Genomic DNA, 70,943 nt, shown 5'->3' with positions numbered 1-70,943 from the left:
TGACTTAAATTCTTGCCTGATTGTTTTCTTTTTTTCTTAAATTTGATTTGTGTTTGAATCTAGTGTCTCTATAGAGATTCCCAGGTGGCTCAGTGGTGATGGTTCCGCCTACCAATACAGAAGACGTGGGTTTGATCCCTGGGTCAGGACAATACCCTGGAGGAGGAAATGCCAACCCACTCCAGTATCCGTGCCTGGAGAACCCATGAACAGAGGAGTCTGGCAGGCTATATAGTCCATGAGGTCACAAAGGGCCAGACATGACTGAGCACGCATGCAGTAAAAAAATCAACACCTCAGAGTCTCTCTTTGTGCCTTAAATCACTGCCCCTGTATCTCTTTGTTTCTTAATATTGCCTAAAAGGGACATCGATGAAGGGAAGGTTTCAATGAAGGGCACCTTGCCAGGCTGTGTCGAACCCACCCCTGTCCAGCCCTGGGAATCAGGCCTGCCCCGGTTCCAGTGATCAGGTGGCATGCAAGTCAGGGAGGGCGGAGAGAATTCACAGGCATTACTTTTCTCCCCGCTCTGTTCCTTTATCTCATGCTGATGCCCCGCTGAAGTATAGTAAATTTGCAGATTTTGCATGTCCTCAGAGGACAACAGACTGATTCAGTTATTATATATAAATAAAGCGTATTTGTACCTTTGGTTCTTTTGCCGTAGATGTGATTGAACAAAGTGGAGTCAAGTTCTCTGTGCTGAACACCAGGTTCCTGTGGAGTAACTGGTAGAGATCCAGTGTTTCTGAATCGTGGAAGGAGCAAAGGATGGTCATTGTGGATTACGGATTAGAGACAGAGTTCTATGTATTTGTTAGCGATGAATATCTCTGTGTCTATTTGTGTGGAAGGAGGAAGGAAGGAAAGAAGGCAGGAGATAATACTTGTGGATTCAGTTTAGTCACTCAGTCATGTCCAATTCTTTGTGACCCCAGGGACTGCAGCATGCCAGGCTTCCCTGTCATTCACCAGCTGCTGGAGCTTGATCAAACTCATGTCCATCAAGTTGGACACAGATACAGAGTTCTATGTATATATTAGGACCAACTCCTAATCCATCCGTGGCCATTCCCCCACCTTTTTTTTTTTTTTAATTCTTGTTTTGCGTGACATGGACTTGGTGATGGACAGGGAAGACTGGCGTGCTGCAATCCATGGGGTTGCAAAGAGTTGACACTACTGAGTGACTGAACTGAACTGAACTTTGTGTTTTAATCTAAGAGCCTCATTTTGTGGTTTTAATTACTTCCCATGCATCTCTTTAAAGTAATGCCTAGAAGGGACATCATCTGCTTTTTCTTCCTCTGTTACTGAGTTCACATTTTGTATAATCCTCCAAGGTCCAATCTTTTGGGAGCCAGTGTTATAATTTCACAAATTCAGTGGTGGTTTTTCTTTTCTGAGTAATAGCCCATTGTATATATGTACCACATTTCTTGAACACTTAGACCTCTTGGTGAACATTTTCTTGGGTCTGTGTTCTGGTTTTTGGAAGTAGCGGTGCAATGAGTGTTGGGGTGCATGTGTCCTTTACAATGATGGTTTTTTGTAGCAGTAGCCCAGGTGTCAGTATTAAAAACCTAGGCTTGGGTCTCTTGAAATATTTTGTTCTGTCCAGGGGAGGCTGTTCTTTCAGGGGTTTTTGCCATTGTGCATTCCCCCAGCACTTTCAGGGGTGTTGGATCATCTCCCTGTTCTCCCTCCCCTGTTACAGTTTGCAGAAGTCTGGATGGCCATTCTGTCAGATGGAATGTGATTTCTTGTTGATTTGACAGGTATTCCTCCTGTAACATTTAGTGATGCTGAGCATCTTGTCCTGTGACTGGGGTTGTTTGTCTGATTACTTTTTTTTCCTTAAAGGGTGTGGGGAAAATTTATCTTAACAATTGGCTTCCTGAAAGTCTGTTGTGTTTGGAATCGATTTCCACAGTACTCACCTAGGTCCTTTTCTGAGGGCAGCTGTCATTAACAGCCCCACAGGCCTTGTGACTTGGAGGTGCCAGTAAGCACAGGTGCTAAAGTTGTAGTTACAGAAAATGTCCACAAGGCGGCAGCACTTCTTCATGCCCATCTCTGCTTCCACCTGGAACCAGAGCCTTAGGGAAAGATGGCTTCCCGGGCTGTGGATTAGTGTAGAATGTGCCTGAGCAAACACTCAAGACCTTGTGTTTCACTACTTCTTCCCCCCCGAAGCTTCACCTCTCCCCTCCAGAATCATGCATACCTGGGACACCCCTCCCTGCTGAGGTGCCTAGGAGGCTGCACTCTCAGGAAGGAAGCTTCAGTTGGGGACCCCAGCCCCACGGATCTGGATATTTGGTGACTTTACCCTGGTCCTCATGGCCAGACAGTCGTGTCACCGTGGATCGGGCTTCCAGAGAAAATTGGTGCAGGTTTAAAAGGGATCTCAATACAGGGCACCTTGCCAGGCTGTTTCTACCCCTCTCCAGTCCAGCCTTGGGACTCAAACCTACTCTGGTTCCAGGGATCAGATAGCATCCCGGGTCAGGGAGGTCAGAGGTTATACACTAGGCATGGCGTTTCTTTCCTTTTATTTCTCTTTAATCTCATGCCAATGCTATGTTGACGTATGGGCCAGTGAGTTTTGTGCTTGTCCTCAGTATACAGTGGTCTGATTCAGTCCTTTTTATTCTTTCAACATGGAGGTTATTGAACAAGGCAGAGTGACGTTCTCTATGGTGAACATCAAGCCCACAGGAAGGAGAAAATCCTTGTGAATGATCTAATACAGATAGAGATTTCAGTGCATATTTAGAAGGAAGAAAGGAAATAATCTATGTGGTTTATTTATTATACATACACATTTCTATCTATAGATTAGTACCAACTTTTAATTTATAGCCTTTTTTTTCCTTAAATTTGATTTGTGTTTGAACCTCAGAGTCTCTAGTGATTCCCAGGTGGCTCAGTAGTAAAGAAACTGCCTAACAATGCAGGAGACATGGGTTCAACCCCTGGGTCAGAAAGACGACCTGGAGGAGGAAATGGCAACCCTCTCCAGTACGTGCCTGGAAAATCCCATGGACAGAGGGCCCTGGCCAACTACAGTCCACAGAGTCACAAAGGGTCGGACACGACTGAGCACATATATGGCAAAAAAAAAAAAAAAGCTCAGAGTCTTTGTGTCTTAAATTACCGCCCATATATCTCTTTGTTTTTTAATTTTTCCTAAAAGGGACATTGATGAAGGTCTCAGTGAAGGGCACCTTGCCAGGCTGTGTCGAACCCACCCCAGTCCAGCCCTGGAAATCAAGCCTTTTCAGAGTTCAGTGAACAGATGGCATCGCAGGTTAAGGTGGTTGGAGAGAATAAACTAGGCCTCATTTTCTTCCATTTCTGTTCTTTAAGCTCATGCCAATGCTATGCTGAAATACAGTTAATTTGCAGATTTTGCTTGTCCTCAGGGTACAATGGACTGGTTCAGTTAATATTTGTACATGAAGCATATTTGTACCCTTTGATTCTTTTGCTTTAGAGGTGACTGCACAGGTGGGGTGAAGTTCTCTGTGCTGAACGTCGGGTTCCTGTGGAGTAACTATTAGAGATGCTGAATTTTTGTGTTCATGGAAGGAACAAAGGCAGGAGATAGTCCTTGTGGATTACAGATTACAGCAACAGATTTCAATGCGTTTGTTAGAGATAAATATTCCTGTGTCTATTTGCATGGAAGGAAGGAAGAGAGAAGGAAGGAGATAATCCTTGTGGATTGCATAGCACAGATACAGAGTTCTGTGTATGTATTAGGATGGATTTCTAATCCACTCCTGGCCCTTTGCAGCCTCTTTGTAGTTACAGGAAATGACCACAAGGGGGCAGCACTTCTTCATGCCATCTCTGGTTCCAACATAACCAGAGTCTTAAAGTCACCTTCCTGGGCTGTGAATTAGTGTGAAACGTGCCTGATCAAACACCCAAGCGCTTGTTTCTCCTTCTTTCTTTCTTTCCCCTGAAACTCAATGAAATATGTTTGCACGGACAGAAGAAAGAAAGGAAGGAAGGAAAAAAGGTGGAAGATAAACCTTTCAGATTATATAAAAGAGATGCAGAGTTCTGTCTATACATTACAACGATTCCTAAAGATCCTTGGTCATTTCCCCTTTTTAATAAAAAAAAATTCCTTGTTTGTGTTTGACTCTCAGAGTCCCTATTTTTACTTTTGATTACTTCCAGTGCATTTCTTCTTTATATATTGACTAGAAGGGACAGCATCTGCTTTTTCCTCCTTTGTTACTGATTTCACTAAGGGTGTGATCCTCCAAGGTCCAATCTTGTGGGGTTGAGTCTCATGATTTTTTAATTTCAGTGGCAGTGTTTCATGCCTCAGTATACATTTGTATATTTTTTAGTGAATTAATCTGTTAATGAATGATGCTCTCTTGAGATTGTGTCTTGGCAACTAGAAGTAGCACTGAAGTGAGCGTTGGGTGTATGTGTCAGTTTCAGAAATAGTTTTTCATAGAATTGACCCAGGTGTGAATCTGAAAATCTCAGGTTTACCCCTCTTGAAATTTTCTTTCAGACATATGAAGACTGCCCTTTCTAGGGGTTATGGCCAATGTCCATTCCTACAGAACACGTAGGGGCCTTGCATAGTCTCCTGGCTATCTCCCCCATTTACTGATTGCAGGCAGTCAGGATGACCATTCTGTCAGATTGGATTTGATTTTTTCTGTTTGTTTTCATTGCCATTCCTCTTATAATAATTAGGGATACTAAGCATCTTGTCCTGTGGTTGTTTGGGTGTTTCCAATGTCGTATGTCCTTTTTTTTTCTTCCTTAAAGTGTGTGAATAAGTTGACCTGTTACAGTTGGCTTCTTGAAAGACAGTTGAGTTTGAAATTTATTTTGACAAACCCTGCCATTTGACCTTTTCTGATGATAGCATTCATTAACAACACCTCAGGCTTTGTGAATTGGAGGTGCTAGTAAGCAAGCGCCAGTGGGCTTCCCTGAAGCTGAGTCGGTAAAGAATCCACCTGCAATGCAGGAGACCAAGGTTCAGCTCCTGTGTCCAGAAGATCCTCTGGAGAAGGGATAGGCTACCCGCACCTGTATTCTTGGGCTTCCCTTGTGGCTCAGCTGGTAAATAATCCACTTGCAGTGTGGGAGAACTGGGTTCGATCCCTGGGTTGAGAAGATTCCGTGGAGAAGGGAAAGGCTACCTGCTCCAGTATTCTGGAGAATTCCATGGACCACAGTGTATGGGGTCACAAAGAGTCAGACAGGACTGCGTGGCTTTTACTCTTCCACTTTCTGTAAGCACCAATAGTCAGGTTGTAGTTACAGGAAATGTCCACAGGGCGGCAGCACTTCAAGCCCGACTCTGGTGCGAACTGCAACCAGAGCCTTAGAGAAAGTCCTGGACTGTGAATTCCAGTGGAATGTGCCTGAACCAACATCCAAGGGTTGGATTCTCACCACTTCCTCCTCCTAAAGCATCACCCATCCCCTCCAAACTCCGGGTAACCTGGGGACTGCTCTGTGCTGAGGGTCCTTGGAGGCTGCCTTCTGAGGAAGGTGGCTTCAGCTGGGGACCCCTGCAGCATGGGACCTGGGTTCTTGGTGTCTTGCCCCAGGCATTTGATGCCAGAGGGTCAGACCACCATGGTTTGTGGACACTAGCGATTCTAAGGATGGCCTGGGCACAGCAGTCAGTCCATGTTTCAGAGGGGTCTCAGTGAAGGGTACCCTGCTGGCCTGTGTCGACCCCAACCCATTCCAGCCATGGGCCACAAGCCTACTTCGATTCCAGGGATGGGATAGGATCCTCAGTGAGGGAGGTCGGAGGGAGTAAACCAGGCATGACTTTCGTCCCTTTTCTGTCTTTAATCTCTTGCTGATGCTATGTTGAAGGATATTTGATTTGCATTTCCGGGCTTGTCCTCTGTGCAACAGGCTGATTCAGTTATGACAACACACAGAGCATATCTGTGCTTTTCATTCTTTTCACGTAGAAATTACTGAACAAGGTGGAGTTGGTTCTCTGTGCTGAACCTCACGTTCCTGTGGATTAGCTCTTAAAGATGCAGAATGTATACTTGCAAGGAGCAAAGGGAGGAGCTACTCCTTGTGGATTACCTCTTACAGGGACAGACTTCTATGTACACGTTAGAGATAAATAGGTCTGTGTATGTTTGCATGCAAGGAAGGAAGACAGGAAGGCAGGCAGGAGATGAGCCTTGTGGATTCCATAACACAAATACATAGCTCTTGTATATATTAGGACTGCCCCTAATCCACCCCTGCCTGTTTCACCCCCATTTCTCCCCCAGTTTGTTTTTTTCCCCTAATTCTTGATTTCTGCCTGAATCTCAGTCTCTGTTTTATGGTTTTAATTACTTCCCATGTATCTGTTTTTTAAATATGGCCCAGGAGGAACATCATTTGGGCTTTCTTCATCTGTGTCTCACCTCACTTCCTGTACAGTCTTTCAGGGTCCCTTCTCATGGGGCCCAGTGTCATAATTTCATCGTTTCAGTGGTGGTTGTTCATGTCTGAGGAATAGCCCATTGAATATATGTACCACATTTCTTTAAGATTCAGTATGTTGAGGGGTATTTTTTTGGTTCTGTGTCGTGACTGCAGCAGAAGCAGCACTGCAGTGAACACTGGGGTACACGTGTCATTGTGAATGAGAGTGTTTCATGATATAGCCCAGGTACAAATGTGAAAGGCCTAGGTTAGCTCGCTTGGAATTTTCTTTCTGGCCTGTGAAGGCACCCCTTCCTAGGGTTTATGGCCAATGTCCATTCCTGCAGAACACACAGGGGACTTGCATAGTCTCCCGGATGTCTCCCCCATTTACTGTTTGCAGGCAGTCAGGATGACTAGATTGGATTTGTTTTTTTCTGTTTGTTTTCATCGCGTTCCTCTTGTCATAATTAGGGATGCTGAGCATCTCATCCTGTGGCCGTTTGGGTGTTTCTTATATAGTTTTTTCTTTCTTTTCCCTAAAGTGTGTGAATAAAGTTGACCTGCTGCAGTTGGCTTCTTGAAAGTCTGTTGTGTCTGAAATTTATTTCGGCAAACCTCGCCACTTGATCTTTCCTGATGTCATTTGTCCCTAACAGCACCTCAGGCCTTGTGAATTGGAGGTGCTACTAAGCACCAGAGGTCAAGTTGTAGTTACAGGTAATGTCCACAAGGAGGCGGCACTTCTTCACGCCCAGCTCTGTTCCCGACTGCGACCAGAGCCTTAGCGAAAGTCATTTTCTTGGGCGGCGAGTTCCAGTGGAATGAGCAACCCCCCAAGGGCTTATGTCGCACTACCTCTTCCTCCTAAATCTCCACCCCTCCCCTCTGGACTTCAGGGACCTGCAGCACTGCTCCATGCTGTGGTTCCTAGGAGGCTGCTCTCTCAGGAAGGAGGCTTCAGCTGGGTACCCCAGCAAAGGGGACCTAGATACGTGGTGACTTTAACCTGGTCCCCGAAGCCAGAAGGTCGGGCCACCGTCACTGGGTTGCTCTAGGGATTCAGGCCCCAGCTAGAGCCCACCAGACGGTACAGGTTGAAGAGACAGCTCAGTGAAGGGCACCATCCAGGCGGTGTCCAGCCCAGCCCCGCCATGTCTCTCAAGCCCACCCAGTTTCCAGGGGTGGGACATCAGCCCAAGTTACGGAGGTGGCGGAGCACAAACCAGTAATCCCTTTTCTCTCCTGGGATGCTGTGCTGGCGCTCTGGCAAATTTCAGTTTTGTGCCTGCTGTCTGTGTACCGCCACCCGAGCCGGTTGTGACATATAGGGACAGCGTATCCGTCCTTCGTTTTCAATTCTTTGTCATAGAGGATACTATAGAAAGTCAAGTGAAGTTCACCGTGGTGATCATCAGGTCCTTGAGGAACACCTGTTAGAGATACAGATTTTCTGCACATGTGGAAGAAGGAAGGTGATAAAGTCCTCTCCATTTCTTTCGGCTCCCTCTGTATTTGAAGTCTCTCAGTCTCTCTTTGTCTTGTGAATTAGTTCCTTGTATCTCCTTGTTTATTTTGCCTAGAATGGGCATCATATGCTATTGTTTCCCTCTCCCCGGCTGACTTCACTTAGTGTATGATCCTCCAAGGTCAATTTCAGTGGCGGTTTTTCTTGGGTGGGGCATAGTCCATTACCTACAGGTATCACAGCTTCTTCAAGGTTTGGTCTGTTGGTGGGCATCTTGCTGGTTCTGTGTCTTGGCTGTCATAAGTAGTGCTGCAATGAAGGTTGGGGTGCATGTGCCTTTTCAAAAGATGGTTTTCTCTGGATGTCCACCCAGCTGTAGGAACATCAGATCCAAGGGCTAGCTATCTGAAGGCACTGTCTCTACCCCACCCTAGTACTTCTTTCCTTATTTACTGTTTATCTTTCTTTCCCAGGTGTGCATATTAATCCTTACCAAATTTTAGTGGCGCTGTTTGGTATAATTTAAGTGTAGATCAGTTATCTGATATGTGTTTTGAAAATAGTCTCTTGCAGTTTCTGGTTCATTTTTTAAATTTTTCTTAAAAGATATAGAGTAGAAGATTTTAATTTTATAAGTAATTTTATAATTTTAATTTTCTGAGAAAGGTTTTAATTTTCTGAGGAAGTTTTAGTTGTATGAAAGTGAGTAAGTGAATGTTATTGATAGTATAAAAGTTATTTTATGAGTTATTCAATTTATGAAAGTTATTAACTTTATGGAAGTTTTAATTTCAGCGAAATTTTCCATTTTATGGAAGTTACTAATTTTATGGAATTTATGAATTTTATTGAATAAATGTCTATGTAGAGATAATTATGTAGGATGTTTTTAATTCTCTGTTGTTGTTCAGAGGCTAACTCATGTCCGATTCTTTGTGACCCCAAGGACTGCAGCAAGCCAGGCCTCCCTGTCCTTCACTATCTCCTGGAATTTGCTCAAATTCATGTCCATTGAATCACTGATGCCATCCAACCATCTCATCCTCTGTTGTCCCCTTCTACTCCTGTTCTCAATCTTTCCCAGCATCAGAGTCTTTTCCAATGAGTTGGCTCTTTGTATCAGGTGGCCAAAGTGTTGGAGCTTCACCTTAGCATCAGTCCTTCCAGTGAATATTCAGGGTTGATTTCCTTTAGGATTGACTGGTTTGATCTCCTTGCTGTCCAAGGGACTCTCAAGAGTCTTCTCCAGCACCACAGTTTGAAAGCATTAATTCTTTGGCGCTCTGCCTTCTTTACGATCCAACTCTCATATCTGTACATGACTACTGGAAAAACCATAGCTTTGACTCTATGGACCTTTGTTGGCAACGTGATCTCTCTGCTTTTTAATACACTGTGAAGCTTTGCCATAGCTTTTCTCCCAAGGAGGAAGCATTGCATGTCCAGCTCTAACTGTTGCTTCTTCACCTGTACACAGGTTTCTCAGGAGTCAGGTAAGGTGGTCTGGTATTCACATCTCTTTAAGAATTTGCCACTTTGTTGTGATCTACACAATCAAAGGCTTTAATTCTTTAGAAGTTTTTAATTTTATGTAAGTTTTAAATTGCATGATATAAAAATATATAAATATATATATAAAAATATATCCCGAGAAAGCCATCATTCAAAAAACATGTGCATCCCCACTTTCACTGCAGCACTACTTACAGTCCCAAGAAAATGTTTACCGACAGATTAAAGCCTGTAGAAAATTGGTTCATATATACCAATGCTATTGTTGTCGTTCAATCTCTCAGTCATGACCAACTGTTTGCAACCCTTTGCACTTCAGCATGTCCTATTCCCTGTCCTTCACCTTTCCCAGACTTTGCTCAACCTTATGTCCATTGAGTTGATGATGCCATCTAACCATCTCATCCTCTGTCATCCCCTTCTCCTCCTTCCTTCATTCTTTCCATGCATCAGGGTCTTTTTCAATGAGTCTGCTCTTCACGTAAGGGGGCTAAAGTGCCATTACTCAGCCATGAAAAGCCACCACTTAAAATATGAAATAATGCCATTGGTTGGTGTTAGGATGTACCTTGGAGGATCAAACACTAAGTGAAATCAGGCAGAGAGAGGAAGACAAAAGAATATTACATCCCTTACAGGCAACATTTTAGAAATATACAAAGGAACTAATTTAAAGCACAAAAAGAGACTGAGAAATCAAACACACACAAAGAATTAAAAACGTAAAGAGCCCGGGATGAATTACAAGGTAGGGAGGAGTCACATAGACACAGATATCTGTATCTGTAATAGATAGTCCACAAGGATTATATCCTTCCTTCCTTTCACATGTACACAGAAATCTGTATCTCTAATAGATACTCAAGATGGCCCTGCTGTTCATCACAGGATACTCTGTTTGACCTTCTGCCATAATCTCTTCAGTAAAATAATCCAAAAAAGAAATTCACTTATGTCATAAGTCAGTCAGATGGCTTTACTCTGACAACCAGCACAAAAGTGAAAATGAGCTCTAGTCCATCATAGCACAGGCATCAGGTTAAAGAGAAGGAAAGAAAATCAGTGCCTAGTATATTCCCTCCCATCTCCCTGACTTGGGCTGCGCTCCCATTCCAAGAGCCTCAGCGGGCTTATGTCTTATGTCTGGACTGCGGTAGGCAGCCGAGTCAGGAAAACCCAAAGTTTAACAGAGATGGGCAACCCTGTGATTTCAGCTTCACTAGGTACAACAGCAAGATGTGAAAGCAAGCTAATTGTAGAAGCACAGATGAATGGATACAAGATGGGGTACATGGACATGATGGAATACTTCTCAACTATAAAGAGATAGGAAATAATGTCAAGTCCAGATCCAGGTAATAAAGTCGTGATGATCACTTGAGGAGAAGAAAGGGAGGCAGGGAGAGACAAGTATCATGGGATATCACTTCTAGGTATAATCTAAAAAGTGAAATGAAGTGAAGTCACTCAGTCGTGTCTGACTCTTTGCGATTCCATGGACTATAGCCTACTAGGCTCCTTTGTCCATGGAATTCTCCAGGCAAGAATACTGGAGTGGGTTGCCATTTCCTTCTCCAGGGGATCTTCCCGACCCAGGGATAGAACCCAGGTCTCCTGCATTGCAGGCAGACACTTTACCACCTGAGCTACCAGGGTTGCCCCAGGGTGTAATCTAAAGATGGGTACAAATGAACTTACTTACAAATGAACCCAGAGACACAGATTCACAGACTTAGGAAAGAAACTTCTGGTCATCAAGATATAAAGATGTGGGGCACAGAGAAATGAGTTGCTTCAGCATGGTTGCCATTTCCTTCTCCAGAGGATCTTCCCCACCCAGGGATCGAACCTGGATCTCCCACATTGCAATCGAACCTGGATCTCCCACATTGCAAGCAGATGCTTTTACCACCTGAGCCATGAAGGAGGCTCCTGTAGGCACAGTCAGTTCAGTTCAGCCGCTCAGTCGTGTCTGAATCTTTGCGACCCCATGGACCGCAGCATGCCAGGCCTCCCTGTCCATCACCAACTCCCGGAGTTTACTCAAACTCATGTCCATCGAGTCGGTGATGCCATCCAGCCATCTCATCCTCTGTCATCCCCTTCTCCTCCTGCCCCCCAATCCCTCCCAGCATCAGGGTCCCTTCCACTGAGGCAACTCTTCACATCAGGTGGCCAAAGTACTGGAGTTTCAGCTTCAGCATCAGTCCTTCCAATGAACACCCAGGGCTGATCTCCTTTAGGATGGACTGGTTGGATCTCCTTGCAGTCCAAGGGACTCTCAAGAGTCTTCTCCAACACCATAGTTCAGAAGCATCGATTTTTCAGCGCTCAGCTTTCTTCACAGTCCAACTCTCACATCCATACAGGACCACTGGAAAAACCATAGCCTTGACTAGACAGACCTTTGTTGGCAAAGTAATGTCTCTGCTTTTTAATATGCTATCTAAGTTGGTCATAACTTTCCTTCCAAGGAGTAAGTGTCTTTTAATTTCATGGCTGCAGTCACCATCTGCAGTGATTTTGGAGCCCCCAAAAAATAAAGTCTGACACTGTTTCCACTGTCTCCCCATCTATTTCCCATGAGGTGATGGAACCAGATGCCATGATCTTAGTTTTCTGAATGTTGAGCTTTAAGCCAACTTTTTCACTCTCCTCTTTCACTTTAATCAAAAGGCTCTTTAGTTCTTCTTCACTTTCTGCCATAGGGTGGTGTCATCTGCATATCTGAGGTTATTGATATTTCTCCCGGCAATCTTGATTCCAGCTTGTGCTTCTTCCAGCCCAGCGTTTCTCATGATGTACTCTGCATATAAGTTAAATAAGCAGGGTGACAATATACAGCCTTGATGTACTCCTTTTCCTATTTGGAACCAGTCTGTTGTTCCATGTCCAGTTCTAACTGTTGCTTCCTGACCTTCATATAGGTTTCTCAAGAGGCAGGTCAGGTGGTCTGGTATTCCCTTCTCTTTCAGAATTTTCCACAGTTTATTGTGATCCACACAGTCGAAGGCTTTGGCATAGTCAATAAAGCAGAAATAGATGTTTTTCTGGAACTCTCTTGCTTTTTTGATGATCCAGCAGATGTTGGCAATTTGATCTCTGGTTCCTCTGCCTTTTCAAAAACCAGCTTGAACATCTGGAAGTTCTTGGTTCACGTATTGCTGAAGCCTGGCTTGGAGAATTTTGAGCATTACTTTACTGGTGTGTGAGATGAGTGCAATTGTGCGCTAGTTTGAGCATTCTTTGGGATTGCCATTCTTAGGGATTGGAATGAAAACTGACCTTTTCCAGTCCTGTGGCCGCTGCTGAGTTTTCTAAATTTGCCGGCATATTGAGTGCAGCACTTTCACAGCATCATCTTTCAGGATTTGAAATAGCTCAACTGGAATTCCATCACATCCACTAGCTTTGTTTGTAGTGATGCTTTCTAAGGCCCACTTGACTTCACATTCCAAGATGTCTGGCTCTAGGTGAGTGATCACACCATCCTGATTATCTGGGTCATGAAGATCTTTTTTGTACAGTTCTTCTGTGTATTCTTGCCACCTCTTCTTAATATCTTCTGCTTCTCTTAGGTCCATACCATTTCTGTCCTTTATTGAGCCCATTTTTACATGAAATCTTCCCTTGGTATGTCTGATTTTCTTGAAGAGATCTCTAGTCTTTCCCATTCTGTTTTTTTTCCTCTATTTCTTTGCATTGATCGCTGAGGAAGGCTTTTCTTATCTCTCCTGGCTATTCTTTGCAACTCTGCATTCAAATGAGTATATCTTTCCTTTTCTCCTTTGCTTTTCGCTTCTCTTCTTTTCACAGCTATTTGTAAGGCCTCCTCAGACAACCATGTTGTCCTTTTGCATTTCTTTTCCATGGGGATGGTCTTGATCCCTGTTTCCTGTACAATGTCATGAACCTCCGTCCATAGTTCATCAGGCTCTCTGTCTATCAGATCTAGTCCCTTAAATCTATTTCTCACTTCCACTGTATAGTCTTAAGGGATTTGATTTAGGTCATACCTGAATGGTCTAGTGGTTATCCCTACTTTCTTCAGTTTAAGTCTGAACTTGGCAATAAGGAGTTCATGATCTGAGCCAGTCAGCTCCCGGTCTTGTTTTTGCTGACTGTATAGAGCTTCTCCATCTTTGGCTGCAAAGAATATAATCAATCTGATTTCGGTGTTGACCATCTGGTGATGTCCATGTGTAGAGTCTTCTCTTGTGTTGTTGGAAGAGGGTGTTTGCTATGACCAGTGCGTTCTCTTGGCAAAACTCTATTAGCCTTTGCCCTGCTTCATTCTGTACTCCAAGGCCAAATTTGCCTGTTATTCCAGGTGTTTCTTGACTTCCTACTTTTGCATTTTGCATAGGCACACTATTCATAAAATAAGTGACCAGGACCCACTGTGTAACACAAGGAAATGTACTCCACACTCTGTATTAACCTATAAAGAAAAAAAAAAACCAACAAATCATACATCTATGTAGAAGTGAAACAATTTCCTATAGAAGGAAAAGGAAAAATCAAAACATCGATAAGATTGTAATTCACCTGTACACTCCAATTCAAATGACGGGATGAAACAGCGAAAATGAAAAAGAAATTCCTACTCTATTCCCCTCAGGACAAGCTGACCTGGGCTGATGACACATCCCTGGAGACAGACCCGTGTGGTTCTCAAGACTGGAGTGTCCTGGGGCTGCGGGAGCTGAGAGCGGAGGGCAGGCAGCAAGTCTCCGCAGTGGACCTGGAGTGCCTGCTGCCCTCTGAAGAGCCTCAGTCTTCAGATACAGGCAGGAGAAATGGAGAGACTGGAATTAACACATACACATTAGCATGTATCAAATAGATGATAAAAAGTACCTACTGAATAGCATAGGGAAGTTTATTGAACACACTGTAATCAACTAAATGCAGAAAAGCAAAAAAGAATAAACATCTGTGTGTAACTGAATCTAGTTCCTGTGTACCTGAAACAAAGACAACACCAGAAATCCACTCGATTCCAACAGAAAATAACAAGGAAGTTACAGCAAAGCAAAGAAGCCTGAGGCATGAAGAAGTAGGATCCCCTTGCGGCCATTTTTCAGTAACACCATGAAGAGCTCTGCTGCTGGGCATTCAACATTCACAAGGCTGCAGGGGCTGTCAGAAAAGAACACGTGCTCTCGAGAAATGTCTTGGGTTGGGCATCGAGAAAGGATCCAAAACCAGGCAGGAGGTAGAGGAGAAGCCAATTTCAGGATGTAAGTTTAACTCACACCCTTTAAAAAAAAATCACATGAAAAGATGTCCACATTGCTAAACATTAGAGAAATACAAATCTAACCTATAGCAAGGTATCACATCACGCAGGTAAGAATGGCCGTTGGACAGTGAAACTCGAGAGCAGCCTCTGCTCGCTGCAGAAGAGAAACCCTGCACTCAGCAACCAAGCCCCAGTGCAACCAAAGACAAATGAATAAAAAAAATTATTTTAAAAAGAATAAATGCTGGAGAGGGTATGGAGACAAGGAAACCCTCCTCACTGTTGGTCACAATCCACATATGAACATCTAGTAGGGAGAACAGTATGGAGGTTCATTTAAAAAATACCATAGAAATATTTTAGGACTCAGTAATCCCACAGCTGGGCATAAACCTGGAGAAAATTAAAAATTTAAAAGACACAGGAACCCCAGCAATCTCAGCCCCATAAGGTACAATAGACAAGTCTGGGAGGCAAGCTAACTGTAGAAATCACAGCTGAATGGATACATGATAGGATACATGTACATGATGCAGTATTTCTCAACCATAGAGAAACAGGAAATAATGTCAAGTCCAGCTTCAGGAAAGAAGCTTGAGATGATCATTCCAAGTGAAGTAAGGGAGACAGGGACAGACAAGTGTCATATGATATCACTTCTAGGTGTAATTGAAAAATGCATACAAATGAACTTCCTTACAAAGGAGAAACAGTTTCACAGACTTAGAAAAGGAAACTTACAGTTACCAAAAAAGAAATGTGGAGGGTGTGCAGGGAGTAAATAGCTGCTTCAGAACAATAATACACCTTGTATACACCTTATATACACCTTATATACACCTTAAAACAGGTGCAGTTCTTGTTGTTTAGTCGCTCAGTCCTGTCTGACTGTGTGCAACCCCATGGACTGTAGCCCGCCAGGTTTCTCTGTCCATGACACTTCCCAGGTGAGCCTATTTGGAGTGAGTTACCGTTTCCTACTCCAGGGGATCCTCCCAACCCAGCAGTTGAACCCATGTCTCCTGCGAGTCTCCTGCATTGCAGGCAGATTCTTTACCACTGAGCCAGCAGGGAAGCCATGAAACAGATTCTGAAGGGCTCCTAATGGTCACAAGTCCAACAGGGCTGTAAATGACACCTGCCCTCAAGAAATGTCCTGGGATAAATCATCGGAAATGATTTCCAAACAGGGCCAAGTTTCAGGAAGCCAGTTTCAAGAGGCAAATTGTACTCACAAGGTATAAAATAATGAAAGCACATGGAAAGATACTCCACATCAATAATTATTAAATCAATGCCAATCAAAACTACAACTGGTATCACCTCACACTGGTCACAATGGCCATCATCAAAAAGATCTGCAAAGAATAAATACTGCAGAGGGTGTACAGAAAGTGGAATCCTCCTACAATCTTGGTGGGAATGCAAACGGTGAAGCCACTGTGGAAAACAGCATGGAGGTTTCTTGAAACACTAACCATAGAGGTAACATATGATCCAGCAATCCCGTTCCTCTGCTTAGGTCCAGAGAAAAATCACCTTTCAAAATGACACATGTATCATGATTTTCAGGACAGCACTATTTACAATAGTCAAGACACAGAACCCACCAAATGTCCACTGACAGAGAAATGAAGACCATGGGGCACATCTATATGCTAGAATACTACACAGCCATAGAACAGAACTGAACAGTCACATTGGCAGCAGCTTGGATGAACCAAGAAATCACCATTCTATGCGAGGTAAGTCAGAGAGAAACAGACAAATACCCTAAGATACCACGCACAGGTGGAATCTATAAATTCATACCGATGAACTAATATACAAAACAGACTCACAGCCTGATAAAACCAAATTATGATTATATTATCAAAAGAGAGTTTGAAGGGAGGGATGAATTAAGGGGATGAAAATATACATACTAATATATATCAAGTCGATAATGAAAAAGGGCCTACTGGATAGAACAGGGAACTCTCTTGAACAAACTGTAATAACCTATATGAGGAAAAAACAGAAGAATAGATATATGTCTATGTATAACTGAGTCAAATTCACGCACACCTAAAACTAAACATCAGAAATCAAACTTTACTCCAATATAAAATAACAATTCAATTATAAATTAAATTACCTGCGCTCGGTCTAGGGGAAGCCAGACTGTGGTGACCCCTATGAATTGGATCTGTGATGTGCTGTGATATTAATATGACCCATGAGAAGCTGCCTGACCTCATGTGAATGCAACAAGATGAAGAGAAGGAAAAGGATCGCAGGTTAATTAGGGGAACACCCTCAATTCAGAGACTGGGGATCTCAGAGGGGACGAGACACACAGCATGTAAAGAGCTGACAGGGGGTCTCTGGGTACAGGTTCCTGACCCACGTGCATGGGTGAGACCCACACAATCCCCAGAACTGAACCGAGGAAACACATGTCCACAGTCTCCAAGGCGACACCACCTCCCCAGGCCCTGCACCTGGGGCCCCACGACCCTTGGTTAGGACACCAGGTCTCTGCTGGGTGGACCCCTAAGGCAGAAACAAGGGGGTTCCTGTCACCTCCTGGGACAGTAGAAAGAAGTGCAGGGTCGGTCTCCTCTCCCCACATTGTCCCAGAGAAGTCCTCCCCTTTCCCTTGGTTCTGTGATAGTAACTGTTTCTACAGCTGTCCTGATCATGTTGAGCGCACTGCCTTGGTTCTGGCAGGCTCGGTCCTTTCTTGTCCCGCTGAGGAGCTGAGAAAACGCACCAGACGCAGGGCTGGAAGCCGAGGGGCGGGGCTGGTCTCTGCTGAGTAGGACGGTCGACCTGAAGGAGGTCACGGCAGCAACCTCACCTGATCCCATTGGCTTTTTGCCTGATCCACGTGCCCTGCAGTCAACCCACCAGGTGCGTGCCCCCTTCTCGCCATGTCCATGCCAGAGTGATTACCAGGTAGCCCACCTGAGGCATCTCCAGGAGCCCCAGGCACGGGGAACCTCTCGGGGTAAAGAGGCAAACAGGTACAGGCCTGTGTAAAGCGAATATCATAAAGTAATAAATCCTAAACACAACGGGAGCTCTCACATGTTCTTCCCTCTTTTTTTTTCCATTTATTTTTATTAGTTGGAGGCTAATTACAATATTGTAGTGGTTTTTGCCATACATTGACATGAATCAGCCATGGATTTACATGTACTCCCCATCCCGATCCCCCCTCCCACCTCCCTCCCCACCCCATCCCTCTGGGTCTTCCCAGTGCACCAGCCCTGAGCATTTGTCTCATGTATCCAACCTGGGCTGATGATCTGTTTCACCCTAGATAATATACAAGTTTCGATGCTGTTCTCTTGAAACATCCCACCCTCGCCTTCTCCCACAGAGTCCAAAAGTCTGTTCTGTACATCTGTGCTCTTTTTGTGTTTTGCATATAGAGTTATCGTCACCATCTTTCTAAATTCCATATATATGCGTTAGTATACTGTATTGGTCTTTATCTTTCTGGCTTACTTCACTGTATAATGGGCTCCAGTTTCATCCATCTCATTAGAACTGATTCAAATGAATTTTCTTTAATGGCTGAGTAATATTCCATGGTGTATATGTACCACAGCTTCCTTATCCATTCGTCTGCTGACGGGCATCTAGGTTGCTTCCATGTCCTGGCTATTATAAACAGTGCTGCGATGAACATTGGGGTGCATGTGTCTCTTTTAGATCTGGTTTCCTCGGTGTGTATGCCCAGGAGTGGGATTGCTGGTCATATGGCAGTTCTATTTCCAGTTTTTTAAGGAATCTCCTCACTGTTCTCCATAGTGGCTGTATTAGTTTGCATTCCCACCAACAGTGTAAGAGGGTTCCCTTTTCTCCACACCCTCTCCAGCATTTATTGCTTGTAGACTTTTGGATAGCAGCCATCCTGACTGAAGTGTAATGGTACTTCATTGAGGTTTTGATTTGCATTTCTCTGATAATGAGTGATGTTGAGCATCTTTTCATGTGTTTGTTAGCCATCTGTATGTCTTCTTTGGAGAAATGTCTGTTTAGATCTTTGGCCCATTTTTTTATTGGGTCATTTATTTTTCTGGAATTGAGCTGCAGGAGTTGCTTGTATATTTTTGAGATTAATCCTTTGTCTGTTTCTTCATTTGCTATTATTTTCTCCCATTCTGAAGGCTTTCTTTTCACCTTGCCTATAGTTTCCTTCGCTGTGCAAAAGCTTTTAAGTTTCATTAGGTCCCATTTGTTTATTTTTGCTTTTATTTCCAATATTCTGGGAGGGGGTCACAGAGGATCCTGCTGTGATTTATGTCGGAGAGTGTTTTGCCTATGTTCTCCTCTAGGAGTTTTATAGTTTCTGGTCTTACATTTAGATCTTTAATCCATTTTGAGTTTATTTTTGTGTATGGTGTTAGAAAGTGTTCTAGTTTCATTCTTTTACAGGTGGTTGACCAGTTTTCCCAGCACCACTTGTTAAAGAGGTTGTCTTTTTTCCATTGTATATCCTTGCCTCCTTTGTCGAAGATAAGGTGTCTGTAGGTACGTGGATTTATCTCTGGGCTTTCTATTCTGTTCCACTGATCTATGTTTCTGTCTTTGTGCCAGTACCACACTGTCTCTTCCCTCTTTCTTAGCTTTGTGTGTGGGGTCTCCCTGCACACAATCCTGACCCACACAGATGGGGTGAGACTCACACCGTCCCCAGACCCCCCACCTGGGGTCTCACGTCCCCTCGGTCAGGACCCCATGGCTGTGGTCTGCGGGCCCCCAGTGTGTAAACCAGCCAGGCCCCTGGGGCCTCCCGGGACCCTAGAAAGAAGTGAAGGGTCCTCTCCTCTCCCCACAACGGTCCCTGAGAAGTCAGGCCCCTCCTGTTTTCACTTTGGTTCTGTGTGGTTCTTTGCTGGTTTGAGAGCTCGTGCTGGAGGGAACACACCACCTTGGTTCTGGCGGGCTCTGTCTGTCTCGTCCCGCTGAGATGATGAGAAAACAGGAGAGCTGGGCCGGAAGTCAAGCGGCAGCTCCGTCCTCCTCTGAGGAGAGCCGACCGGAAGGAGATCACAGCGGCAACCTCAGCTGCGGCCCGCGGACTTCTTGCCCGATCCCTGTGCCCTGGAATCAATTCAGCAGGTGAACCTGCCTCCCTACTCAACCTGAAGGTGCTGGGAAATTGGAGTGATTACCAGGTAGCCCACCTGAGGGGCCTCCGTGCCCCAGGGAAGGTGAACCTGGCAGGGGGAGAGACTCGGAGCCTGCCGCAGCACTGCCCCTGGGAGGGCCATGGAGCCCCCTCAGAGAGGAGCACGATGCCCAGAGAAGCCCACCTCAGCTCCAGGCCCCCGACATCTGAGCTCTGACATTCAGGCGCAGGCGCGGACTTTTCCAGGACAGAGGCCAGGCCAGGTCTCTACCCAGGTCTCCATGTCCCAGTGCACACAGAGCAAGGTCAGGTCTAAATGTTCTCATCGTAGAAGCACACGGTCAAGTCTAAACGTCATCAGACAGGGCTTGGAGAGGTCTAAATCTATCATGTAGACAGACCTTGGTCAGGCTTAGACTATCTTAAAGCTGCTCACACAGGTCACACATATGCAGGGTGTCTCACTGTTGGAGGGGGCTCACCCTCGTGTGGACTAGCATGTAGGTTTCTTGACTAAGAAATCGTCACTGGGCTCCAGACTTCACCCACATCAGGAAACTGAAAGAATCTGTGTCATTAAACATTTCAGCTGGCAGAACAAAAATGTTACCACTTATGTAGCCATGTGATGGTCAGGATCCAGGGGAGAGCCAGGAATTTCTTAGAGTGCAAGCCCAGTGTCCTGTAAAGACAGACAGGAAGTGGCCTGGTTCCAGCATCCAAGGCTTACAGTAGGAGACGACCACACTGAAGACTTCTGGAAAAGTATATTCTTTATCAGAGGAAAATGTATTGTTGAGATTACAAACATACTATTATTTGCGAACCTAAACTATTCTTAAAACCTTGGCACCCTGATTTTTGTGGTTTCCATTGGTTCCTTAGTATTCAGATTTTTCTAGGTAGAAACAAGCCATCATTTTGAATTAGTTTCTTATAATTCTGTATTTCTTATTATATGAATGAAAGGTCACACTTGAAAAAAATTCCTGCAAACAATTAGTGACTCATGGAGCCCATTAACTGCATGTACTTTGTCTTCCAAGTTTCATTTTTCTCCCTGAAGAAACCTGAAAAAATAGTCCCCCTGATGTTTTTGCTCTGTTTAAACTGAATTAAAATGAAATTGATACTCATAGCAACAGATAAGAGTTTTTGAGGTTTCATATGTCATACCAGGATAACAGGGGCTGGAGAAGATGGAACCCGTCTATGCTGTTGGTAGGCAGACAGCATCCTTAAAGTTTTTGGGTGCTGGTTTAAGTATGTGCCAGAATATTGTACAGATCCAAATTAAAACTGTCATAAAGTTTTCATTGGCAGGGTCACCACCTTTGAGCATGAGGGTGTCCTGCAGTCCTATGGCAATCCCCCACAACAGCAGCCTTAAAGGTTTTCCTTTTAGTACTTAATATTCACAAAAATTGCTGAGCTCTACATAACACTAGATCTCATGAAACCTCCAGAGATAAAGAATTAAAATGCAAAATAGGTCAAACTATCAGAAGAAAATATCACGAGGTAAATACAATCTATAATTTTTTTAAAGGAAGTGCAAGAAAAGGTTCTCAATTAGGTGAATAATTAGACACAAGGCAATCAAAATGACAACAATCTATCGCCATAGAGAAGTCCAAAAGACCACTCTCAAAAAAATCTAGAGACAAAAAATGCTACAGTGGGGTGAAGAAAAAAGACTCTTATATAGCGCTGGTGAAATTTTATTGGTAATTGTTGCTAGGGGGATGTATCTAGCTGTGCATTTTAATGTTTGAAACAGATGAACTATATGATCTGGCAGTCCAACTTCTGAGACCAAATGTGGAGAAAATCAGATTTTGGAAAACTCATGCACACAGTTGTGCACCACAGCAATTCACAAAATAGCCCAGGTATGGAAGTAAGCAAATGTACATGGACAGGTGAATGGATAAAGAAAAAGTAATACATTCATATAACAAAATATGACTGACTTTAAACAAATGAAATAATGTCAACTGCAGGGACACAGATAAATCAAAAGGTAAAGTTAGATGGAGAGATAAAATTATTATATGGTTTTTTTCATATGTATTTTCAGATATATGTATTTTTCAGGTACAGGTGGGAAAGAATACTCATCATGTGTGTGCATCCTCCAGTACTATGGACTGGAGCCTGCCAGGCTTCTCTGTTCATGGGATTCTTCAGGCAAGAATACTGGAATGGGTTGCCAAGCCCTTCTCCAGGGTATCTTCCTGACCCAGGGGATTGAGCCTGCGCCTCCTGCATCTCTTCCATTGGCAGGCTGGTTCTTTACCACCAGAACCACCTGGGAAGCCCTATGCAGAGTACATCATGTGAAATGCCAGGCTGGATGAATCACAAACTGGAATCAAGATTGCCAGGAGAAATATCAATAACCTCAGATGACACCACCCTTATGGCAGAAAGTGAAGAGGAACTAAGCCTCTTGACGAAGGTGAAAGAGGAGAGAGGAAAAGCTGGCTTAAAACTCAACATTCAAAAAGCTAAGATCATGGCATCTGGTCCCATCAATTCATAGCAAATAGATGGGGAAACAATGACAGATTTTATTTTCTTGGGCTACAAAATCATTGCAGATGGTGACTGCTACCATGAAATTAAAAGATGCTTGCTCCTTGGAAGAAAAGCCATGACAAACCCAGACAGCATATTAAAAGACAGAGACATTACTTTGCTGGCAAAGGTCCATCTAGTCAAAGCTGTGGTTTCTCCAGTACTCATGTATGGATGTGAGAGCTGGACCATAAAGAAGACTGAGCGCTGAAGAATTGATGCTTTTGAACTGTGGTGTTGAAGAAGACTCTTGAGAGTCCCTTGGACTGAAAGGAGAGCAAACTAGTCAATCCTAAAGGAAATCAGTCCTGAATATTCATTGGAAGGACTAATGCTGAAGCTTCAATACTTTGGTCACCTGACACGAAGAGCCAACTCATTAGAAAAGACCTTGATGCTGGGCAAGATTGAAGGCAGGAGGAGAAGGGGATGACACAGGATGAGATGATTGGATGGCATCACCAACTCAATGGACATGAGTTTGAGCAAGTTCTGGGAGATGGTGAAGGACAGGGAAACCTGGGGTGCTGCAGTCTGTGGGGTCGCAAAGAATTGGATAGGACTGTTGTTCAGTTGCTGAACAACAATTCAGGACTGAGCAATACCCTTGAAGAGGCAGCAGAAAGGATCCCTTCTCTGTGAGGTTCCCCTTAACCATACAAACTACTGTGTAATAACTTGCAGCCCTCATACATATAATAATCTGCATTTCACCATATCCCATACTGAATTGTGTCATTAAATTTTCAGTTGGGACCCAAGCTCATCTCCCCAGTTATCTGCAAGGTTTTTGAGGATCCTTCACCACTTCTATTCCTCCACACCACCTATCACAGGGACTGAACAAAGATAATCAAACGACTTGATTGCTCGGGGTGAAGCTACTGATGAATAACCCAAACCACAAAAATTATTTTGTTATATAGTATTATGAAATTTTAGGAATACATCTATCTCTGTATTAATGTTTTATGCCTTGTATTCTGCGATTCATGAGCTCAAGTTTGGTTAGCTAGGTATTGGGGATGAGAGAGGGGCATTGTGGAATGTGGGGTGAATGTTAAAGTGTATCAGGCCATCGAAAAAAATGCCCATTTGAGATTAAAACAAGCTGGATTACTGAGCTTGCCTAAACGGTAGGAGGTGTTAGCAGAGTTCATTTAAACACTGCAGCTCGCACTGAGTCTGGAGGTGCATTACCTGCAAGACTGCTTGCAGGTCCGCACCGCTAGGAATGAAGCACCTGTTTGGCGAGCTAGTGCTCTGCAAGATCTCAGCGCCCAGACCTGTTCGCGCTGTGCAGTCACGGCGCCTCCTCACCACCAGGCGGCGCCGTGCAGCGCCGAGCCGAGCCGGTGAGCGGATCGCACGGCGCTCTCCCCGCACGCCGCGCTCCGACTGACGTCGACCCGGAAGTAGTCGCCGGCGCCCGACCGGCCGGCAGCCCTAACAGCAGCAGGGCTGGTGGAGGTTAGGTACCCGGCTTCCCCAGCCAGGCGAGGGCCCCTCCTAGGCGGCGAAGGAGACGCCACCGCGTTCACTGGCGGCGGGGCTCAGCCAGACGGTGCGCGAGTCGGTTGCGGGCACCTCGATGGTGGACTCACTAAATATTCGGTCGGTCTACGGCCCTGCCCGGTCTCCGAGGCCGCAGGTCGCCGACCCCGCACCATGAAGGTCCCAGGGTCTTCCTCGAGGGCAGCGTCCCGGCCGGACGGGGCTGCGGCGAGGCCGAGCCTCCGAGCCGCCCCTGTCGCCCGGCCTTGCCTGTAGGACGTCAGGGCCCGCGACCCGGCTCAGGCCTGACCGGCCCCCGGCTCTTGTGTCCGCGCCACATTAGGCGCCCTCATCGCTGGCTTTGACGTGAGGGAGGGGGGCTCTGGTCCGGGGAGCCCCCGCCCGCCTGCCATGAAGACAGAGACGGAGATCCTGGCGCCGGAGCCCCCGGCCGGGCCAGGCGTCAGTCACCTGCTGAGTAGCCGGAAGCTGCTGGCCCTGGGGGCCGTGCTCGGCTGGCTCCTGGTCATCCACCTCCTCGTCAACGTGTGGCTTCTCTGCCTTCTGTCTGCGTTGCTGCTGGTGCTGGGAGGATGGCTGGGCTCTGACGCCATCGTGGGGGCTTCAGGGCGGCTGCACCTGGAGCGCTTCGTCCCAATGGCCGTCTGCCCCCCAAACCCCGAGGCGGAGAGGCAGCTGGAACAGGAGATCGACCGCACCATCCGGATGATTATGCGGGACTTCGTGTCGTCCTGGTACCGCACGGTGAGCCAGGAGCCAGCCTTCGAGGAGGAGATGGAGGCAGCCATGCGAGGGCTGGTCCAGGAGCTCCGGAGGAGGATGGCCGGGGTGGACAGCCACGCTCTTGCCCAGAGGGTTCTGACTCTCTGCGGTTGTCATCTACAGAGCTATATTCAGGCGAAGGAGGCCTCAGGGAAACAGAGTGGCCCAGGGGAGCCCTCCAAGCTCTGGGAGGCTTACTGCCGGGCCAGCGCTCCACATCCTGCAGTGCAGAGCCCTAGCGCTGAGGTCACCTACACACGGGGCATCGTGAACGTGTTGCTTCAAGGACTAGTGCCGAAGCCGCACTTGGAGACCCGGACCGGCAGGCACATAGTGGTGGAACTCATTACTTGCAATGTCATCTTACCGCTGATCAGCAAGCTCTCGGATCCGGACTGGATCCACCTTGTACTCGTGGGCATCTTCTCCAAGGCCAGGACTAAGCCAGCAGGAGTGGCTAATCCACGCTGCCCAGCCAGTGCCCTGGAACAGCCCTCAGTGCCCGCATCTCTGCCGCTGATTGTCGAGGTCCAGGGTCTCGCAGAAGCCCCTTCTCCAGCAGCAGCCCCGATGCTCCTAAGCTGTAGTGAGCCAGATGGGCCTTCACACCCCTCCCCAGAAGTTGAAGAAGGCCATGAAGCGCTGGAGGGAGATCTGGGGGGAGTGCTCGAGGAGAGAAAAGTCGGAAACAGCTCTTCTCGTTTCCTGCAGCCTCTGTTCTTGTCTGAAGATGCAGAGCTGGAGTCCCCGTTGTCTGAACTGGGCAAAGAAACCATCATGCTCATGACCCCAGGCCCCTTCCTCTCTGCCAGGATTCAGGATGCCCTGTGTGCCCTCGGGAGCTCCCAGCCTCTGGAGCCTAAGGATGGCAAGGGACCCGAAGGAATAGAAGGAGCGGAAGCTGAGGAGGGTCCAGGAACAGAAACGGAGCCGGGCCTGCTTGCCTCCATGCTGAATTCCTGCCCAGAAATCCAGATTGACACAGCGGACAAGGAGGGAGAGCAGGGAAATGGCGCCTCTCTCACAACTTTGCTGCCCAGTCCGGAGAGGATATGTCCCCCACGCCCCTCGTGTTTAGAGAAGGATCTCACCAATGGTGGGAGCTCCCTGGACTCCAGTCTGCCACAGGTCCTGCTTTCCTCCTCTCCACCTGGACCCCTCAGCTCAGCCACCTTCAACTTTGAGCCCCTGGGCAGTCCAGATGGCCCCGTGGTCATCCAGAACCTTCGCATCACTGGCACCGTTACTGCTCGAGAGCACAGTGGCTCCGGTTTCCACCTGTACACGCTCTACATGGTGAAGGTAACAGACTTAGTGCGCAGCCACCTCTCTGGTCTGGGAATGGACTTGGAAAGCAGTCAGTGAAGCCAGTGTTTTGAGGGAGGAAGTCTGCTCTTAGTTTGCTCTGGTTAATTCAACCAGTGTCACTGTGGAGGGTCTGAAGCCCATGAGTAGGCTTCCATGACACTCTCGCAGACCGTCCTAGAATCTCAGGGCTCTCACTGTGTTGGGAATCATATTTTTCTAATGGATACAGCCCAGAAATCCTTTCCAGGCTCCTTCCTTGCTAATTTCTTTTTTAAATACTAACATCCTTTATACTTTGTTTTAGAAAGGAAGATTGTTTACCTGTATATATCACGAAAGGTGGCAAGTCCCTCTCCCCGGAGATGTTTAAGTGTGGTAGTAGGAACTGCTTGGCAGAAGTGATAGGAAGGGGGTGCCTGTATCAGGTGGCTGGTTTGATTCAAGCAGCATCTCCCTAAAGCTGATTTTGATAGAGAGAAAGTCGCTCAGTTGCACTATACAGTCCATGTAATTCTCCAGGCCAGAATACTGGAGTGGGTAGCCTTTCCCTTCTCCAGGGGATCTTCCCAACCCAGGGATGGAACCCAGGTCTCCCACATTGCAGGCAGATTCTTTACCAGCTGAGCCACAAAGGAAGCCCAAGAATCCTGGGGTGGGTAGCCTATCCCTTTCCAACAGATCTTTCCAACCCAGGATCAAACAGGTCTCTTGCATTGCAGGCAGATTCTTTACCAGCTGAGCTATCAGGTTTTGATATAGGCTGCCTCCAAGTTTCCCAGAGAGTTGTATTTTTAAAAAATAAGGAATCCTGGGACCCATTCTTTCTTGGGAAATTCTCATTAAAAATCCATTAGCACCCATCAGAATCCATATTCTGACAGCAGGTTCTGCAGCCCAAGAGATTCTGAGGCCTAGCCATGTTTGGAGACGTACTTATATCATATAGTGTCCTTCACGGAGTAGAATAGCCACAGAGAGCATCATTGCTCTCAGGGGCTCTGAATGTGAGAGCCCTCACCTGAATTCCACAGGCATCTCTTATCTAGGCCTTTCCTTCTCAGTACTGGCCTGAGAGATTGCTTTGCTCATTCCAACTCATAATGAACACCCCTGTCTGCCTCTAGACAAGCTTTCAACACCAGCCTCAGTCTCATCACTCTTCCACTGCTTGCCCACAGAGTACCTTAACCAAACAGGAACACTAACCTACTCCTGATGAGAACAAGCACATGTATCCTTCTCCCACAGTGTTCATTGTATCTTACACAGCCCCCCCCTGTAGGTATGAAGTTGCAGCTTTCATGCTGTTCGGGGCATTCTCTCTGGGGGGACATTCAGCACTGCTGTCTTTTCCCACATGCCAGCCCTCCTCACATATGAAGACAGCTGACTGTGACCCCATAAAACATCTCCAGTCTTCACATGTCTTCTCATCATACAGACAGATGATCTGTACTTGGGAAGAAAGAGTCAGTGTCGCTCCAAGATTAGTAATTAATCAGCCCCAAGCAGAACAAAAACACATGTTCCTTTAGTGTAGTCCAGGCAAACAAATGATTGTTGTTTCTCAGCTGTTTTGGATTATTTGTTCTTCCCTCAAGTAATGTAGACAATCACTGGTTTGAGGATAATGACAAGATGGTTATCTCCCCATAACACCCAGCCTCATAATTTAGGGGTGAGAGAGCCGGTATCATTATCAGTGTCGTACTGTTTTATCCTCCGTCTTTGGGATTTGAAAGTGGCTGTAATGTTTGCAGGGAGAACTTTGAGGTGGAAGGAGGAGTGAAAGGCAGTAGAATTTCATTTCCCACTTCCTGGACCACCTCTGTTGGGAAAGGCTTCTCATTGCATACTGCAGCTCCCCTGGGATTTGAGCTGTTGGTTAGAGCTTAGAGAGGCAGTCAGACCTGAGAGGCTCGGGGACAGAACAGGAAGCGCGTGCTCCCTTGACCCTGCCCTGCTCTTACTGTGTGCCAGTGAGCTGGTGCAGCCAACAGACGTTCTCTTGACAGTACGAGACGGCCCTCGACGCTGAGAACAGCGGCGGCCTGCAGCAGGTGGCCTACCACACCGTGAACCGCCGCTACCGCGAGTTCCTGAACCTGCAGACCCGTCTGGAGGAGAAATCGGATCTCCGAAAGTTCATCAAAAGTCAGGAGTTCCCCCAGCCCCAGAATGCCTGCTTGCTTTTCACATCCAGCCACCCTGATCTGAGAGGCTGGAGGCCTGTTGTCTGTGAAGAGGGTGGGAAGGGAGAACGTGGCCTTGAGGGTCCCGTGCTCCTTCCGTTTGCTTTTAGGTGTCTGGGGTTTTAGTGCTGGGCAGCACTCATGACATGCTATCCAGGGTACTGTTTTGCCTCTGAATGCCTTGTTCTGGGGCCCCATCCAGTTTAAGCTTAAGAAAGAAACTTTCATATTTCCACCTGTGCCTGTGAGGAGTTAAACAGGTTCATAGACTGGTTGCTGTTAAATATTAAACTGTTTTCCAGAAATCCTTGCCACCTTTCCTTTAATGACATGCTTCTTGGTGTGCCGTTTGGTTCTCATAAGGCACAGGAACAATAAGAAAACATAAAATTTAATTCAAACCATAAAAACTGGTGAGCAGCTACTCTGTTTTTTAAGAAAATGCCAAGTGAAAATGAAAGTTGCTCAGTCATGTCTGACCCTGACTATATAGTCCATGGAATTCTCCAGGCCAGAATGGTGGACTGGGTAGCCATTCCCTTCTCCAGGGGATCTTTCCAACCCAGGGATCAAACCCTGGTCTCCTGCATTGCAGGCAGATTATTTACCAGCTGAGCAGCCAGGGAAACCCATGATCACTCAAACATTTTTAATAAGTTGTGGCATAAATCATGGATTTCAGTTATAGGTTTTCTTTCTTAATAGCAATAGTTAATACTGAAAATATATGCCTGGTTCTCTACTAAGCATGTCATACATATTAGCTCATTTAGTTCTAATAACAGTCTACAAGATGGATACTATCATTATCCTCATTCTACAGAAAAAAGCAAAGATTAAGCAGGTTGCCTAAGGCCATTATTACAGCAGAGATTGGAGCCAAAATTTAAACTTGGGCAGTTAGGCTTCAGGGCTGTTACGCATCACTACTATAGTGAACTCTTATGCCTTAATATTATCATGAATAATGAAAGTAGGCTGTCTGTATTATGTCCTTGGGTTATATCTCTAACTCCTAAAATAAAAAAAATCCCATGGAGGGGAGGCCTCAGGGGAGGGACTCTGAAGGGATGAGGCCCAGGCCTTGGTACCCAGCTCCCACCCCAACCTCAGGTCACTTCTCAGCTCAGTTCACAGGTGAAGGGAAAAATCCCCACGAAATACATTTGGCATTTGTGTCTTATATATGTGATGGGTAATAAATGGACTAGTTCTTAGTAAATGTTAATCAATTAACTTTTTTTTTTTTTTTTTTAAGATGTGAAGGGCCCCAAAAAGCTCTTTCCAGATCTTCCGTTTGGAAACATGGACAGTGACAGGGTGGAAGCCCGCAAGAGCCTCTTGGAATCATTTCTCAAGGTCAGCATCCTGTGCTGCCACTGTAGCCGCCAGACTCCCAAACCAAGGTGGGGAGACCCGGGGCCTGGAGTTTCTCTCTGAAGTCCTTCTCGTGTCTTTGCAGCAACTCTGTGCCATTCCTGAGATCGCTAACAGTGAGGAAATGCAGGAGTTCCTTGCTCTCAACACAGATGCTCGTATTGCCTTTGTCAAGAAGCCGTTTGTGGTCTCCAGAATAGACAAGGTATGAGTGGGACTGCGTGCTCAGCCTGTTTCTCACGGGGAGCGGGGGAGGCATGTTTGAAAGGTAAGGGAACCGGGGGAAGGGGGAGCAGCACAGAGGAATAAGTGGAACATGGACTGGGGTTTTGCAGACCTGCTACTAGTCCTGGTGAGGTCAGCATTGCTGAATGACCATCAGCAGCCATGAGTGTCAGTACTCTCAACACTGTAAGCGTGCACAGGTCTCCTGGGGATGTCATGATGCTGTGATTCCAGGGAAAGGGTGCAAGCATCAGTCCTCATCTCCACGGACAGGCGGGGGCAGGAAGGCCTCTTATGGCGATGAAGGTCATTCCCAGTGTTGGTCACTCAGGATGGTGCCCTTAGGCCAGACACCGAGCTGGATTTAGATTTGTGTAGTGATTCTCTGCTGGAGAACAAGTTCCCAGATGGTATCTCGGAACCTTTGGAGACGGTAGTAGAACATTTGAGCACCACGCTGGAGCCTGTGAGCAGTGGTTGCTCACTGATTCTCACATCTCCAGGACAGAAGTCTGAGGTTTGTGCTGATCAAAAATGCATGTGTTGTAAGAGGTTAGAAAGCACTGACTCTTTGGCAGAAGAGAGGGGTCTCCTCTTCAATCTAGACTTTAGGAGATAAAATGATAAAGTGGGACTTCAAGTGAGGGATGTTCGGAGACATTGACTGCTATAAGAAGACTGCAAACTAGGAAGGGATAAACGAGGTGAAACCTTGGAGTTCCTTGCAGGTTTGCTAACCCATGCTGATGTGTTCCTTCACTGATTTTCTTTTTTTTTTTTTTTACCTTCACTAATTTTTATTTTCACACCTGCTCCCTGGGCGCCCACTCAAAGCCATGCACTGTACTCATTGCTAATGATATGAGAGTGAGCAGGTACGGCTCTCCCGGCAGACTAGCATTCTGTGAACCTGGAGAGCGAACTGTGTTTTCTCAGCTACATTCTCCACATCCATGCAGTTCGCTGTGTTCTTTCCCTGAGTTGCTGTCCCCTGGTCTCACTGCGGTCCCCCTTGACCATTTCAGTCTTGCCTTGGCTGTGCCGGCTGTGCTCCCCAAGGAGGACTAACAGGATAAGACAAAGCAAGCATTGTGCTGCTCTGAGTCAGCAATGTTGATTAATAGCGAGAGTTACTAAAGGAGAGGTCAATGTTTCCTTCCATCTTGTTGATATTTTAGGGTTTCATTTGTTCTTTCTTTTTAGCAAAAATCTGTATGTCGTTTTCCCATTCTGAGAAATAGAGATAGCTCTTACTCTTCAGCAAAGATTGTTTTATTTCATCTGTATAAATAGAGAAGTTTGTATGAATTCCAGATCCTTTACTTTAACCAGAGTGATATTTGCCATTCTTTCTGTAGTTAAAGAAGAGGAATTGTTTGAACTAACTGGAAAACCAGTTTTTGTTGTTTTTTTTTATCGTAAAAGTTTTTAGACTATTCCTTATTTTGATAATCCTTTTCACTCCTCCTTTTCTTTGTATATTCTTACCTGTATCACTTCCCCTTTGTCACATCTTGGTGAAAGTATTATCAATTTGAAAACTAAAAATCATTCTTCTGTATGAAAAGAAAGAAATTGGAAGTGAAAAGCATTTCACCAGCCTGCAGAACTCCCAGATTTTGATTTGTCATGTTATTTTGGCTTCTTTTCCCATGGACTCCATCGTCTGTCTTAACTCTGTGAGGAAGAAGGTTTTCGTGGCTGTGGAGGAGAGGGGAGAGAGTTGCCACTGAGACATCAGCTGGTATCTCACCATGCGCGGGGAGAAGGCTCTGCTAGACCGGGCAGCTGGCTGCTCGTCCAGGGTGCAGAAAACACCTGAGACAGCTGCTGCTGCTCGGCGGTGCCTGTCTAACCCCTCTTCTCTGACCCCTGCAGATGGTGGTGAGTGCTATCGTGGACACGTTGAAGACAGCGTTCCCTCGCTCTGAGCCCCAGAGCCCCACAGAGGAGCTGAGTGAGGCCGAGACAGACAGTAAGCCCCAGACAGAAGGCAAGAAGGCTGCCAAGTGAGACACCCTTCCCAGTTCTCAGGGGATCCCCAGTTTTCAGTCAAAGCCCATCCCTGGCCTTAGGTCCTAGAATAGAGGGGAGGGGTCGTCTGTGCCTGTTTTTATGCAAAGTCAGACTGTGGCCCAAGCCCAAGGTCCTGCGGAGGTAGCCTGGCGTCATGTTGGTCTTGCCCTGGGAGTCCAGGGCCCAAACTGACCAGGTAATTTTGACTAGAGGGAAAACTCTAGAATATGGATGTTCTTTTTTTCTTTTTCCCTTGGGAAATTGAAGCGTTTCTTTTCTTTTGAGAATGAAGGCTTACCACTGATCTCCGTTTGTCACGGTTTCTGGCTCGGGAGTCCAGTACACTAGCAGTAAAGAGGAGCGGGCTAGGAGGGGCCCCTTGAGGGGTCACTGGTCACTGCCACTGCTCCAGCCTGCACTGGCAGCTCTCACAGCCAGCAGGCGGAGAGGAGGGGCACCCCGCTTCCCTTCCCGGACACCTCCTGTGTGTATCCGGGCCGTTACAGAGACAGTGCTGGTGGGAGGCAGGGGGCTGGAGGATGTTTATGTGTCTGTCTCACTGTCTTTTTCTCTGTGTTCATGTCTTATGGGCTGGCAATAACCCTCACAATTCTTAGCCTTTTTTCCCCCCTCACTGGGCCCGTAGTTTGAAGGGTAACCATGTTGCCTGTGCTTATAAGAACCCTATTTCTAGCAACATTGAGGTTAGCCCTCGTGATTCCTTCTCTGGTTTTATCTGGAACACAAGGGGAATGGTGGATGTGCAAAAAGGTGTGAAGAACAAAGACAACCTTGGTCTGTGGCACTTGTCTATTTAACTTTCAACAAATTTTTAACGAGTGCACAGTATGTGCTAGCCACTCTTCTAAGCCTGTGGGATACAACTGTGATGGACAAGTCCTTATTTTACATTAGCAAAAGCCCATTCACAGGCGCATTGTAAGCATGTGTGTGTGTGTGTGTGTGTGAAATCGCTCAGTCGTGTCCGACTCTTTGTGACCTCATGGACTGTAGCCTACCAGGCTCCTCTGTCTATGGGGTTCTCCAGGCAAGAATACTGGAGTGGGTTGCCATTTCCTTCTCCAGGGGCTCTTCCCAACCCAGGGATCAAACCCCAGTCTCCCGCATTGCAGGCAGACGCTTTATCCTCTGAACCACCAGGGAAGCCCTATTGTAAGCATAGCTCAGTGCAAGAGTTGGACTGTGTGTAAGAATGTTTATTGTTTGGGGGATTTCAGAGTGAGGTGTCTCTTGGCAACTCTGACCACCGTAAGCTTCCAAGAATAAGTGTGGACATGCCTGTTTTGAGGTATTAATACTTGTCAGCCCTTCGTAGACCTTCAAGACCATGAATTACACACTGTTTCTACTCTTTGTTTCTGTACCAGATCCAGATTGAGGTTCTCATCCAGTAAAATTGCTCCAGCACTGAATATAACTGAGGCACATGAGAAGGTTCTCTACTGTCTCCAGGACAGCGGTGTGGTGAGAATCCCTAGAGAATTCTTGGGATCATCAGTTAGGAGGTCAGTCCTGCCATTATAGGCAGTTGGGATGTTCTCCAGAATCAGAAAGGAGTTGGGTGCCTTCCTAAAGGACTCAACCTACATCCGGGTTGGTGGTTTTTATTCTAGGAGTATTTTCTCAGACTGGTTTGGAATTCCTGTGAGTTCTGGGCTGGTCGGTTGGCTTCTCAAGGGGGGTGGGCTTCTCAAGGGTAGTAGGCTTGGGATAATAGATGATAGAATGAGAAAGCCAGCTCCTGGAAGGAAACACGATTTTTGTAGCAAACGAAATGACGGAGGCATTGTTCTCCTTGCAGTTTAGGTTAAAACAAGCACCTTTTCCTTAGTTGGTCACAGGGTCAGTGGGGTCTTCTGCTCAAGACACGTGCAGGGAAGTGATGGGAGCCACAGTGAGGCAAGTGCCCCCCACTCCCTGCACCCTGCCTATGACACAGCCCTTGCTCTCTCCTCAGGAGTCAGAGACCCTCTCTGTGTCTGGGATGGAATCCTTTATTGAAAAACAGGCAAAGTTACTAGAAGTGCAGCCAGCAGACGCTCCCGGAAGAGATTCTGAACAGACCGCTGAGGGGTGTGTGGGCGGTCGCGTGTCAGATGCTCCCTCTCCAGCCCAAGGCCTCAGCAGCAGTGATCCAGGTGAGTGACAGTGGGGAGCCTAGCGTGTCCGCTGGCTTATGACTGTTGGGCGGCTCTGTCGGGTGCCAGGGCACAGAATGGCACAGTCCCAGGGCTGAGTGGATCAGAAGAACTCAGGGCGTAAGCAGGGTGTCCAGTCCAGCGAGGTAAGGCTCATGCTTCTGTTAATAGTAGTGTCATTATTTAAGTTGTTCCTAATGGACTTCAAGGAGATCCAACCAGTCCATCCTAAAGGAGATCAGTCCTGGGTGTTCATTGGAAGGACTGATGTTGAAGCTGAAACTCCAATATTTTGGCCACCTGATGTGAAGAGCTGACTCATTTGAAAAGACCCTGATGCTGGGAAAGATTGAGGGTAGGAGGAGAAGGGGACAGAGGATAAGATGGTTGGATGGCACCACCAACTCAATGGACATGGGTTTGGGTGGACTCTGGGAGTTGGTGATGGACAGGGAGGCCTGGCATGCTGCGGTTCCTGGGGTCGCAAAGAGTTGGACACGACTGAGCAACTGAACTGAATGTACATTGGCATTATCTTGGGATTGCTCCCTTCATTGAGAACCTGTCTTCTTGGGTGTCTGTGTTACCACTTTCCGGTCTTCCTGTCTCTCCTGTCATCCCTCCTGTGTTCCTTCTGTCAGCTCCTCAGCCTTCCAGAGTTTCATTCTGTCCCTACTCTGCACACTTGTCCTGTGAGCGCCTCTGTTGATCACTGTCAGCCCTGACATGTGTGCTGGTGATGCCTCAGTCCTGGAGGTGTGTTTCCGCTTGCCTACCGGAAATCTCCACCTAGGTGAACTGTGTGCTCAGTCTGTCCGTCGTGTCTGACTCTGCGACACCATGGACTGTGGCCTGCCAGACTCCTTTGTCCGTGGGATTTCCCAGGCAGGAATACTGGAGTGGGCTTGCCATTCCCTACTCCAGGGGAATCCTCCTGACCCAGGGATTGAACCCGCATCTCATGTGTCTCCTGCATTGGCAGTTGGATTCTTTACCACTAGTACTTCCTGGGAAGCCCAGATGTACTGCAGGGCAGCTGAAATACAGCTTGCACAAAATGGAATTTCTCTTTTCCTCTGGATCTGTTCCTTCTGTTGTGTTCACTGCCATGGCCAACAATGCCACCTGCTTACCCAGGGTAGAGCAGAGGGAGGTGAGGTGAGGACACCGCTCTGTCCTCAGGAGCATTTGAGGCAGGTCAGGTGTGCTTCCTGGAGGTCAGTGTTCTCTGCAGAGGGCGAGTTAGGAAGCCTGGATACTGGTAGATATGCTGTGCTAGAACTTATGAGAACAAAGACTTTCAAATCCCGCAAGACAAAGGCTTCCCTTGCAAACAAAAGATCACAAAATCCTGGGCTTAGAAGAGGAAAAAAGGCTGACTTCACCATTGTTTCTCAGGCGCCCACGTTCAGTCCGCACTGTGGACCTCAGCTCAACTCTGTGAAAGATGGAGTTTACAACCCCAGCTCTTCACACACGTCTCACTGGTTAAGTAAACCAAGTGTTAATGAGAACAAAAGCATCAAGAGAACTATGAGAAATTATAGATAAGATGGGATGGGTAAGATAATGTAATTTCTAGCCAAAATCAAGTCTTTAAATGTTGTGCATTATCTCTCTAAAGGGGTCATTTATTCCTGTGCGGTTCTTTTAGCCCTGAGAGGCTCCACGTGCTGTCATGGTAGATAATTTACCACTTTCCCCGAGAGGACCTGGGACCTTGTTGCTTTCACTTATTGTTGCGGCTGTGACCACTTGTCACCACATGGTGGCAGCCCTGCGTGTGTTCATGCTAAGTCTCTTCAGCGGTGTCTCTGCAGCTACATGGACTGCAGCCCGCCAGGCTCCTCCGGCCATGGGATTCTCCAGGCAAGAATCCTGGAGTGGGTTGCTGTGCAGCTCTAGGTACATGCTAAACTTGCAAAGAGAAGAGAATTGAAGAGGGACATTGAGGAATGCTATTTTTCCAAGGAGCTGAGTATCACATTTCAAGCAAATAACCAGAAAGCAGACACATCAGCTCCTCTGCCCCCTTGAAGTACAGAAAAAAAGGAGAATATATACTTGATGGGATTAAGAAGAAAGTAAGATTCAGTTCTAGCACATTTACCTGAGTTGGACATCGTTCACATTCTACAAGAACCCTTAACTGAGCAGTGCTTGGGCACGCTTGCACAGAGAAAACCCACTGGCCCTAGACTAATACAGTTACTGTTGTGATTAATTATAACTTTAATCACAGCTGTAGTGCCAGATAGAAGAGGATTTTTTCAGGAACACTCTGTAGTTCTGGGGCAGTCTCCTGAAAGGCAAGTCAGAGGTGACAGGGGGACCCCATGAACAGGGTTAGAGAACAGACGCTTCCATCCATAGAGTACATCTGTTTGAAAAAGTTCTGCTTAGCGTGGGTATGAGCGTGTTTGTGGCCCTTGCCGTCTTTGAAACAGGAAAGAAATGAGTAATCATCATGGCCTTTTACCAAAAGTGCAGTGTTCTTCCCAGAACCACATGTTATCTCAAAATCAAACTGAGGTCTCCTGGATCCTAACCCTCAGCTCTGTGTAATGGAGTTGCTTTCAAAGCCACTTGCTTATGGAAAACAAGTCCCACATCTGCTGCCCCGCACATTTCCCTGCTGCCCTGCGGAGGCGAGTGGATGGAAGGGAAAGGGACCGGGCCTTGCCAATTCCAGTTTGTCACCAGTTGTGAGCTCTTACTTGGAACAAAATGTGTTCAGCTGCCTGGGGGAAATACAGAAGAAACAGCAGGAAAGTAGGCAAAATAGTTATATATAAAATCTTTTTAAAGATTTTATAAATAAAAAATTACTCAGTGACTTAGGAACATAAATTGTAAGGAAAGACAGAACCTACCACTGAACTTTGTAGAGATGCAGTAAATGTCTCTTGATTTGGCTACAGATAGATTACACAAATGTGAGATGGCTGACATAAAGGTGGAGCAGACCCAGGGCCCTGAAATGTGTCCTCAAGTGTGGGTCTCTTCCGAGTTACTCCAGATGCCTTTTCATCCCCAGGAACAGAGACCGAGTTGGCCGACACAGCCCTGGACCTGCTTGTTTTGCTGCTCATGGAACAGTGGCGATGGCTGTGTACAGAGAGTGTGCAGAAAGTCCTTCATCTTGTCTTCGGGACCCTGATCCAGAGGTAGGCCTGCTGGGTGCCCCTTCAGGTTAGAGCCTCAGGTTGGACGGAGGTGGGAGGTGGTTCCTGATTTCTGACCTCGAGAGGGAAAGTGTAGAGTCCAGGAGACTGCAGCCAGGAGAGACCCAGGGCTGCGGGGTGACACGTGCTGCAGGGCATCACGTGGTCGTCTGAGGTGCGGATGGGCCTGCTCCTGCAGGAGCCCCGGCATCATCCCCTGAATTCAGGCGCTGTCTCAGCTGAGCTCCTCCTGCGCCAGGGTCAGCTTTCCCCCAGGTTACCCCCAAGCCCCGTACTGCTCACCTTGTTACAGTGGACGCGTCTTCACCAACAGTCACTGTGTGTACAATCACCGTGACTACCAACAACGAGGAAGAAAAGAAAACCATCGTGTACTCCCTAGTAAAGATGAGTTTCTCCAGAAGGGGTGGACATAGTCACAGCTGGAGAAGCACTGATGCGTGGTGGTGGGAATAGGACACTGAGATTTAAAATTTGCATTATATGATCCCAACACCAGTTGAATTTCCTGAAAAACTTGTATGCAGATGGAGTTTCTAGTGCTGGCTTCCTAACTGTGAAACTGATGCAAGCTTTGCTCAACTGAAGGAGTCCAGGGACACTGTCTCTGAACCAGACAGACACACACAGTGCTTGAGCTGTAGCCGCTCATGCTTTGACCTCTTCCGTGTGAGACATCCTGGCAGATCCCAAAGTTGGGAGCCAAGTCCTAAACCCTTCTGTTAGTGTGTGTCTCATGCTAATAGGTCACTCTGAAACTAACAGTTTTATTAAAAAAAAAGAATTATGTCTCTGTTCTACAATAAGTAGAAAATCCATTAACATTAACTTTCCTACTGGGCAACTGTCTTGGTCATTTTCCTTTATTCATTGAGAAAATATTAAGGTCTGGTCAGTAATGAACAAAACAGACATGGGTCCCTCCTTTCACTTGTTTTATGGTGTAATGAGGGTGAGAACTGAGGGCCTTATCCATGTTCAAGTGAGTACTTGGTGGAGGCACAAATCTCCCCGGGCGTTCCACAGCCCACATTCTTATCCACTGTAGCATACTACTGCTCTGCTGTGTGTCGTCTCTCTGAGCTTCGGAATCGTCATGGTGTCAGTCTGCAGGTGTCTGTGTGCATGGAAAGTGTTCCAGTACATGTTAGGTCTTCTTTCTTGCGATTCAGAAAAATGGAAGGATAAGGAGTGTGTTCTCTGTCCGATTCCTCCAGCTTGTGGCCCCCAGTTCCCTCCCGTTCAGGGTGCCCCACCCAGGTCAGTCTCCAGCTGCAGCCTCCACTGCTGCTGTTGCTCTGTGCTGTCTGACCCGCACAGGACCCGTTCTCTCAGCAGTACGGCCTGTGAGGCCTTCCCCGGGGGATCTGGTGCCCGTGACCAGAGCGTCTGCGGGTCTGGCAGCAGGAGGCAGCCCCCAGGCCCCCTGCAGCACAGGTCTGTCCCGGGGCAGCAGTGTCCTCCGGGCACTCCTGCTTCCCCGCGTGCAGAGCTGCTGGAGTCAGGGCTGCCCTTCCTCACGAGAAGAGCCTGGAGTCAGGCTCAGTTCATCCCCTCTCCACCCCCGTACCCTGACAGTTCCACGGGAACCGCACCTCGGGTTAGCTGGGTGGATGGCTGTCTGGTGAATGTAGCGCATGCCCTAAACAACATCAGAGAGGGCGCTTATGGCTGAATCCCCCTTGACCTGCTTCTCTTTTCAGTTAAAAAAAAATGGATGTCACCTTTTTCTGTTGTGAAAGGGAAAAAATTTTGAATGTTTTAGTGAATTTGAATGAAGGTTAAGTGAGGATGTCAGAAGAACAGAGTTTTGTGTCTTGGTACTTCTGGACAGTTCTCCATGACTGTGGTCTGTTAACCTTTGTTCACCCTACATGTTTTCAGGTGATGACATTTTGTACTTGTTGACTTGCCTCAAATCTCTTCCTGTCGGAACTTTATTCTTAAGACTACTTAGTTTTGTATGAGCTGCAGCAGAAACAGGAACCCAGCTGTTGACACCTTCCTCGCCCTGGGCCTCTACAAATTAGAGTTAAATGAAGAGTCTCATCTTCTTCATTTCACTGCCTTTCATCTTCTCTATGAAGCATTATTCCCAGCTTTTTAATGATACACTTGACCTTCTCCTCAAGTATCTTGTGCTGGGTTACATTGTTCTTGAAGCTTCCTTAAGACAGCAATCAGGAGGTCATGGAGAAGGAATCTCTCCCAGCACCCCCTCCAGCGGCTCCAAGGACCTGATGCCTGTGGCCCATGGTCTGTACCAGCAAGTTGTGAGTGCCGGCTCCCCAAGGAAGAGACAGGGCTTATTTCAGGTTCAGAGTGTAGACGTTGATGGTCTTACTAGCTTCAGGATCCACCATCCAGCCAACATCTGTGGAGAGCTGACTTTGTGTAGATGCTGCGCCAACATCATTTAATTCCCTCAGAAGCCCTGTGAAAGAGGCCTTACAATCCCTACTTTAAAGGTGAGGCAGCTAAGGCTTGCAAAGAATCATGATTGTTAGGTCAAGATCACAGAGCTAATAAGTATGTACAGGCAATTCGACCCCAGGTTTGTCTGATGATCGGCTGCAGGATCAGACGTTTGCCCTATGACTTGAGAAGATAAAAGCCAGCCCCCAAGTCTTTGACTCAGAGCAGCCCACATCACCCAGGAGGAGACTGCCAGTCAGTTTGTAAAATGAAAACTGCGTTTGAATGTGCGTCCACTCACATACGACACAGAGTCCTCTGCGGCACCCTAAAGCCAGACTCTGTCACTTGTCCCCTGGACAGCTTGCATTTTTATTTTTAAAGAGGCCGGCACAGTGCTGAATTCCTGGGCTCTCTTTGCTTCAGTAAGCACATACTCTGGAATGTGATACCTCCCCAAAGCTGCAGCACCCCTTCCACCTGTCCTTACTACCCCCAGAGAGGTGTGGTTGGTCCCTGCCGGGTCAGGGTGGACCTCTCCCAGGCTGTCCCCAGGACTGAGGCCCAGGAGGCAGCATCATTGCTCTTTATCTCTGAAACCGCATGCTGCTAAGCTGCATCCATTTGCAGAGCACCTGGATTCTCTTAAGTTCTAAAGAGAAGGAGAGTCGATGTTGATGCCATGAGTACCTGCTGCCACTTTTCTGGTTGACCTGGACACACTGCCATCCCAGACAGCATCTAGAGTTAAGACGCTTCTCCTTTTAAAAATGTCATCATTGTCCAACCTCCAGCATTATCATCTCCAAGAAGACAAGTGCATTTCTTCTGCTTCCAGCTTTCTGTGTTCTCCTTGATCCCTCTAAAGACCCATATACATAACTGCCGAGGACGCCAGGGACTGCTCCCAGCTCCGAAGCATGCGTGCTGTCACTTTTTTCCCTCTCTCGCACATATTTAGTCTCCACACCACCCTCCCCCCACGCCCCCGCCCAATCCCTCTGTCCTTGGCCTGCCAGGGAAAAGAGAGTAAATTCAACCTCATGACCCCTCCTTCCAAGCCAGGGTTGGAAGAGTTTGAGCCAACTGTGTAAATCTCCCTTGATTGTTGATACTGTGGAGAGAGTGGGGGAAGGGAGCTGGGGAGAAGTTAGATGCCCAAAAAAGGCATTGTTAAGTCAAAGGCAAGTCTGCACGCATGCGCGCCTGACCTCATGTGTCAGCTTCTGTGCTGGGAACATCCAATTATGTAAGAGGGAGTGCTCCTTATTTGGAGTTAGAATCAAAAGGAGGGGAGAGGGGTGGGGGGAGCAGTCTAAGCCAAGGCGTGAATCCAGCTTATGCAGACCACTCATTCAGAAAGCAGGAGAAGCTGACAGTGTCCCTGAGTGCGTCAGAATCAGGTTTAGGGACTGGAACACTCAGACACTGGCTGGGTAGGAAAGAGAGAGAGAAAGGAGAGAAAACTGTGCTCCATTGATGGGAGAAGGTATGGGGCAGGAGCATCCAGCCACGGTCAAGGGTGAGATTATTCTGGAGTCCTGATGTAGAGCGAAGGAATGAGAAGAAGCTGGCCCGGATCCCCGCCTGGGTGCCCAGAGCAAAGCCATGATAAAAATACGAGCCAGGCTAACAGGAGTACACGAGTGCCACCTCCCGTGGCCCTGCCCTCCCCATGGCCCCAGAGATGGCAGCAAACACATTCCTGGTGTCTGTGTCTGCGTCAGGGTTTCTTAAAGAGTATGAGTGAGTGAGCGAATGAGTGTGTGTGTGTGTACTGAGGGCACGTGGGAATAGAGCAGTGTGGCAGATGGGTGGGAAAAAAAGAGAAAGTTGTGTGACCTGTGGACGTAGGCGAGTAGAAAAGTACACGAAGTCAGGAAGTAGATAGAGAAGAAGAAGAAAAAGAATATGTCAGGTTATGTTTGAGCAGGCTGTGGGTCCAGGAGAAAATTCAGTGGTAAGCTCTGAACCCCGCGCCAGGCCATGGGATCGTCTTCCAAGGGGAGAGGTCTCTACGGGCCATCTCCCAGGCAAGGTCAGGAGATGGTGCATGGGTGGCATGTGTGCCCATTGCAGAGGGCCGTGCTGGCAGCGGGCAGTTACAGTGATGGCCAAGAATTCTCGCCGTCCATTCTCTGGTCACTCCACAGCCTTGGGTGTTCTCTGAGTGGGATCCACGCAGAGGCCTATTTCTCAGTGGGCATGTCTAAGTAGCAGATAGATAAATGGTCTTCCTGGTGTTGATTATGTCTTACGGGCAGCTGCAGGTCCATGACTGAAAGGGCATGAGCAGCTGCACCCGAAAAAGAACTAAATACTACATCAGGTAAGCAGCCGTGGACTTTGTATACTAAGGTGCAATTCAGTTCTCTGAGATAGACATGTATTTTTTAAGTGAGCAAAGTGCTATTCAGATTAACTAATCTTCCCAGAATCCTAGTAAGGGCCACACCCAGGATTCCACCCAAGTCACCCTGGCCTTTAAGCCCATCTCCTTCCCACCACTGCCTGCGGCCTCCCTGCTGAGCAGGCTTCCCCGTGAGGCCGTGGCCACAGGGTTGACCTCGCCTGCAAGTGCCGTGTCCTACTTCTGTCCAAGAGACACATGTTTGATGGTAGCATATAAATTCATTTCCATCCCTGTTTATTCTTAAACACTCCTGGATCAGAAATTATGTAGTCTCCCTTTAGTATCTCTGTCCTGTGTCCTAGTCCCAGTCAGAAAAAGGTTATCACAGTTCTGATTCAGTTTCTCAAGACACATAGATGATGATTTTTTCCTTTGCTCCATAAATTTCCCTTTCAGTTCCGCTCTGGTGCCTTGTGTTATCTTATACCTGATCTCTTTCTGTGCACAGCTTCTATAGAAAAATGCGTACGTTTGCAAGAGCTACAAGATGGTCTCAAACCCGGTCTACTTTTCCTGTCCGGTTACATCCTTGCCCTCTAGTTCCAGCCCTGGCCTGGTTTTTAGGGGCCGAAGTCTGTGTTGTGCAGCGGTGGCTTTGCTAGGTTGTATCATGCTTCCTTAGGAAGAGGAGCACTGCTTGTCCCCCACCTTTTCCATCAGACCTTGAAAAAGGGGAGCTCTGACTTCATAGACTGGGTCAGGATGGGCTTCAGCGGTCTCCGGTTATATGAGTGCCCTCCCTGCCGTATTTCTTAGCGTCTCTTATTCGACCCATCACAGGATCAAAGCGCCCAGCATCTCCTGTGTGTGCTGACAGTTCCTGCCTGAACCGTCTCTGTGGTTGTAACAGCTCGATGTGCGTTTGTACGTCCATGTGTGGTGTATGCTGTTACACTCATACACTCGCAGGTGCAGAATTGACAGCCGTTAAGACAAGACCAAAGCATCATGACGTATTTAAGCATCAAAACCTTTTTTCCAAGTCAAATTATTGGTATCTTGCCAATCTGTAACTACAAAGAGGGGCCTGAAGCAGATTTTAGGACAGGTTCAGACTGTAAGCATCTGGTGGGCAGGCACTGTGTCTTACTCACCATCCTGTTGTAGGCACTTAGCTGTGTACATGGAAGGCACTTTGTAAGTTTTTGTCGAGTGAACATCGCGTGCCCTTCTGGTCGAATCGGTCCCTCTTCTCATCACTAGTGAGAATCTCGGGAGTTCCCTGGCACTGCTGGGATGGGAAACTCAGATGTAAATGGAAACCCCCTTGCCTGCCTCCCCCCAGCTCTTTAGTTGGGCAGCTGCCCCCCGTCCCCCAGAGTCATGGCCACCCCAGCAGCCTTCTCTTTCTTCTCCAGAGGAACAAAGTGCCCTCTTCCATCCTGGGCCTCCCACCTAAGCTTGGACCTTCTGGAAGCTTCTCCTGCTGCTTTGCCTTCTCACCCTCTGTCCTTCCACGTGTGAAAGTAAGGATATGGGCTTTGAAGTCACACAAATCTGAATTTACATCTTCCGTTGAGGCTTGCTGTCTGTGACTCATCTTTGCTTCAGTTACTCTGAGTGGGAGTAATGGTGCCTTGCTCGTGAACTGATGAAGACTTTCGTTGCATGCCTGTCATCCAGTGGCATCAGTAAATGTGAGTTCTTGTCCATCTCTACAAGCCCCACATCCTGTTTCCTTGGGGACTCTTGTTCCCTAGGAAGGTCACACGTCTGCTGTAGGATAGAGAATCTGTTTACATTGCGATGGTTTTTTGGGTGAGGTCTTTGGGGTGAGCTTGCTATGTGATCTTTTAGGAGCAAAGACCCTGTGAGACACATGGCCTCTTCTGCATCCTTCAAATTAGGGTGTCTTTCTCCATTTTAGCTGTCTGTGAACTCCGTCCTGTCCTCCTCACATTCCTACTTAACATCTCTCCAAGTCGTATCCAGAGTTTCAGAACCAGGGAACTACCTTTTAAGCCAGGTACTCCCAACACTCTATTTGCTAGGAAACTAACTTTATTTAGTTCTTATTATGGTGACCTCTTTATAAATAATTTTTGAAAAGTCTTTGTGAGATTTGATACTGTGTCGACTTGCTGACTGCTAGCTCTTCAGGCCTTTTCTCCATCAAGGTCCTTTCAGCCTAAGAAAATAAATAACCCATAAGAATCCATTAGAAATACTGAACAGTGTAAGGTCAAAGGACACAGTATAGACCAAAAACACAGTTTTAAAAAGTCATAAGGATTCTTGAGGGTAACTGTTAGGTAGGCTTTAGAGACAAAATTGTTTAAAGTTAGATCTTGCAAGACGAATCCCTTAGAATGGTTTAGGATAAAGAATGCTCTAGATATTGGAACATTTTTAAAGAGGGAAAGGGACATTATTTCTACTTTTAATAGTTGCCTTTAAACATGTTTTGCATATTTTCAGCCAGCCCCTTTCTGAGAGTGTGTGTGTGTGTGTGTGTGTGTGTGTGTGTGTGTGTGTATGCATGCGCACGTGTGCAGAGAGTATGGAAGGCCTGCTGGACTCTACTGCTTGGGGCAGTGAATTCTCCATCTGGTCTCCAGGTGGCACCACAGGATAAACAATACCTCTTTACAAGTCTCTGAGGCAGCCGCAGTTGTAGTCCTCGCCCTGGTGGTGGTAGTGATGCAACGTTTGCTGTCTTGCCCCACGATCCAGAGGTGGCCTGTGCACGCTCTCCTTTGTGCCCCTGACTCTGTCAGCTGGCTTCTTTCCTCCTCCACCCCCGCCCCTTCAGATGGTTCACTGTTCTGACACATCCCTGCGCCCACCAGGAGAGTAAGTCTTACAGAAGGGGAAACTAAAGCATGAAATGCGGAGTTCGCTCCTTAGCCCCTTCGTTTAGTTCCCTAGACCTGGTAGAGCTTTGTAAGAGGATCCAGAGAAGCCTTTCTCTAACGCATGCACACACACAGAAGCACTCTCACAAACACTTTCACTTTTTCTCCTTTGATCTGGTAACTTTGTGCAGAAGGCAGGGCAGGAGTCAGTCCGTTGCGAAGGAACTCAGAGCCCAGTTCTTCCAGTGTCTCTGTTGCCAAGCCAGCCGCCAGCCTGCGTGTGGCTTCCCAGTGTCGGCACTTGTCACAGCGCACTGTGAGAAGCCTCCGTGGCTCTCTGGACACTGAGCTTTGTTCCCCAGAAGGGTATGGGTCACTTTTATGTGTGGTATGGGGTGAAAACGCTGATGGCTCTTCCAGACAGGAGACTCTGGACTAGGAGAGATTCCAAGAATCATGGAGGGAGTAACTGATTGTGCGGAGCAAGTTCTGCTGTTGCTCTTACTGGGGCCACACAAAAAACAGGCAGATATCAAAAATGTGTGGCTGATTTTTCCCAGCTTTGAGGCCTGTTAGCCCTGATCTCAGAGGTGGTTTATGGTGCATTGATGACAGCCTAGTGTGAGGCTGAGAACAGTTGTCCTGAAGGCCTTCAGAGGGACACAGGTTTGTGTGATCACCTTTGAAACTGGAATCCTGAGTGTCATGACACTCAGTCTAGAACAAATTTCTAAAGATCTCCATATGCGATCAGACTCTCTTATCCCATGAGCGCTGAGCCCCCAAGCGATTCCTTGTTCCATTTGTTAGAAAGATAGCCAGACCTTTGCTGTTGGCCACTTTTTACCCAAATATCCTGCCACATTATTCTCACTAGCTTCAAGTGATGGGTTGGATTCAGCTCAGTGCTGTTCCATCCATCCGGGGCACTTCCGAAAATACACACATGACTCAGTCCTCAAAACCCTTTTGCTTCTGTTTGATTTTCAGCCTCTTCTATCCTCTGGGCCTATTTGTCAGGAAAACTGATGAAAACCTAGACTGTTGGCAGCTGTCTGTCCTTTCTAGGATTTATGGAGCATGGCTGACCCCCTTCTTTGCCCTCCATCTCTTTTCTTCCAGCGAGTGCAGAACCAGGTGTGATTGTGTGGGTTATTCACGATGAATTCTGAGTTCTAGCACAGCTGACTTATTACCCAGTATTCTTCATTTAATATCCACCCTACAGCTGCTGTATTGGCACACAGCTTAATTTTAATATTAGCCTGAATAGAAAGTTCTTATGACTGCCAAACGTTTATGTAGATGCATATAAAATGCTAAATAGAAAGGATTTCTAAATTGTCTACCTTTATTATTGTCCTCCATCAGCACAAATACCTAAGAGCTCGATGTTGTTTTGCTGCTTTAAGTACTGGGACGTTTGCCTTCTTCTCAGCTTAGTGTGAGCTGTGTGCCTTGCTTTAGGCCAGTGTTTGTCCCACTTACAGCAGTGGTTCACTTAGTAACTAATACTTACTGATCACCTACTGTGTGCCAGATGCTGAGTTAAATGATCAAAATTTTAAAAAGACCCCAAGTTCCTACCCTAGGAAGTTTAGTATCCAGTTAGACATGCAATCTTATAAATAGGGAGTTACAGTATAAAGTTATGACTTTACAAACAGCTCTGTTCATGATTAAGAGAACGGACTAAGTAAATTATGAGAAATCCAGGGAGGGTTTATAGAGGAGATGACCTCTGAGGTAGGATTTAAAGGATGAAGGGGAATTGAGAGCTGGCATTGGAGAACAGAGCGTTGAAGGCAGAGCAGTGAAGCGGGACGGTGTATGTGTGGCACTCAGGGAAGCCTGGGGCGGTCGGGATGTGTGGCATGTACAGTGTGGCCAGAGATCCCACTGCAGGGTTCAATAGGCGCCGACCATGCAGAGCCCTGTTGCTATTCAGAGAGCATAGGATTCACCTCTGTTCATTAGCAAAACACATACAGAATTAAACAGATGATGACATGATCAACTTAGTAACTTAGAAAAATCATTTTCATAGTGCTGTCGAGGATTAATTGAAGGAAGCAATATTGGAACCGGGGAGACAAATTGGGCGCAAGGGGTGATGAGGACCTAAGCAAAGATCGGTGCTGCAGAGATCATAAAGGGTGATGAATTTATGGGGTCCTGAGTACTGAGGAGGTCGGTTCGAGCGGATTTAGTAACTGTTTCAGTACTTAGGTGATGTTGCAGGGGGCACGTGGGCTAGGGTTGGAGAAGAGGTGAAATCAAGAATGACTTTGGTTATCCCTTGTGGATTGAGAAGCAATACTAGCAGATGGCATAGTAGCCTTCCAAATAATATATCTGACTTGTGATGTTGAAAGTTCCTTGTTGCTTATTAAGTCAATGGATTATTACCTACTTTTGTGTGACGATAGATGATGACACATGAGGAAGCATGGATCATATCTCTAATAAGTTTCAGATTTCGAGTAGAAAACTTAAGGACCTGGAGGCCTAGATTTCTATCCTTTTTTCTACCTGTAAGCCTTGTCTTTGGAAGAAAGAGGAAAGTGTGGATTGAACAGTTTACTATGTAACTGGAACAGAGGGAAGGTTTGTAAACTTTCCTACTCTGTCACATGATGCCCGTGTGGTGGACTCCTAACTACAACTGCAGTGAGAACGTAACTCGAGGACCACAGGAAGGGCTTCCTTGGCGGGACACCTGTCAACTCAGTGAAGAAGCAGCATCTGCAAGGAAAACTGAGGTAAAACTAAAACTGAATAGAATGGGAAACAGCTGCCAGAAAGGAAAGTAGACGAAAGTGAACTAGAATTCACAGAAGAACATAACAGAGAATCCATCTTATATGCCTCAATAACAAGTGGACTTAAAGTTTATTACAGAACATTTTGGAATAAGGTTGATTCATTCAGTATATGTTTGATGCCTTATTATGTGAATTGCACTATTCCACTAAATGCTGAGGAAGACCCCAAAATGAACTGAGATCTCTGCCCTCAAAACTTCAGAATCTTGTTCTTTTGTAACTTTTAAGAAGCTCAACCGATATGTATTGAGTAAATATGGAATAAACAAATTAACACATGACTCCAACGAGGAAGGAGAAGAATCAGCATCAGATGAAACCAGAGTAGTTAACTGAGATCAGATTATAGATGAATGTACATTAACAAAACAGAGAAAAGGGACACGCACTGAGCAATGCAAACAGCGGAAATTAGAACTGGTAAGAGCCGTGTCCACTAAATTTGAGCTCAGAAGGAGCTGACATAGTGGATAAATGTTAAGGGGAAAGGTTTTTTAGGGAAATGTTATGGAAAAAAGTTTAGAACAGGAACAACAAAGGTCAATTGTTTGGAACAGATCTTGTGGTATTAACTGGCTACCTTGAGAAATCATTTATTTATTCATTTATTCCATAGCAAATTGGTATACTCTTTTGTCTGGGGTATTTAATTTCTGGTTTTTTTTTTACATAAAGGAAAGGGTCTAATAGGAAGAAGTGAGCAAGCATCATTGAACTAGAATTGAAGACCAAAATAGGAATGGAAATAACGAGAGCATTCACCTGCTTTAAAACTCAGGTACTTGACAGGTGAATTCTGTTCCATGGAACTGAAAGAATTTGCATTTATCATTGAAGACCTAAGATCATGAAGAAAATTTCCATATAGAGATGTGTTGCTTGGAGATGGACAAGTGTCTAGCCTTTTAAAAAATGGATACAGGCTCCTGTCCCTGACTTTTACCTCTGGAAATTTCTGAAGTGGATTATTAAATAGATGTCTTGTGAACTCTCAGGAAGAGAAACACAGGCCCCTGAACCCAGCGTGCATTCAGTGGGAATGCTAACCTTGTTAGCAAGGTTTTTTTTTTTTTTTCTGTCTTAGCAGGATTGGTAGACCATTAAATGACAGGAATGCATAGGTTGTTGTATTGTTTGCAGATTTCAACAAGATTGTGCCATATTTCTCTAATATTCATATGGACATACGTGGTCTGGACTGTGGGACTTTTAAGTGGTCCATGGCTATCTGAGGATCTTTAGCCCAGGTAGCTAATAACTTGATAGCCTAGAGGGCACTTCCTTCTGAAAGCATAGAACTTATCCTGTTTGTCAGTGAATTTGCAAGTAACTCTGATCTTAGAGATATAATTAATACTCTGGATGACAGAAGTCAAGATTGAAAAGACTTTAGAAGAGTTAGTTCAGTTCAGTCACTCAGTCGTGTCCGATTCTTTACAACCGCGTGGACTGCAGCACGCCAGACTTCCTTGTCCATCACCAATTCCTGGAGCTTGCTCAAACTCATGTCCATCAAGTCAGTGATGCCATCCAACCATCTCATCTCCTGTCGTTCTCTTCTCCTCCTGCCTTCAGTCTTACCCAGCATCAGGGTCTTTTCCAATGAGTCAGTTCTTCACATCAGATAGCCAAAGTATTGGAGTTGCAGCTTCACCATCCGTCCTTCCAGTGAATATTCAGGACTGATTTCCTTTAGAATTGACTGGTTTGATCTCCTTGCAGAAGAGAATGGTCTAAAGCAAACAAGATGGGATTTAACAGAAATAAATATTATAAAGCAGAATTTAGATTTTTTTTTTTTTAATTACACAAGTATAGTACAAAAGGACAAGCCTAGACTTAGCAGGAGTCTGTTATTTCTGGTTTAAGTACATACGTGGACTCAGGGTTCTGGTTGGCTGCATACAGTGATGAGTCAGTGCTTTAGTGTGTGTGCCCCCCAAAGCCAGCACAGTCTTTGACTGTATAAATACAAGTATGGTATCTGGCTTGAGGGAGGTGCCATTCTCTGCATCCTTTGCTGGTCAGGGCACATTTTGAGGTTGTGTCTGGTTCTGCCCTTCTCCAGGGGATCTTCCTGACCCAGGGGACAAACCTGCATCTCTTGTGTCTCCTGCATTGGCAGGCAGCTTCTTCAGCACTGCACCACCTGGGAAGCCGTGCCCAAACCGCACCCCCCGCCCCATGCAGCCATACTTATCCAGGGCCTTCCTGTCTCAGCCATGGCGGCAGTCCTAGAAAAGACGTGAGGGGAATTTGGTTAATTGGCTTAGATGTGGTCCCTTAAAGCTTTCTCCCCTTACTCTTGAGATTTGATTCTGCTCTTTTGATGGAAAATGACCTTCTGCTAACCTTGAAGTGCCATCTTAAGCCCTAGTATTAAACTGTCTCATTTTTAGCCACCGCTTCCTTTCTCTGTGTGTAGCTATTTCAGACCAGGTTCCTTTGAGCACGGGCTGGCCGTGGACTCCCAGTGTAATGGGTGCCCTGGTCTCTGCATCCTCTGTCCGTCCATGTCTGGCACCGGAGGCTCTTACATGTCTCAGTGTCCATCTGCTGTTGTTTTTTCTCCTTTTATTGCCTGTTCTGGGCCCCTAGAACGTCTTCTCTGTGCTCTGAGTCCTTCAGAGATGGCCTGACAGAACAGATGTGGTCTGCCTTTTTTTCTTCTTTTCTTTGGGGAGAAGCTAGAAGGTAGAAGAAGATATCTAAATCAAATATCAGAACTGGAATAGTAGTAGAAAATAAAACCAGTGCTATTTGAGGCTCTTCTCCTCCATATTTATTTTAGCGTATTTACCTCATGCATCTTGTGTTACATCAACAATAACATTTGTATTTAGTAAATGATTTCTTATAAATAATTGTAAATAGTAAATAGTCCAAGGGATGTGTGGGTGTATCTCCACCTTGAAACTGGAGCTCCTAACTTAACAGTGGTTGCAGCAGATTCCAGAACCTGATGCTGGAGGAGCTATTATGGCACACTGGACCGCAGACACAGATTCCATTCCTTGTGCTTCAAGACACAGATTTCTCCTTAACCTCCCCGCCCCCAGGTTAAGAACAGAAGGAGGACATGTGGAGTGGAGAGAGGCGGGGAGCTAACGAGGCTTTCCAGGTGACTCAGGAAAGAATCCACCTGCCAGTGCAGGAGACGTGGGTTCAATCCCTGGGTCGGGAAGATCCCCTGGAGAAGGAATTGCAACCCACTCCAGTATTCTTGCCTGGAGGGTTCCATGGACCAAGGAACCTGGCAGGCTACAGTCCGTGGGGTTGCAAAGAGTTGGACACGACTTAGTGACTAAACAGCAACAACAAGGGAGCTGAGGATGGGGGTTGGTGTCGGTCACTTAACACTCACCCCGGAGCCTCATCTGCGGGCTTCCTGTGCTTCAGCCCAGGTTCAGGACCGAGGGAGTTCAGTGTCAGATAAAGGAGGGTGGTGTGCACGGAGCTTCACTCTGGAATAGAGGAAGGGGGAATGGGTTGAAGGAGAGAAGCGATGGCTGGATGAAGAAATCCCTGTGCTCTTCCTTGTTGACCAAGGCTGCTTCTGTGCAGTGTGTTGGGCAGACTGTACAGATCCCTGGAGCAGGCCGCTGATGACGTGTAGGGGGCATCGTGTGTAGTGAGAAAGCCTGCTTTCGAGAGGGGTCTCTGGCACACAGGTGGTTTGTACTGTCTGCGGGTGGGGCAGCAGTGGTGGTGGTGATTCTCTGGATTTGGACTTGATCGCTTTCCCCTACAGACAGGGATGCTCCTCACTTGTGTCGAGAGCCCAAACCTCAGCTGTTCTGTGAATAAAAGATTCCTGCCTGCGTCTTCTCCACAGGCTGCCTTCTCCTACGAAAGCAGACTCACCCCAGTGCCCAGGAGGCAGCCTCTTGTTTCATTAGAGGAGGAGGAGGAGGACCTGAAAAGGGAGGGAAGCGTCTGTGTGGTGTGGGTGCGGCTTGTCTGCTGCCTGTGGGGCATGGGGAAGAACAGGAGCACTGAACCTCGCAGCACCTCCTTCTGCAGTGCACCCCTCTCTTTAGAGCCAAAGTTGGTCTCATTTCAGCTGGTTTACACAAGTCCTGCCTCTCCCATTCCCAGGACTGACTCTTCTAGGCCCTTCTGTTTATTAGTCCTGTGCCTCAGGGCTTAGGGAGCTTACCGGCGCCTTTGTTTTGTTCAGCAGCTGATGTTTTGCTTGGTGACCTCAAATGTCTTTGTCAATTAGTTCTGCTAAGCTCTGACAATTTTATTTGACTCCCTGACTCATCCTCATCAGGGGCTTATTCCTGCTTTTTCATACTGTGATTTTTCTTCCCAACATCCACATTGAGAGTTTGATGGGTTACAGTCCAGTAGGTTTGTATAATTTGTATCTTGCCACATGTTAACATTTGTTCTGCATCCAGCATGTGTTCATGAGATGCTTGATCACCACGGGAGGGAGCAGAGGGGACCTCCTTTCCCAAATGCAGTTCGAGGTCCTATTCCCATTGAGTGAATTAAAGTAAAACAGGCCCACAAGGGGGCCGGGCGCCCAGGGCTGCTGTTGTCATGCTCAGTCGAGGAAGGGTTGAGTGGATGCTGAGGTCCCTGCAAAGAGTCGCCAGTGCTCCTGGCTCCAGAGGACAAACTGAAGGTCAAACTGAAGGGCAAGCCAGCCTGTTGTTTGCATCTGTGAGCGAGAGGCTGAGCTAGAGCTAATGCTGGCTGAAAGGGAAAGTGTTAGTCGCTCAGTCACGTCCAACTCTTCGTGACCCCACGGACCGTAGCCTGCCAGGCTCCTCTGTCCATGGGATTCTCCAGGCAAGAATGCTGAAGTGGGTGGCCATTCCCTTCTCCAGGGGATCTTCCCAGCCCAGGGATTGAGCCCTGTGTTTCCTGCACTGGCAGGCGGATTCTTTACCCCTGAACCACCTGCGAGCCCAGATGGTGACTGCTGTTCCGGGCCAGCTTTGTGCCGCTCTTGATCTCCATCGATGTTTGCCGTTGCTGCCCTGCCGTTACCTTTCAGACTTCCTATTCTTAGAATCATCTGTGAGCCCCGGGCCTGGGGGAGTGCAGCCCCCAAAGCTGGAATGCCTAGCGTGAGTGGAATGCAGACTGTCTGGCAGAGTGGAGGTTAAATAAAGTTTGCCTTGGCAGCCCCCTCCACTCTTGGATGGGCGACAGGCAGCTCAGGTCTGGAGTGATGGCACAGGCTGTGTGGTGCGGCACCAAATAAAGTCTTCTTTGTGTGAGTGACGTTGCCAGCAGTCCATTCATCCCCATCACGGCCATGCCATTCTCAACACAGGCCCCACGAAGGAGGCCTCTGCAGTGTCGGACCTCAGCAAATGACCACACCGCTCTGGAAACCTGCAGAGACAGGGAAAGAGCTTAGGTGGAAATACCTTGCAGGCCCTGCAGATTGCAGTACCTGCCCTCTCAGTTATTGACTCATTTGTGAAAGCAAGACGGAGGGGTACATTTTCACTGTAATAAGAGCAGTTGCCAGTCAGTCAACAGACATTTCACTGTGGGAAGATTTTGTGGCGGGGAACTCTTGCAGTGCTTACAATGTAGTTGGGAAAGGTGAGCTGTCAATACATGAGGCAGTAATTAATATTCCACACTGGAATACCAGTGCTTAGTCTGTGTTGTAGAAGGAGCACCGCAGGAGGCCTAAGGAGCGAGCATTTCTGGGTGGAATGCTCAGGAAGGACTTTGTGGAGGACGTGGGGTTTGACCAGGTTTTGCCAGAAGGACAGAGTTCTACTGCTGGCGAGGAGCAGGCCTGGTCTGTCAGGAGCGACGGGTGATGTCGGGAGTCTTCAGGACAGGTTGTGGGGGCGTGGATGGGTGGCCACAGGGAGGGGTTTGTGTAAAGTCCGCAGACCCTGCGCTGTGTACCCATCACCGAGGCGTCCTTGTGCTCCTCACTGGAGGACGGTGGGAAAGGTGCCACCTCCGTGGAGCCAGCAGCCCTCAGACGCTCTGTTCTCAGCCGCCAACACATAGACGCTCATACTCAGTGCACGACTGTAACCCTGTTGTCGCTCATCTTCAAGTTGTGGGAGCCCACGCCGTCGCCGGCCTGGCCTCACCTGGGGGAACTGGCGCTGACTCAGCATTGTTCTGTCCTCATTGCCTGGACGCCTTGCCCTGGCTCTGGGTCCGCCACACTGCCCTGACCCCTCTCTCTCCCCCCGCAGGTGGCTGGAGGTGCAGGTGGCTCATCTGACATGTCCACAGCGCTGGGTGCAATACCTCCGGCTCCTCCAGGAGTCCATCTGGCCGGATGGGGCTTTGCCCAAGTGTCCTCGGCCTGTGAGGACCCCGGAGCAGAAGGCAGCGGCTGAGAAACAGGCTCTGCAGAGCCTGATGGGTGTCTTACCAGGTGACTGCAGAGAGGCTGATGGTACCATAGCCTTCCTCCCCACCTCGCTTTCCTGCCATTATCCTACTCCCTTCCCCTGTTTTCAAAGGGCCTTATCTGCGGCAGGACTCAAAAAATGCATTCACCTGCCATTTCTGAGGCCAACAGGAAAGTGATTGGGACTTCTGGGGATGCTGAGGGAACGGGAAGCGTCCTCGGGGCAGGTGAGGACTCCAGCCCTGTGGACCAGGGAGGAGCATGACGCACCTGCAGAAGCCTAGCTTGGGAACCAGGGGCCAACAAGTAAAGTGCACGGTCCTCAGCTAGAAGCAAACTCTGAAGAGGGCTTCTTCTCTTTGTATGATTTTTTTCGGAGGACGGGGGAGGCAGTTTGCTGCCTGTGGTCATGCTGGGGGAAGGATGGTACAGTGGTGGACTCTTCCCCAGACCGTGTTCCTTACCCTTGTTAACCTCTGTTCTCCAGCCTACACCGTTGTGTCAGAAGCAGCGACAGCTTACAGAATTGTCTCCTGGGGCCCTTTCTTATTTAGATATCTAACTTAAGAAACATTTTTGTTGGCTTTTCCCTGTCTCCTGAGGATTTAGTTTGTCTGTGTGGTTCAGAGTTGGACCAGAAGTACCCAGTGTGAATAAGGACAGCAGACATCCTGAGGAGACGGTTGCCGCAGAGGCTAAGGCTTCGCGGTGAACTAAAACCATGTCCACCTTTCCTCTTCAGATGTCATTGTAGAAATCCTCGGGGAGAACAAATGCCGGCTGAGCTGGAGTCTGGTCTTGGAGTCGCTGCATCAGCCCCTCATCAACAGGTGGGCACGGCTGAGGCCGTCTCTGGTCTCAGGGGGTCCCGGGTTTCTGGGTGAACGGCTGTACTGAGAAGACTGGGACCGCAGTGTCTCCTGCCCTGGGCCCCGGATGCAGGTGCAACGACCGTCTCCCTGGCTTCTGAGCGGGGGTTAGTTGGTCGGGAGCTGGCGGGACCAGCCACTGTTTGCGTTGTGAAGAACTCGATGCAAGCCCCCGTGGGAGCTCCTGAGAAGGCCCTGACAGCCCTCAGCACAGAGAGGTCATGGTCCCCTGGCCAGTGCCCGGGGATGGAGAATTCCACTGGTGTTGAGAGCGCATTCCCTCCCCTCTCAGCCCTGCCCTGAGCACGTTGTGTTCATGAACTCTCACTCCTCACGTCCTGTGTCTGCCTCATCACAGGTGACCTGAAGGTTCCTAGTAAGTTGTTGCTACAGGGATTCCCCTTGCTCAGAGCTCTTCAGAGCAGTGCCGACATGCTAGATGTAAAGAAATAGGAAATTTCCTTGAATCCCGTCTCAAGTACCATTTCCATTTTCGTTGCAATCCTAGCCTTCCTTAGTTCAGCAGACTTTTATTTTACGGCTGAGACATTGCAGTCCACCGAGGATATCAGTAAAGGGCAATGGGGAGGTGAGATAAATGTCATCAACAGGATCTGGTGTCCCCCCAGCCAGACCTTCCCCCAAGTTGTTCTGTTCGTTTGTTTCAGGCATTTGATTTACTGCCTTTGGGACATCATCCTGGAATTGTTGGAGCTCAGTGCCTCTGCCGAAGAATCTGCCGTAACCAGCTCCACTGCAGACACCCCAGGAAGACGGGCATCTCCCCTTAGCCAGAGGCCATTGTCCCATTTCTTTGAGGGTTAGGAAGGGTGGATCACTCTGCCACCCAGAGACCAAGCAGAAGACCATACCCTCTGGAACAGGGCTTCACTCAGAAGGCCTGGGGTCTCAGTAGCACTGTCCCCCCTCCCCCACCGCCACACACACACACACACACACCCACACACACTTGGTCTGTAGCAGGCGATGGGCGTATGTGCACCATTGCACGCACGTCCATTTCCGTGCCTCCTTGTGATGTGTGGACTGTCGCTGGTGGGTGGATCCTGGTTCCTCTGGAAAAGGGAGCCATGGGGGAGGGGAATGAGCCCCCCTTTGCCCTCCTCCCTGACACTGTTTGCCGGGAGCCTGGCCTGTGCACACGTGCGCCTAACACCCCCCACCCTCCCCACTCCCACCCCAGGCTCCAGGGAAACTGGGAAAAGCACCACAGCTGAGTTTTCTTGGGGGAGAAGACAGTATTCTGAGTTCTCTCTTCCCACCAGGAAACACAGTTCATCCAGGAGCACTCTTGAAAGCCAGAGCGCAGGTCTCTCGAGCGTCCCCACAGCCCATGGAGGGAGACACTTCTCAAGGCTCTCTGTGCTCACCAGTGTTGCCCAGCATCCCGGCTTGCAGAGGGCGTGACTTCAGCTGCTGCCCTAGGAAGCTGCTTCCCTGAAGGGCAGACTGCCGAAGCTCCGGGGGGCCCACCCCACCCTTCCACCCTTTCCTGAGAGGGCTGCACTGCAGACTGTACCAGCCCCTCCCCAAGAGCGAGTGCATGCTGGCCTCTGTGGCCTACCCTGGCTTCCTTCACGCACCCAGCACGGCAGGTTCATTTCAGCCGTGACAAGTGAAGAACTGGACCTGCACTAGCCTAGAACATTCCTGCTTCTCCTGTCACCCTCCCCGCCCTTGCCCGTTCATTCTCAGCTTCCACTCTCCTTCGCTCATGGAGCCCGACAGCAGATGTTAGGTCCTGGGCAGAGTAAAAACGTGTGTCAGCGTGGTCTCTGGCTCTATGGGTTAGCATGCTTTAGGCTGAAATTACTAAGGACATTTATTTTTTTCCATCAAACCAGTCCCTGAGTAGGTGAGGCCCCGAGTTGGCAGATGCAGCACCTTGGACCTCATCGAGGGCCCAGATTCTTCCCATCTTTTTGTTTTGCCTTGTAAAAACATTAGCTCATCTTCAGACCACCAGCCTTCACAGTTGCTGCAGTTCAGGGCATCACATCCACATGTGATAATATCCTTGAAAGAATGGGGGCATCTCCCCCATGTTTTCTTTTTAAAAATGAGGGAACAGTTTCCCAGAAACCCTTCAAGAGTCCTCAGGACTCATTGGCCCAAACCACCTGCCCTGAGCCAATCCATGACATTGAGGATGCTTGAACACGATTGGCTTCTAGTAGTGTTTCCACCTGGGGAGGTTACTCGCCAGGAAGGTTAGATACCTGAGAAAATAGATGTTAGCAAGGAAGAAGCAGAGGTCAGGTGTTGACCAACAGTGTCTGTTGCAGGGGTCATTCTGCCAAAATACCACCAACGCCCCCCTGTGCTCAACTAAGTGACGTTTGCCAAATGTGCCACCTGAAGCTCTTCACATGCATCACCTTCCCTCACCCACACGTCAGCCCCGGGAGATGGTTCTGCTGTGTCCCCACTTCATGGGCACACGAGGCACAGAGAGGTGGGGATGGCCACAGGTGCTTGAGGAAATGGCAGAGCCCACACACACCGCCACTGTTCCAGCCCACACAAGAGGGCGGGTTCTCACCTGAGGAGCCTGTGGTCTGGCAGACTCCTGGTCAGGCCCGTGTGGCCACGCGGTGGTCTGCCGCAGCTACTCAGCTCTCCCACAGGGACCTGGGCAGCCGCAGCGCGTGCTCCTGCGATGGGCTGTGTCCCCCAGAGCCCTGTTCATGCGCCACGGCAGCTGCTGGGTTTAGTCTGGGAGTAGGCTGCAGACCCCATCCTAGTGAGTCAGAGCAGTGCTTGCTGAAGTCAAGTGTGTGCCAGAGTTACCTGGAGCCGGGGTAGAGACCTGGGGTGCTGTGTGTTCACAAGCTCCCAGGGGTAGCCAGCCTAGAGAGTCTAGGGGTTTGAACCCAGACAGCTCCACTTGGGTGCAGTTAACGCACCATTGAATATTAAAGGCACTTAATTGAGATTGTAATTCTATCTGAACTGACTCCTAAAGGATTTAACAAGAGAGCCTGTGGAAGCATGGGGAATTCAGATGCAACAGTGAACCATGGGTGAAGACCTGGAGTGGCCCCACCCGAAAGACACCTGTTTTACCCACTTCCCTGAAGTGCCCGGAGTGGTCGGGCTCGGGACAGGAGAAGGCGGTTGTGGGGCAGAGGGGCGGGGGGTGCAGTGGGGACGAGCTTCAGTTCCCTGGGAGGAAGAGCTCTGGGGACCTGTTTTCATGTATATGTAGTCTATGTAGCACTGCTGAACTGCACACTGAACAATGGTTATGATGCTGAATTTTATGTGTATTTTGCTGCAATGGAGAAATTTTAAAAATAAGCTGTGTGGCACTGGGCAAGCCCAGCATGCAGGGAGGGTATGGTGAGAGCTGAGGCTGGAGCCGCCTGGGCTGGGAGGGCGCGGTGTGCCTGGAACCTGGGGTCCATTACATCCGCATGGTGCGGGTCATGAAAGAATCCTGGGAGCGTTCATCAGCAGTCCTGGACCTTGATCACACACCCGAACAGCCCTGCCTGGTCCTGCCCCTGGAGACTTGACTCCCGCCTGCGTCATTCTGACCGCTTGAGTGCTCCCAGCCCATCCTCGCTTCCTGCTGCTGCTGCTGACATATGCAGTGGCTTCAGGGTCTCTGGAGTGTAGTGAACTTCAGGTGATAAAACCTCAGTCGGAATCCTCGCTCTGCCTCTTGGCAGAGGATGCAGATAAGTTGGGAAGGTCACCATCGCAGAGATAGATTTCTCTTAGTAAAGGGAACAGAAAGGTTACCGCCCTTTTGAGCACAGAAAGGGCTCAGGTGTAACAGCAGGCCCCGTGAATCACGTGGCCCTGCTGTGCCGTGTCAGCGGCGTGGCTTCCCCGCTCCCCTCTGCTGGGGGAGCGGAGATGCCAGGCTTGGGGAGCCCCCTCGGAACCTGCTTCTCATCTTCCTGTGCTCGGCAGGGTGTGTTTCCTTAGGATGAGTGAGGAAGGTGAGCCAGCCCTGCTAGATACAGATAAGAATGGGAACCTGGGAGGAAGGGAAACCGTGATGCTGTGGGCATAGGAGCCCAGCTGGGCAGGCTCTGCCATAACTTAGCACCTCTGTTTCCACCGGGAGAGTCAGAAATCACAGGGCAGTGTCCGCTGACACTGCCTTTGTGGACCAGAGAACAAACCCATTGCAGGGTGAATTCCAGACAGCAAACCTGCCTTAAGGGTGAGGGCGCGCTTCACACAAAATGATATCTCTCAGGAGACAGCCAGTGAGGGGAGGCACCCCAAACATCATGTCTAGACCCTCAGACTTGTCTGATACTCAGAATGCAAAGGCAGCAGTGTCTGGTTTAAAGGTGGGGGCAGAAAAACAAACCCAGAAGAATGTGTCCAGCCAGAAACAAATGTGGATCGTCACACCTTTTTCCTGCTGTGACCCAGCAGCAGGGTTGGAAGCAGGGCAAGCTAAGTGCGGTGGAGGAAGTGTGGGCACCAATAGTCACCCGGACCGACACTCTGCACTTGTCTCGGTCTCGCTGAGCCCTCCTGCCATGTCCCTCTTGCTTCTCACCTGTCTCTGGTCTGAAAGTACTTTTGAACTTGGCTTTTTTGGAAACGAAAACAAACATGTGACAGGATACAGAGGACTACTCCTGGCTCTGATGTCTTCACCAACATGACAAAATCTGATTTCTCAGCACATCTTGATCCTTCAAACCTTACCTATAAGCTCTTCTATATGAGTCACTAGCACACCGTTTCCAGGATGTAGAGGGTTGGAAGGGAAAAAAACAAAACAGTAGAATCAAGACTCAAACTTAGAAAACTGTAAGTGACCTTGTCTACTTATTCTAATCCCAAATAGGACTCTGTCGCTGGTCAGTGTTCGTTTAGGAGATGTAGACTAATTTTAACATTAAAGTGTTTTCAGGATTAAGAAGGTAAATCTGCAGCTTTTACATAAGCAGCCCACACTTTGACATTTTTTAAATTGAAGTATAGTTGGTTAACAATATTACTAGTTTCAGGTGTACAGCAAAATGATCTGGTTACATGAATACATCCATTTTTTAGGTTTTGATTCTTTTCATTACAGTTTATTACAAGATAATCCAGTTCCCTGTGCTATACAATAAGGGCTTCTCTGGTGGCTCAGATGGAAAAGAATCTGCCTACAATTTAGAAGACCAGGTTCAATCCCTGAGTTGGGAAGATACCCTGGAGGAGGAAATGGCAACCCAGTCCAGTATTTTTACCTGAACAATTCCATGGACAGAAGAGCCTGGTGGGCTACAATCCTCCTTGTTTATTTTTTATATGACCATGTGCATGCTTTTGACTTTTCCTTTCTTCCTTGTGTGTTCCATGTTACTGTTGCACTATATTATTATGAGCAAGAGAGAGTGGCAATCCAAGCGGGTCAGATACTTGGATTAATCCATGAGGGTGAAGACCAAGATAGACAAACACAAAAGTCTGAGATTGCAGATAAAGGCACTCACCTGAACACAGAAGCTGTGATTTCTCTGTGCCTGGTAGCATTGCGTGGTGATCCGTCAGCCCAGGGCATCAGCCCTTTTGCCTATGCCCCTTGATAAAGAATCATTCTGCCGCTCGTCGCTATCAAAAAGATGAGCCTTGATTTAGCAAAATGTCTGCATTTCATCTCAAATCATGCCATTAGGGAGGACAGAACTTAGAAAAAGCAACCCTTTCTTTGGAGTTTTGTCCTTCACGAAGACATGGAGTCCCAAGTCAACCCAGGGGTGGCAAGCCAGGTTCTTTCAAGAACAGTGAGGGTCCCTTTCATCAGGGTTCAGGGTGTCTCGGAGAACTGTGTGGCCTGGGTGGGTGGTAGGTCTCTTACTCGGGGACGGAATGTGCTGTGGAGATTGTCTCTCATAAGTCTGGGGGCCTGTGCCCTGCTCTTGCCTACTTCTGTCCTCTGGGACATGCTCTTTGCTCAGGTGTGGCCCCTTCCTTACTCCAGCTCTGCACAGGTGGGCACCTTCCATCGTGAGAGCTGATTCACATGCCACCTCTTCTTTGAAGCTTTATCTGATTGGGTAACTCAGAGTTACCTACACTGCCTCTCAGATCAATGTGTATAGATATGGGGTCTTCAGCGAGAGGTTACAGTTCTTTGAGGTCAAGGAATGTCATTCCTGTTCTGCTCCTGTTACACGCTGGTGCCTCCTCAACCCTCCTGTCTACCTGCTGCACGATTGTCACTGACGCTCATTCAATTAAGGACGTTGTACTCATCAACTTTTAGGAGGCAGAATATGTGAATAAGTTTAATGAAAGAATTTGCTGGGGACAAAATGAGGGGGAAGCAAATTTTCACTTTTAGGACCTTACATCTTTATTCTAAAGCAAGTATCACATGAAAGAAGTTCATTTTCCTATTTCCTGTTCCAAAACCCACACAGTTTTATAACAGTACTGTTTGTGGTCTAAGTGTGTAGGCCGTCATAAGTTTCTAAAGCGATATGCTTCTTCAAGAAAATTGGTCCTGATTTGAAAATGGTTTTTAAAATTAGCCAGCCACAAAAACACCCAGCACACCCTGTCTACTTTCCAAGTCCTCCACCTTCACCTCTTTACCTTACTGGGATTGAAAAGACAAAACAAAAATCTGTCTGCAAGAAATAGCCTCAACTGCTTCCTGCCCCAGATGCAAATTTGTAAGGAGTGCAATTATGGTGAGGACAAACACAGCTTTCTCTTCCATTTGCTTTCTGGAAATCCTTTGGTCCCAGATTTAAAATTTTTTATTTCATATCTTCTCTGATAGTTTAAGTCACGTCTTAAGATGCTGCAAGGAAGACCCTTCAAAGACGCAATAATAACCACAAGAGAAGGAGGACTACGGAAATGCCGCGTCACTCTCACAGGTGTTTGCTATCTTCCCCGCCACATTCACTGCTGTAACTGTGAGCCCAAGCACAAATCAAAACTGGGCAGCTGCCATCAGAATGAAAACTCAGGAATCTAAGACGTTCGGAGTAGCTCCAGGTCAGCGTGTTGGCCCTGGGGGATAAAGTCCCCTGCTGTTTCTGGGCCCCAGTAGGAGCCTCTAGGCCACGACTTGAAAGAGGGCAACAGCAGGTGAAGGAGGAAGTTCAGTCTGCGGATTAAACAATGACGCATTTCAGGGAAAGGAGGAAACCCTAGACAACCTAGTGCTTGGGTCACGTGCTATCTCAGAGAAGGCCGGTGGAAGGGGGCCCCCCTCTGCTGTGGAACCAAGTCTGCCCCTGGGCCAGTGCACATGTGCACAACACGTGGTGTGGGACGGTCTCAGGAGCCAGTCTGGTGTGTATCCACCCCGGGGCGGGTTGGGCAGCCTGTAGTGTAAACCTCCTTGGGATTAACCACTTACTCAGGGTAGAACCCTGGGTAATTAATACCAGACCTGTTCCCCGCACTTCCTACATCCTGCATAAGGGTGAGGACCCGAGTGTTTCCTTTCCAGCGTTCTGTTTGGACGAGATAGAAGAAGCTATTGTCCTAATGTTGGAGACATAAGTCATCCCCTCGTGCAGTGCCTTGCGCAGATGTGGGCTTGTGAGTGGCACGTGGCATTTACTGGCCAGGCGAGAGCTTGTCTGGAGAGATGAGGGGGCAGTAAGTATGTGTGTATGGAGACGGCAGTAGTGTCCGGGGCCTGGAGGCTTGAAGCATGGGGCTGTGCTCTTCCCTGCAGCAGTCTGGAGACGAGCAAGGCCAGAGCTTGTGTCTCAGCAGGCCTGCACTCTGGAGGAACACCCACTGCTGGGGTGGACAGACCTGAGAGCTTATAAGATTAGGGTTTCTGTAGCAGTTTCCCAAGTGACAGAAATTTTCCTCATCAGTCTTGCTCATAGCAGGCAGCCTGAACCAGCTGTTTGCCTCACCCAATTCCTTCCCTGTGTTTATTTCTGAAGCCCTTTCCTTAAAACCAAGTAAATAATAACAGGGGAAAAAAGTTCTAAAAAGACTTCATATCTCTGGCATTTTTCCTTTCTTATGCAACTCAAAAGTTGCTTTCTCTTTAGCCCCTAAATTTTTCTCCTGTATCAGCTTACCAGTCTTTGTGGACCGATTGGCTGTCCCTAGTCTAATTGTCTCTTTGAACAATCAAAGTGGACATCAACTTAAGATTATATGTAAACCTTAAATAGGTGATATTTCTTATCCTTGACTCCACGTTTGGTATTCTATGAGGAAGATTGGGGTGGGCTCCCCGAGTAGGGGACCACCATCCCTTCCCCTTGGTTGCAAGTTCAAGCAGTCTGACGGCTTGCCCAGATGGTGTGTTCAGCACCGCAGGGCCTGACACGGGAGAAGTTTGGGGAAGTTGTCCCGGGGAAGGGAAGAGCACTCTCCGCATGCTCGCGCCAGGCCGGCAGCCACAAAGGCCGGCCACAGAGCCTCAGAGCCTGATATGTGCCTCCGTCGGAGCGGACAGCGTGTGCTCGAAAACCGCAGACAGAACCACAGCTTGGGAGCCAGACATGACCTTGTTCTTCAGTGAAAAACAAGTGAACGTCACCTGCCCCAGGGTCACTTGGCAGCAGCGCCCTGCGGCAGAAGGGGCCCCGCTGAAAGGGCAGCACAAATCCGGGGCATTAAAATAACCCGAATGGTGTCGTTTTCTGATCAAGTGCCTTTCCCTCCCGGGTTTGTGAGTTTCGAGCCTGAGAATGTCTCCCCGCAGCTCAGGTTTCTCTGCTGCCACCCTGGTCTCAGCCCGGAATGTGCGCCCCGGCCGTCCAGGTCTGATGGAACTATGTCACAGTCCCGAAATGGAGAGGCTTCATCTCACAGACGGTGGCGCTGGCAGGCCCGGCTCAGGCGGCCGGGCCCGGGCCCCGGGCAGAGTGACATGTCCCAGCTCTTGGTGGAAGATAGCCTGGGCTCCAATCTGTGCCCAGTAAACGGGGGTCTGCAAGCCCTCCCACCGGGACCAGACGGGGAGCACAGGCCAAGGTGCCACAGGCTCACTTGGGGACAATCACGTCGGTTTGCAGAAAGGGGGACCCTGGCGGGAGGCCCTTGAGCTTCTGGAGGTTGGAGGTCAGAGGGCGGCGAGCAGCCAGTCATACGACAGAAGACACGGCTCACAGCCCAACTGAGCCGCTCTCCTTCATTAGCGGGTCCCAGGGACTATGGCGTCACCCGCAGGGCAGGTGGGGCCTGGGGGTCAAAGAGGAACCACCCCTTTCTTGGTGAGGATGAGGCCTCAAGGGGGACCATCCACTGCTCGTGTGCAAGAGAGGGCATCAGGGCGTGGCCACTTGGGCCTGGTGAGCTCCTGGGTTGAGGAGGAGCCCTTCCAGACTGGCCTGGGCGGAGGGTGCCCAGGCCCTGTGCTCGGCCAGCCTCGCTCCCCACCTCCGCTGTGAGAACTGCAGCGGCAGCCAAGCCACTGCCCCCACTCCTGCTTCAGCCCCCGCAGACTCCCTCCAGATGTCCCCTCGAGCCTCTTCGTGGTCCAGGATCCACGCCTTCTGCCAGGCAAGGTGTAGGAAGCCCAGCCTCCAGGTCCCGGAGCTGCTGTCTTGAGTGGCCGCTTCCATCCCACGCAGCTCCTGCCACTGTCCTTTGCCACCGCATGTGGGCACAAGGCCAGCTTCGAGGCCCTTCCCCGAGGAGGGTCTATTTTACCTCTCAGCACCCCTAGTGCCAGGCAGGGTGCTCTGAACACTGACTCTGAAGAACTCACTGATGGCAGTCCATCACACCTGGCCTGGAATCCTGAGGTGGGATCCCAGGATCAGCCTCATCTCCTCCCACAGACTCCTCACCTCCGCCACGGGCCCCGTGCTCACATCGGGTCTCTGCCCGCGTGTCTGCTGGGATGTCCAGGGCTCATTCCTTTGTCCATTGTTTCGCTCACCAAATGCCCCCTTCTCATCTCAGAGAGGACTTTGCTGAGCAGGCTGGCTAAAAAATAACTGTCCTCACCCCATAATCCCATCCTGCTGTGTTCTTCTTAGAACTTACTACCAACGGACAGTCATTGCGTTAGCTCACACAACAGGTTACTATATGACACTGCAAAATGTTTCCATTTTTTATTGTGTGTGACCGACCCCCATAAGACTGCAAGCTCCAGGAGGGCCAAGACCTGGCTTTATCCCCAGCTAGTCCTCTGGGCTGGCCCACAGCAGTGCTGGAATGCTGTAGGCACTCATTCCTTGCCGAACGAATGGGTGGGAAAATGCATGAGCAGATGAATGTTTCTTTGTAAAGTAAGAACCGATATAAATTATCTCTTAATGTGATGGGTAATCAACCACCAAATGATCTAAGGCTTCCTTTTAAAGAACCAAAGAGCATAAGAACTATAAAGGTCTTTGAAAGCTGGTCAGTCCCCAACTGTACAGAGTAGGAACTGAGTCCCAGGGAGGGAGAATGACTGCAGTGAACACTCACAAAATCAGCGCCTTTGACTTCCAGTTGTCAGCTCTTTCTAAAACAGGGTCTGACATGACAACTCTTCTGAACAGATTCTGACCTGTAAATTTTCTACTGGTTTTGCATTCAAATAATTTTTACTAAGATGAAAAACAAAACAGACAAGAGAATGAGGCCAGTAGCATCAAACTTCACCTCCTAACACCTCCAGCTATGCTGACTGAAAAGCAAGCCTCTGTGCTGCCCAGAGATCCTTCAGTAAGCTTTGTTGTTGTTGAGTCACTCAGTCGTGTCCGACTCTTTGCTACCCCACGGTCTGCAGCACACCAGACTTCTCTGTCCTTCACCATCTCCCAGAGCTTGCTCAAACTCATGTCCATTGAGTTGGTGATGCCATCCAACCATTCATACTCTTTCACCCCTTCTCCTCCTGCCCTCAGTCTTCTTTCTGCGTTCTTCCCCACCTCTTGTGTGTCCGGCAGGACCCTGCAAGATTGTCTGAAATTGGAATAGAAGAAATGCAAGCGTATGCCAAAAGCTAAGTTGTGCCTGGGGCTCCACCCTTCATCTGCCCTTCTCCCCAGACACCTGTGGAATCTCACTGTGGGCACTTAGATGGATACAACCCACTCAGTTCTGTAGTAAGGGGTGCACCTGTTCTGCTCATCGGACATCAGCCATTCTTGATGTTCATTTTTAAAGAAATTCTCTAGAGGCTTCTAAGAAACTCCCAGCCTGTCAAAGCCTTCTCTCCCAGCTGACCCTGAGGGTGGCTGCACCGTCTGCTCTACATGTAAAATTATGTTAGACAGCAATGAAAACCAACAGTTCAACAGCAATCACTTCTTGGCAGGATAGATTGGCATGAGACCTGCCCCAAAACAAAATAAGCTTTTCAGGGAAGTGTTTTTCAAGCTGGGCTGGCCTTCTCAAGCCTCTTGGAGATTCTAGTATGGCTGACTCGGGAGGCTGAGCCCCAGCCAGAGCCATCAGTGATGGTCAATGACATGACGGCCAGGAGGGGAGACTTGGGGCCGAGTGTCTCCTGAACAGCTCAGACAAGGGTGACTGCTGCTGACCTCCCCCCCGGGGAGAGGCCGTCTACACTGCGCCTGCTCTTCTCCAATGTCCCGTTGGTGATTTCAGTCCTGGAGGAGGAGTCAGAAGAGCACCACTTCCTTTCCCTCCTCCTCTTTTCAGTTCCCAGCTCCTATCCATCATTCTCGACAGTTCTTAGCATCATCACCATTCCCAAGACTGTGTGTGCCACTCAGAGAGGACCTTCTGTCATCAGAAGGTCAACCTGTCACCATCAGGCACAGGTTCTCTGTGCCTGAAATCTTGTTCCATCCTGTGCCTCTGGTCGCCTGCCTCCTAAGTTGCTATGAAGCCTTGCTTTCTAGGCTTGGTTCCAGCATGGGCCCACAGCATAACGCAAACATAAAGATGGCAAAGAGCCCAGGGACATCATGGTTCATCGTGCCCTGGGGATAGCCAGGCCACGTTTGCGCTGCTGTCTTCCGAATGCCCACCAGAGGTAGCCCCAGACCTCCGGAGTCAGGCCATGGCCGGGGCCTCGAGGCCAGCAGGTGGCACTGTTAGCTCAGCCACCAGCAGGGAGCGATCCCCACTCGGCAGGTGGGCAGCACCCCTCCCGGGCAAGTGGCGGGACATCCCTGCGTACGGAGAGCAATCCCCAAGGAGACGCTGTGTCAACCTGCCACATGCAGTTTCCCCTCCCCCCAAGCACAGCCAGGCCCCATGAGCCTGAGCTGGCCGAAAGCCCCAGATGAGGAACCGGGTTCTCGAGTTCGGGTTCTCACTGCACAGATGCTTTGCTGGGAGGCCTGGAGGGAAGTCATTCATTCTCTCTGCCCACAGCTTCTTCGACCATCCATGTGTTTAATTTAACATAAATTAAAGCCATACTGTGGGATCAGATGGGCTCAGGACTCAGGAACAAAAAGGACAAGCCCTGTGTTGGACAACGTCGCAGTGGGCAGGGTGGGGAGGGGCGTGGACCCCATAGAGGAGAAGCAACTTGCTCTCATAGAAATTGCTACTGGGCTCCTCATAGGAGGTCCGGCCCTGTCTTTAGTACTCTACATAAATTAACTCATTTAATCCTCCCAAAGAGGGCATGAAGGATGAATTCTTCCCCATATTTAAAGGTGGCGTGATAGAAGCTTGAAGGGGCTAACTGACTCTTGCTGGCTCCTCGATCTGTAAGGGGTAGAGCTGGTTCAAATCCAGGCACTCCAGCCCCTAGCCCATCCCCACAGTCACGTTGTTTTGTCATCCAGTCCCAAAACCAGCACAAATCCCTAGCAGAACCAACGAAGCTATGATACCCCGCCCCCAGTTCCTGGTCTTTCCACCACGGTGCTCCTCCCTGGTCCTGAAGCCCTTCCATCAGGGGTGCTCTTCACCCAGGTCTCCAAGGACCTGTTCTCTAGATTTCTTCTCTGCCTTCTGTACCCCAGACAGAACATGCCTGTGCACACTCCCACCCTGTGCACCCCTGCATGTCCAACACCCCTTTCTCTGCTTCTTCACAGATAACAGTTACCACCACTTACTTGCCATTCATGTGTCTTCTTCTCTAAAGTGCAGTGTCTGAAGGCAGGTTCTATGGTCCTCAGTGCCAGAGCCCTGGTGCCCGGCACATCAGAGCATTCAGTAAACAGTCGATGAATAAACAGACGAGAAAATAGCAGATCAATCCACAGGCTGCAAGCAAAGACCTGGGGTGCTCTGTGCCCCGTGCTTAGATACCACTCTTACACCTAGACCTGGCCAGACCCTGCCTCCTCTGGACACTCTGAATCTTTCCACTTCCTGGAGAGATTCGTTCCTTGAGGTTTAATATCACATCCCCACAAATCTGCGCTTAAACTGTGGGTACTTCTGAAAGGGAGATTACAATACCTCAGTGAATTTTCAGCCATGAACACTCCTGAGTATGCTAAACAACACATATACAACATTTTATATATGAGATCCAAACTGAAATAGAGCTGGCATGGATGCGGTCCTTACAACACGCCCATCAGAGCACCTGCCGCTTTACACGCTGCAATAATTACTTTCTGCTTCCGGCTCTCTGCTTTCCTGGCACCCATGGGAATGGCTCTTCCCAGACGCTTGGTGGTGGGTGGGTGGGTGATACCATGTGACTGGTCCTAGCCCATCACACCTAAGTGGATCTGTTACCCACTTAAAGTTCCAATAAGAGACCCGTGGCACTCTCTTTCCCTTTAGACACGGCCACCTGCCAGCCTTAGCCCGAGTCCCCGAGGGACTGAGATGAGCAGGGGACCCCACTTCCCCAGTCTCCACACAGAATTCTTGCGAGGTGTTCTGTGCTGTCCTTGTTTTGCAGAGAAAGAGCAGGCCCTGAGTCATTAAATGATTTTCCTGAGATGACACAGGTAATGACAGCCAGGAATGGAAGTCAGGGGTGTTTGACACTAAAGCACGTAACTTTCACTTGCTCTTACTCTGCCAAATCTGTATTAAATAAAAAAGAAATAGGAAAATGGGAATGCTAGCCATTTCCTGGAAAACAGAAGCTTTGTCAGGGTACCCCGGCTTTGGGGAGTCAAGAGGGCGCTGGGGTCCTGAGAATCCTATGAGCAGAGGGGATATGAAGGGGATGATCTATGAACCATGTTGTCCTGGTTCATATTTTTGCACGTTGAAGAGTTAGAATCCTTGGTCTGTAGCCTGATTCCTTCCACCTACAGACTCATTAATGAGGTAAACGAATATGTGGGCTTCCCAAGTGAAGAACCCGCCTGCCAATGAAGGAGCCCTAAGAGACACAGGCTTGATCCTTGAGTAGGGAAGATTCCCCGGAGGAGGGCACGGCAACCCACTGCAGTATTGTTGTCTGGAGAATCCCAGGGACAGAGGAGCCTGGCAGGCTACAGCCCATGGAGTTGAAAGAGTCAGATACGACTGAAGCCACTTAGCTTGCACGCTCACACGCGTGTAAACGAATATGCAGTGAGGTCCATCCACATGCCAGGTCTTGAGCTGAGGGTGCAGCTCCCCGCTGTCAGGGGCCTACAGGCTGTCCACAGAGCCCACTCCTCCCACGTTTCAGACAGAAGCAGCCACCCCTGCACAGGCTAAGTGGCCGGTCGTTTGCTCCGAGAGTTCTCAAGAGGCGAATCCCAGGTCGCCCATGTGCTCTTGGGCACGACTTCTGAGACTCTCTGCCGGTCCATCCCTCATCTGCCCTAAGTGCCACTTGACCCTGTGGAGTGGTCGCTGAGGTGATGGGATAAGCATCTGCAAGGACAGCCCAGATGTCTTTTAAACGGGAAGTGGTGCATGGATGAGAAGCCCTCTTCTCCCAACACTCACGTTTAGTTTTTAAAGAGAGAGGAGACAGATGTATTTCCACCAATTCTAAGGCTTTTTAAGAGGAAGGGGTGGGGACTCAGACACTGAAAAGGAGCCACTGTAAATACTGTGGCCAGCGGAATTTTTGTGGCCTGATGGCTTTGAAAATAAACTCCAGGCTGGGTGTAATCACACCTCCTGCCACAGGAGATTAGCTAATGTGGGTGAAGCACTTGGAGTACTGAAAGCAAAATACTGTCATGATTAGCAGGATTATGATACCTCCCTCTTGAGATTCTTAACCAACTTGCTCCGTGCCCGTTTGGCGAATATTTGTATTGCTGCTTCCAGAACCGGGAATAAAGTTTTCCAGATCAGATGGGCTCCTCCACTGCTTCTTCAGAAGACCTGTTAGATGGAAGGTCCTGGGGGCTCAAGGGGATGGTGGAGACTGGGAGCAGGAGGGGTCAAGAGAAGGAAAGAGAAGGAACGCCAACAGCAGCTCAATTTTCCTCTTCCCATTAAGGCCTTCTCCAAAGCATCGCATTTGTTTACAAGAGCAAATGAGGTATAATTTGTTACCGAAAGCAAATCTTGAAGCTCTCACTATAAAAAGTCTATAATAAACAAAGCCCAAGGGAAAAGGGACCCTATAAAGAAAGAACACTGATGCAGAGAACAGATGGTTATCCTGAAAATGGGAGGGACCAAGGTATCCCCGGCTTGTGTCCCTCCCCAGATGGTCCCTGCTTGCCACCTGGGTCCATCCTAGCCGCAGAAGATCCCCTCAGCCCACTCTCCCAGGCCGGCTGATCACCCTCTCCCGCGTGACACACCCCCTCCCACGCCTCACCTCTCATCTTGCCTCTGGCAATGGTGTCAGCATACTTTGAAAATTCCTTCTGGAAGTTGCTCATGGCCTTGGAGCAGGCATGCTGTTTCCTCTGTGATATCACGGCAGGCTTACATGATGCAGCCGCTTTGGTTAGAGCCATACAGTAGTCCTTCATTTGCCACTAAAATGTGTTGCTCTCTGATAGAGTTTAAATGCTTCAAAGGCAGGACTCTTATCTTACTTGCATCTGAGTACTTAAATGTGTGCCTTGATAAAACCACACTTTATTCACCACGAAATGTCGGACAGTCCACAAACATGCCCACCAGCGCCAAACTACATGGAAGTGGCAGAAAATTCTGAAGGTCTGCCTCCCAAGCAGGAGCCTCTTGCAAAGTCTTCCATTCTCTGCTAACATGGTACCTGAACTCTTTGCTGCTGACAGTTTCTTCCTGCAGGGACTTCCCTGGGGATCCAGTGGTTAAGACTTTGCAGAGGCTTGATACCTAATTGGGGAACTATGATCCCTGTGAGGCACAGACAAAAACAAACAAACAACAACAACAACAAAACTCTGAAAATCTCTTCCTTTGGATGAAGACAGG

The 70,943-nt window shown here is 48.2% G+C and overlaps 1 protein-coding gene across 3 annotated transcripts; it reads left to right on the top strand.

Annotated features, from left to right (window-relative positions):
* The first annotated feature begins 23,774 nt into the window (after positions 1 to 23,774).
* Positions 23,775 to 58,052, top strand: SNX19 (sorting nexin 19). Of its 3 annotated transcripts, XM_020874668.2 has the most exons (12): positions 23,775 to 25,944; positions 27,966 to 28,104; positions 29,401 to 29,501; positions 29,605 to 29,724; positions 31,623 to 31,753; positions 33,149 to 33,245; positions 33,739 to 33,919; positions 36,957 to 37,086; positions 53,744 to 53,928; positions 54,647 to 54,734; positions 55,442 to 55,593; positions 56,060 to 58,052. In XM_020874668.2, exons 1-12 carry the CDS (start codon positions 24,271 to 24,273, stop codon positions 56,233 to 56,235), a joined length of 3,174 nt encoding a protein of 1,057 aa, XP_020730327.2. In that variant the 5' UTR covers positions 23,775 to 24,270; the 3' UTR covers positions 56,236 to 58,052. The 3 variants fall into 3 exon arrangements, with proteins under 3 accessions (XP_020730327.2, XP_070313522.1, XP_020730329.2); XM_070457421.1 differs by lacking the exon at positions 53,744 to 53,928 and having other exon boundaries at positions 55,442 to 56,153; XM_020874670.2 differs by lacking the exons at positions 23,775 to 25,944; positions 27,966 to 28,104; positions 29,401 to 29,501; ... (1 more) ...; positions 31,623 to 31,753; positions 33,149 to 33,245 and adding an exon at positions 33,286 to 33,374.
* Positions 58,053 to 70,943: the final 12,891 nt, after the last annotated feature.

This window comes from Odocoileus virginianus, chromosome 28, assembly GCF_023699985.2.
Source record: "Odocoileus virginianus isolate 20LAN1187 ecotype Illinois chromosome 28, Ovbor_1.2, whole genome shotgun sequence".
NCBI lineage: Eukaryota > Metazoa > Chordata > Mammalia > Artiodactyla > Cervidae > Odocoileus > Odocoileus virginianus.
This window is presented reverse-complemented; position numbering and strand designations above follow the sequence as displayed.

What these genes read in the sequence shown, in the direction of transcription:
- SNX19 (XM_020874668.2), top strand. Translation starts at nt 24,271, where the DNA reads ATGAAGACAGAGACGGAGATCCTGGCGCCGGAGCCCCCGGCCGGGCCA. An exon ending in TTCGGGACCCTGATCCAGAG is followed by an intron (nt 37,087 to 53,743) that starts GTAGGCCTGCTG and finishes CTCCCCCCGCAG; the next exon opens with GTGGCTGGAGGTGCAGGTGG. An exon ending in CCTGATGGGTGTCTTACCAG is followed by an intron (nt 53,929 to 54,646) that starts GTGACTGCAGAG and finishes TTTCCTCTTCAG; the next exon opens with ATGTCATTGTAGAAATCCTC.